This window comes from Xenopus laevis, chromosome 5S, assembly GCF_017654675.1.
Source record: "Xenopus laevis strain J_2021 chromosome 5S, Xenopus_laevis_v10.1, whole genome shotgun sequence".
NCBI lineage: Eukaryota > Metazoa > Chordata > Amphibia > Anura > Pipidae > Xenopus > Xenopus laevis.
The window spans coordinates 22,515,582-22,587,670 of NC_054380.1; the positions used below are offsets into that span (position 1 = coordinate 22,515,582).

Consider the following 72,089-nt stretch of genomic DNA (forward strand, 5'->3'; position numbering starts at 1 on the left):
GCCACTGAAGCACAGTTGCCAGAAAAATTATGCCATATAAATGCTGAAAATATAAATTTTTTTGGTTGCAGCCACTGAAGCACAGAGGCCAGAAAAATTATGCCATATAAATGCTGAAAATATAAATTTTTTTGGTTGCAGCCACTGAAGCACAGAGGCCAGAAAAATTATGCCATATAAATGCAGAAAATATGCATTTTTTTGGTCGCAGCCACTGAAGCACAGTTGCCAGAAAAATTATGCCATATAAATGCAGAAAATATGCATTTTTTTGGACGCAGCCACTGAAGCACAGTTGCCAGAAAAAATATGCCATATAAATGCTGAAAATAGTCATTTTTTGCCATACGTTGACCTTGTAGACATTGTTTGCCCAGTTTTTTTGGTTGCAGCCACTGAAGCACAGAGGCCAGAAAAAATTAAACCAGTAGGGTTTGCACCCTAGTTTGTAACGGTGGCGGAGGGAGGAGGAGGACGCTAAAGGACAGCTGTGTGTGGAGTCATGAGGCTTGAAGAGAAGGACAGCTGCATAGAAGTCAGAACAAGTCTTCCGGCGTGCAGTAACCCTCCGAGATCCACCCCTCATTCATTTTAATAAAGGTCAGGTAATCGACACTTTTGTGACCTAGGCGAGTTCTCTTCTCAGTTACAATCCCTCCTGCTGCACTGAAGGTCCTTTCTGAGAGCACACTTGAGGCTGGGCAAGACAAGAGGTTCATGGCAAATTGTGACAGCTCTGGCCACAGATCAAGCCTGCGCACCCAGTAGTCCAGGGGTTCATCGCTCCTCAGAGTGTCGATATCTGCAGTTAATGCCAGGTAGTCCGCTACCTGCCGGTCGAGGCGTTCTTTGAGGGTGGATCCAGAAGGGTTGTGGCGCTGCCTTGGACAGAAAAACATTTGCATGTCTGACGTTACAGACTGGCCAAAGGGCTTTGTCCTTGCAGGTGTGCTCGTGGCAGGATTACTGGCACCTCTGCCCCTGGAATGTTGATGAGTTCCTGAAGTGACATCACCCTTAAAAGCATTGTACAACATGTTTTGCAGGCTGGTTTGTAAATGCCGCATCTTTTCGGACTTGTGGTATGTTGGTAACATTTCTGACACTTTATGCTTGTACCGAGGGTCTAGTAGCGTTGCGACCCAGTACAGGTCCTTCTCCTTAAGCCTCTTGATACGGGGGTCCTTCAACAGGCATGACAGCATGAAAGACCCCATTCTCACAAGGTTGGATGCAGAGCTATCCATCTCCGCTTCCTCATTATCAAGGACTGCATCATCCACGGTCTCCTCCCCCCAGCCACGTACAAGACCAGGGGTCCCCAAAAGGTCACCACTAGCCCCCTGGGAAGCCTGCTCCTGTTGGTCCTCCTCCTCCTCCTCCACAAAGCCACCTTCCTCCTCTGACTCCACTTCTGGCACCTCTCCCTGCGTTGCAGCAGGTGCCTGGGTTCGTTCTGGTGATTCCGACCAGAAATCGTGCGCTTCCAGCTCCTCGTCACGCTGGTCTACAGCCTCATCTGTCACTCGTCGCACGGCACGCTCCAGGAAGAAAGCGAAGGGTATTAGGTCGCTGATGGTGCCTTCGGTGCGACTGACCATATTTGTCACCTCTTCAAAAGGTCGCATGAGCCTGCAGGCATCGCGCATAAGCACCCAGTAACGGGGGAAAAAAATCCCCAGCTGTGCAGATCCAGTCCTACCACCCAGTTCAAAAAGGTACTCGTTGACGGCCCTTTGTTGTTGCAGCAGACGTTCCAACATAAGGAGCGTTGAATTCCAGCGAGTCTGGCTGTCAGAAATCAAACGCCTGACTGGCATGTTGTAGCGCTGCTGAATGTCAGCAAGGCGTGCCATGGCTGTGTAGGAACGTCTGAAATGGGCCGACACCTTTCTGGACTGGGTGAGAACGTCCTGGAATCCTGGGTACTTGGAGACAAAACGTTGGACTATTAAATTTAACACATGTGCCATGCAGGGCACATGTGTTAAATTGCCTAGTCTCAACGCTGCCAACAGATTGCTTCCATTGTCACACACCACTTTTCCGATCTGCAGTTGGTGTGGGGTCAGCCACCGATCGGCCTGTGACTGCAGAGATGACAGGAGTACAGATCCGGTATGGTTTTTGCTTTCCAGGCACGTCATCCCCAAGACAGCGTGACAACGGCGTACCTGGCACGTCGAATAGCCTAGGGGGAGCTGGGGGGTGCACAGGTGTGGAGGAGGAGAAGGAGGACCCAGCAGCAGAGTAAGAAGAAGAAGAAGACGAGGTAGAGAGCGATGGAGGAGTAGAGGTGGTGGCAGAACCGCGTGCAATCCGTGGTGGTGACACCAACTCCACTGTTGTTGTTGAGCTACCCATTCCCTGCTTCCCAGCCATTACCAAGTTCACCCAGTGGGCAGTGTAGGTGACATACCTGCCCTGACCATGCTTGGAGGACCATGCGTCAGTAGTCATATGGACCTTTGGCCCAACACTAAGTGACAGAGATGCGGTAACTTGGCTCTGCACATGTTGGTACAGGTGTGGTATTCCCTTTTTAGAAAAAAAATTGCGGCTGGGTACCTTCCACTGCGGTGTCCCAATTGCTACAAATTTGCGGAAGGCCTCAGAGTCCACCAGCTGGTATGGTAAAAGCTGGCGGGCTAAGAGTGCAGACAAGCCAGCTGTCAGACGCCGGGCAAGGGGGTGACAGTCAGACATTGGCTTCTTACGCTCAAACATGGCCTTCACAGAAACTTGGCTGGTGGCAGATGACTGGGAATGGGAACAGGTGGTCAAGGTGGAAGGTGGAGTGGAGGGTGGTTCAGACGGGTCAAGGAGAGCAGAGGTAGAGCAGTAAGATGCTGGACCAGAAGGAGTGTGGCTTTTAGTTTGCCTGTTGCCTTTGAGGTGTTGCTCCCAAAGTGCTTTGTGCTTGCCGCTCATGTGCCTTCGCATAGAAGTTGTACCTATGTGGCTGTTGGGCTTACCAAGGCTCAGTTTCTGACTGCACTCATTGCAAATTACAATGCTTTTGTCAGAGGCACACACATTAAAAAAATCCCACACTGCTGACTTTTTGGAAGTGTGCGATCTGGCGGTAACAGTAGAAGTTGGCGGAGTTGGCGGTATTGGCGGCAATGGCGGGTGCGTTGGCCGGCTGAACACAGGTGCCGATACATGTTGTTGCCCTACTGATCCCTGCGGGCTGTCCTCCCTGCTTCTTCTAAGTCTTATTCTCCTACTGCCTCTCTGACTCTCCGTCTCTCCATCTGAACTACCCTCCTCTTGCTCTCTTCTACTAGGCACCCACAAAACATCAATCTCCTCATCATCATTCTCCTCAGATGCATCAATTTCTTCTGACACATCACAGAAGGAAGCAGCAGCGGGGACCTCCTCCTCATCACTCATTATGTCCATCTCTATCGTGTTCTCTGCCAGAATTAAATCTGGTGTAAGGTCCTCATCTCCTTCATCTTCTTCTGGCAATAATGGTTGCGCATTACTCAGTTCAAGAAACTCATGGGAAAATAACTCCTCTGACCCCAGTGAAGAAGGGGCACCGGTGGTGGAGGAAGTGTTACGTGGGGTGGCCATAGCAGTGGAGGATGAGGAGGATGTTGTGGTAAAGTTAGAAACGGTAGAGGATGGGGTGTGCTGTGTAAGCCAGTCAACTACCTCTTCAGCATTTTGGGAGTTCAGGGTCATTGGCTTTTTAAAACTGGGCAATTTGCTAGGGCCACAGGATTGCATAGCAGCACGGCCCCTAGCACGGCCTCTGCGTGGCGGCCTGCCTTTGCCTGGCATTATTTTTAAAAAACAACAACAACAACAAAAACTCAGTTGGTTTTTCTGGAAACGATAATACACACAGCTAGATGGCGGGTTGAAGAAAACAGTGTGCAAATAATGCCTACAAGGTCAACGTATACACTACTACAGCGGTGGATACGGATTACGTAAAATATATGAATGCTGCTTGAAAAAAAGTAACTCAAGTGGTTTTTCTAGAGACGGTAATATTATGGATATTTAGACAGAATGTGAACAATGTCACACAGCTAGATGGCGGGTTGAAGAAAACAGTGTGCAAATAATGCCTACAAGGTCAACGTATACACTACTACAGCGGTGGATACGGATTACGTAAAATATATGAATGCTGCTTGAAAAAAAGTAACTCAAGTGGTTTTTCTAGAGACGATAATATTATGGATATTTAGACAGAATGTGAACAAGGTCACACAGCTAGATGGCGGGTTGAAGAAAACAGTGTGCAAATAATGCCTACAAGGTCAACGTATACACTACTACAGCGGTGGATACGGATTACGTAAAATATATGAATGCTGCTTGAAAAAAAGTAACTCAAGTGGTTTTTCTAGAGACGGTAATATTATGGATATTTAGACAGAATGTGAACAATGTCACACAGCTAGATGGCAGGTTGAAGAAAACAGTGTGCAAATAATGCCTACAAGGTCAACGTATACACTACTACAGCGGTGGATACGGATTACGTAAAATATATGAATGCTGCTTGAAAAAAAGTAACTCAAGTGGTTTTTCTAGAGACGATAATATTATGGATATTTAGACAGAATGTGAACAAGGTCACACAGCTAGATGGCGGGTTGAAGAAAACAGTGTGCAAATAATGCCTACAAGGTCAACGTATACACTACTACAGCGGTGGATACGGATTACGTAAAATATATGAATGCTGCTTGAAAAAAAGTAACTCAAGTGGTTTTTCTAGAGACGATAATATTATGGATATTTAGACAGAATGTGAACAAGGTCACACAGCTAGATGGCGGGTTGAAGAAAACAGTGTGCAAATAATGCCTACAAGGTCAACGTATACACTACTACAGCGGTGGATACAGATTACGTAAAATATATGAATGCTGCTTGAAAAAAAGTAACTCAAGTGGTTTTTCTAGAGACGGTAATATTATGGATATTTAGACAGAATGTGAACAATGTCACACAGCTAGATGGCGGGTTGAAGAAAACAGTGTGCAAATAATGCCTACAAGGTCAACGTATACACTACTACAGCGGTGGATACGGATTACATAAAATATATGAATGCTGCTTGAAAAAAAGTAACTCAAGTGGTTTTTCTAGAGACGATAATATTATGGATATTTAGACAGAATGTGAACAAGGTCACACAGCTAGATGGCGGGTTGAAGAAAACAGTGTGCAAATAATGCCTACAAGGTCAACGTATACACTACTACAGCGGTGGATACGGATTACGTAAAATATATGAATGCTGCTTGAAAAAAAGTAACTCAAGTGGTTTTTCTAGAGACGATAATATTATGGATATTTAGACAGAATGTGAACAAGGTCACACAGCTAGATGGCGGGTTGAAGAAAACAGTGTGCAAATAATGCCTACAAGGTCAACGTATACACTACTACAGCGGTGGATACGGATTACGTAAAATATATTATGGCTGCTTGAAAAAAGTCACTCCGGTGTTTTTTCTGGAGACGGTAATATTATGGATATTTAGACAGAATGTGAACAAGGTCACACAGCTAGATGGCGGGTTGAAGAAAACAGTGTGCAAATAATGCCTACAAGGTCAACGTATACACTACTACAGCGGTGGATACGGATTACGTAAAATATATTATGGCTGCTTGAAAAAAGTCACTCCGGTGTTTTTTCTGGAGACGGTAATATTATGGATATTTAGACAGAATGTGAACAAGGTCACACAGCTAGATGGCGGGTTGAAGAAAACAGTGTGCAAATAATGCCTACAAGGTCAACGTATACACTACTACAGCGGTGGATACGGATTACGTAAAATATATTATGGCTGCTTGAAAAAAGTCACTCCGGTGTTTTTTCTGGAGACGGTAATATTATGGATATTTAGACAGAATGTGAACAAGGTCACACAGCTAGATGGCGGGTTGAAGAAAACAGTGTGCAAATAATGCCTACAAGGTCAACGTATACACTACTACAGCGGTGGATACGGATTACGTAAAATATATTATGGCTGCTTGAAAAAAGTCACTCCGGTGTTTTTTCTGGAGACGGTAATATTATGGATATTTAGACAGAATGTGAACAAGGTCACACAGCTAGATGGCGGGTTGAAGAAAACAGTGTGCAAATAATGCCTACAAGGTCAACGTATACACTACAACAGCGGTGGATACGGATTACGTAAAATATATTATGGCTGCTTGAAAAAAGTCACTCCGGTGTTTTTTCTGGAGACGGTAATATTATGGATATTTAGACAGAATGTGAACAAGGTCACACAGCTAGATGGCGGGTTGAAGAAAACAGTGTGCAAATAATGCCTACAGGGCAAATAATGCCTGAAAGGTCAACTTATACACTACTACAGCGGTAGTAAAATAAAAAAAAGTAAAATAAAAAAAATGAATATTAAAAAAAAAAAATTAAAGTTGGTGCTGCTGAACTACTAGGAGCAGCAGATTAGCACACCAGTCCCACTCCCCAACACTGCTAGACTAATAGCACTGGGCTCTTATAGTAGTAGTAGTAGTAGTAGTAAAACAACAAAAAAATAAATAAAAGCAGTCCTTACAAGGACTACTGTTATTGCAGCAGTCAGCAGATGAGATCAGAAGCAGGACAGCTGCCCACTGCAGCTACATACAGAGCACTGCAGTAGAAGGTAGATTACTAGCCAGCAAAGCTACCTAAGCTTAAATGTCCCTCAAACCCCTGCAGACTTCTGTCCCTCCAATAACAAAGCAGTATCAAAACGATTACTAGCCAGCAAACTTTCAACTGTCCCTGAAATCACTAACAGGCAGCAGCTCTCTCCCTACACTATCTCTTCAGCACACACAGGCAGAGTGAAAAAACGCTGCAGGGCTTCGGTTTTTATAGGGAAGGGGAGTGGTCCAGGGGAGAGCTTCCTGATTGGCTGCCATGTACCTGCTGGTCTGGGGTGAGAGGGCAAAAAAAAGCGCCAACAATGGCGAACCCAAAATGGCGACGTTCGCGAACTTCCGGCGAGCGCGAACACCCGATGTTCGCGCGAACAAGTTCGCCGGCGAACAGTTCGCGACATCTCTAGTTCCTTCAAAGGCACCCGATCAAAAATTTCTGCCCAGCCTGATCGACGAGCCGACCGATATCCTGCCGATATTGGTCGGCTCTTTTCCCACCATACACACACTGAATATAGTACCAAAATTAGTTTCGTAATATATTCGTACTAAATTATCTGTGTGTCTATGGCCACCTTTACTTATCTTGCTGCATATGAAATGGGAAATCAAATACCCAGCATGCAAATGGCAACATTTTCCTTTAAGAGGGCCAAAATAATCAGAGCCTTTGATATTGCCTATTATATTCCCAAGACCAGTGGTCCCCAACCAGTGGCTTATGAACAACATGTTGCTTACCAACCAATTGGATGTTGCTCTCAGTGGCCTCAAAGCTTATTTTTGAATTCTTGGCTTGAAGGCAAGTTTTGGCTGTATAAAAAAAACAGGTGTACTGCCAAACAGAGCCTCCCATATGCTACTAGTCCATATAGGGGCTACTGGTAGTCAATCACAGCCCATAATTGGGGTCCCATGCACTAGACTAACAGTGTAAAGCCACTTTTGAGGTCCAACAAAATATATATCAATATATGAAACTATCAGATCCCACTGTCCCACATACAACTTCTGTCTGGGCTTCCATAATACACCATAGCAAATGGGTGTTCTTCTCAAATCTACATTAGGTTGCCTAAAGGCTAAGACCCTCATGCACCGCTTTTGGGGGCTTAGCCTGCAGTCCACCACTGCCTTCAAAGCATGTTTGATTAAAGGCCTTGAGTACTGGGGATTAGTTCCAGTAGAGCAGAGAATCTTCTCTAGTCATTGATATTTAAATCAGCCCAGGGTGTGCCACTCACGTTCTTTGTAAGCCTTTGTTATTAATTAATAAAGATCAAATATGCATGGTTTCACATGGCAGGGAGCTTGTATCCATGACTTGCAGCTACCCAGCCTGCCCTACGTAAACCATATTGCCCAGATACTAAGTGATAATGAAGAGGCTCAACAGCTGAAAGGCAAAGTTAAATTAAAAAGGCTTCTCACGCCCAGAGTTGTAAATACTCAGCCACTTCTAACACATGGTAGGCACAGCGATCCCTCTAAGCATCAATCATTCACAAGTTGCTCCTCAGTAAGCAATTCTCCTATTGTATCACATTTAGGGATATGTCTCCTGAGCGCAAATAAAACATTGTTACCTTTTCTTTTCTAACCGGTTTCATGTTGGAATATAGTTTGCAGAATGGGAAATGGGCCACTAAAGCCTTCAAGCAAGCAAGCCTTGTTTTTGACCCCATATTTGCTGCATCAGTTTCTAAATAGATGAATTATAAGGAAAAGTTCTCTAACTAGGGAAAAGCACCAATTCAGTTTACAGGTGTGTGAACCAGGGTCAGACTAGGCCCATGGGACATCTGGAAAAAACCCAGTGGGCCACCCAGACCTGCATGCACCCCACTGAAAACTGCGTTCGCTGACCTTGCTCCCCCTAATAGCTACCATATAGGACATAAGTTACATAGTACACATGCAGTGGAAGGTAGTAGCATTGGGTACTGCCTGAGGGGGCCCTGACGTGGCAGCCCAATGTGCCCTGGAATCCCCATATTGCAGATAGTGACCTTGCTAGAATCAAAGCCAGAAACTATGTAATGCTGCAATGTTAACCTCTGCAATGCTGCAATGCTAACGACTGCGCCCATGTGAAACACACTTTTTGCAGTGAGCAGAGTCAGCTCCTAGTTATTGTCATTTCCACTGTACAGGGTGTTAATTCACATTCTAAAAGCTTTATAATACACTGTTATATTTGCTCCAAACTTGACATGTAAATTGTCTGTAAAATAATTTACCATCCTTAAGAAATGTGCCCCATGTGTAAAATATGGAGCTCTGGACATTTTGGTTTGTCAATACTGAAGCTGACACTTCCTCCTGCACAACAGCTCAGAACAGAATGCGCAACCGCATGGGCTTTGGCCAGGTCAATAGATGCAGCAAATTGAATATTGTCAGGTTTAACAGATTAGACTAATATATCACACTATTAATCACCATGTCCTGTGCTGATGAGTGCGCACGAGGCAGGTTGCAGGTCTCACCCCAGCAAGGAATTCTGAGAGACCAGAGACTTTCTCATTGAGTTTGACAGAACTGCATGGGTTCAGATTATAACCAGGCACGTCCAATGTGAGTCACTTCAGTGTGCAGTTAAATATGTTCCAGCCTAAATACAAAGCAAAATTGTTGCCTTAACACTTAATAAATGTCACAAAGATAAAACATTTATAGGGACATTTCCATTCTATTCTACGTGTGCAGAAGTCAGAAAACGTATTGGCCTTAGCCAGGGCAGCCATCAGGGGGGGACAGCGGGGAGAGTTGTTTGGGGCCTCGAGGGTAAGGGGGGCCCCGGACATGCCACACTTACTTGATTAGCTGGCCCCCCATCTTTCTGAGAGCTGCTGACTTCGGGAAGGTATGGGCGTTTAAGGGGCCCTTACAGCCCTGGCCACCAATTTTGTTATAATGTGGGGGGGGGGCCTGGCCGCCAATTTTTTTTCTCATGTGGGGTCCTAGCCACCAATATTTTGTAATGGGGGGGCCCTGGCCACAATTTTTTTTTTATGGGGGGCCCTGACCACCAATATCTTTTATTTTTTATTAACATGTGGGAACCCTAGCCACCAATATTTTTTTTGTTTTTTTTACTGTGTGGTGGGGGGGCGGACCTGTGGGGTGGGGAGGGCAGACCTGTAGGTGGGGCTTGCGGTGGGTGCAGCCAAGGGGGCCCAGGAAATGTTGTCGTATGGGGCCCTGTGATTTCTGATGGCGGCCCTGGTCTAAGCTATGGGAGTTAACACTTTACCTGGGCCCTAAGACCTGAGTGGGCCCTTTGGGTTAAAAATATTATTGGATACTTTACTCAAAAAAATACACAATTACACTTGCAGGGGAATATGGAGAGATGGTGCCTATAGTAACAGTGGGATAATAGTCTCTGGGAAGGGAGTGTGACTGTGGGATAGCAGGTATAGTAGGGAGAGATGGTGCCTATAGTAACAGTGGGATAATAGTCTCTGGGAAGGGAGTGTGACTGTGGGATAACAGGTATAGTAGGGAGAGATGGTGCCTAAAGTAACAGTGGGATAATAGTCTCTGGGAAGGGAGTGTAACTGTGGGATAGCAGGTATAGTAGGGAGAGATGGTGCCTATAGTAACAGTGGGATAATAGTCTCTGGGAAGGGAGTGTGACTGTGGGATAGCAGGTATAGTAGGGAGAGATGGTGCCTATAGTAACAGTGGGATAATAGTCTCTGGGAAGGGAGTGTGACTGTGGGATAGCAGGTATAGTAGGGAGAGATGGTGTCTATAGTAACAGTGGATAATAGTCTCTGGGAAGGGAGTGTGGCTGTGGGATAGCAGGTATAGTAGGGAGAGATGGTGCCTATAGTAACAGTGGAATAATAGTCTCTGGGAAGGGAGTGTAACTGTGGGATAGCAGGTATAGTAGGGAGAGATGGTGCCTATAGTAACAGTGGGATAATAGTCTCTGGGAAGGGAGTGTGACTGTGGCATAGCAGGTATAGTAGGGAGAGATGGTGCCTATAGTAACAGTGGGATAATAGTCTCTGGGAAGGGAGTGTGACTGTGGCATAGCAGGTATAGTAGGGAGAGATGGTGCCTATAGTAACAGTGGGATAATAGTCTCTGGGAAGGGTGTGTGACTGTGGGATAGCAGGTATAGTAGGGAGAGATGGTGTCTATAGTAACAGTGGGATAATAGTCTCTGGGAAGGGTGTGTGACTGTGGCATAGCAGGTATAGTAGGGAGAGATGGTGCCTATAGTAACAGTGGGATAATAGTCTCTGGGAAGGGAGTGTGACTGTGGCATAGCAGGTATAGTAGGGAGAGATGGTGCCTATAGTAACAGTGGGATAATAGTCTCTGGGAAGGGTGTGTGACTGTGGGATAGCAGGTATAGTAGGGAGAGATGGTGTCTATAGTAATCGTTAGGAAAGTAGCCTCAGGGTAGTACAACTACAAGTAAAGGGTCAGAGAAATAACTGTCACTCCCAAAAAGTCTAACTGCCATGAGCTCCACTACTAATGATATCCCTGAGGTCTGGTAGACAATTTGCTTTAAATAGATCTTCTGAGTTGATGCCCCAGTCAGTGAAACTGCAGCCAGACGGCTCTTTTGACCTTTTATGTCTCTTGTTGGTGCAAGTTTGGTTTCTGGTTTCTCCAGTCAGACATTGAGCTGCCACTCTTCCAGGCTGGAGACGGTGAGTATAAAGGTGACAGGGATAATATAGAGTTTCTGGAAGTTTCCATTCATTTCACACATTTTTACAAGCATTTTCCAAAGAGAAGAAACTCTAACAAGATTTACCCACAAAATTGCCCCATTAACAACCATTACAACCAATCTAGCATTATCTTTTTCTATTCATGTACAGGTGGAATAATGAAAGCAAACATCTAATTGGTCTGCATGTTAGAACCTGTCCCATAAATGTCAAACCTGGTGGATTAGAAGGGTCATCTAAAAAAAGAGGGAGAAAGCGATGAGAAAATAAACTATATGGTACCCATTGACTCGATGCACCGGGCAGTCCTTTGCTTGACTGTAGAGTTAAATTGGCACAATGAGGGGTAGAACATGAGTAGGAAGGGTGGCCAATAAGCTGGAAGAATTTACTGACCCTCAGAATTGTACTTCATCAAAGTGGACCTTCGAAATAAATTTTATAAATGGTCAGGGAGCTCATCTCAGCAAGTTTGCAATTTACCTTACACTTATTTCTAGGTTTCAACACAGTAACAGTTTTCACACTGTGAAGAACATGAACTTGAAACAATATCGCCACCTGCTGTTCATTGCAGCCAACTGGACACAGTCGGTAGAAAATGTATGAAAAAAGGCAGCGTCCCGTGACGAGTTCTAAGCAACATTCTTTCATTTGTTTTGAACGTTTACATTTCCTTTCATCAGTGGGTTCATCACTAATCAGATGTTTGTGTGCGGCAGCTCTAGGGTTACCACCTTTCCCCACTGGCCGCTCTGGGCGGGGGAGGCCAATGATGTCACAAGGTGGGATGATGACATTGTGGGAAGGACAGTAATGTTTCATGGGCGGGTCGGTGGGCTGAGCTATGACGTGGTGGTTGGCGATTCCTGCCTGGTTTTCCAAATTAGGAAGACTATTCAGGCAGTTTTGACCTGGACAGCCCACCTGAAAACCATGCTGTCTGGGTCAAATCTGAACAGGTGGCAACCCTAGGCAGCTCTCTTCCATGCTTCTGGTCAACATCTGCCTGCACTTAGTCCAACCAAATGTAGGTCTATATGCCCAGAAACACCCATCTGACATTGACCCTAAATTCGAAAGCCTGCTGGACCCCTAAAGTTCCTTGTTCCCAGGGTTGAGACACCGGGAAAAAAACTGGTGGGCCCCAGCCCTCCTGTGCCCTGCTAGCCCAATCCCCCATCATCCACCCCCTGTTAAGCAGTGATGGGTGAATTTGTCCAGTTACACTTCGCTGAAAAATGAGCGAGAAAAATGAGCGAAATGGCGCCGGCATTTCATTTTGGACGCTGGCGTCTGAATTTTCACAACAGTTTTGCGAATTTATTTGCCGGTGGTGAAATGTGTGAATTCGCGCCTGCTGAATAAATTCGCCCTTCACTACTGTTAAGGAGAAGGAAGGAGGTCAGCATTAAGCAACATGACTAGTGATGAGCGAATGTTGTCGCCAGGCATGGCTTTGCAGTGAAATTCCAAACTTTATTCCTGGTTAAACGAGAAAATATAAGGGGTCATACATAACCCCTGGGGGCTCAAGTACAAAATCACAAAGGGGTACAAGAGTGTGCCCATGCAGTAGAGCAGGGGTCCCCAACCTTTTTTAACCGATGAGCAACATTCAGATGTAAAAAGAGTTGGAGAGCAACACAAGCATGGAAAATGTTCTTGGGTGATGCACAATAAGGCCTGTGATTGGCCATTTGGTAGCCCCTATGTGGCCTGGAGACTCTGTTTGTCAGCACACCTGGTTTTTATGCACCAAAACTTGCCTCCAAGCCTGGAATTGAAAAATAAGCACATGCTTTGAGGCCTCTGGGGCAACACCCTAAGGGTTGGTGAGTAAAGCTGGCCATAGACGCACAGATCCTATTGTACGAATTGAGGACTCGTATGATTTTCGGATCGTGTGTGGAGAGTGCTGACATCTTTCGTCCGACGGAGATCAGCCGTTTGGTCGATTGGATAGGTTTGATTTTGATCCGACCGGAGCCCATTGCACATCGTAATCGGATTGTCCGAACGTTCAGATTACTCCAGATATAGCCATGCTCGTTAATGGCATATTGGGGAAAGATCCGCTCGTTTGGTGACGTTGCCAAACGAGCGGATCTTTGCGTCTATGGCCACCTCAACATGGTGTTCCAGAAACACTGCTTGGGGATCACAGCAGTACAGGATTTAAAAAAATGGCTATTTGTGGCCTTTTTTTACACTTTACCCACTCTGTGGGGTATTGTATATGAGCTCTAGAAGTTGGTACTGTAATACTAGAATGAAACGTTGCTGCCACCAAGTGGCCACATGATACAAGTTAATTTGTGAGATGGGATAAGGGTCTATGGGGGGGGGGATGTAATATAAATCGCAATGAAAAAACTATTCGCAATGCGAAAAATTATGCCTTTACGCGAACAAATTTTGCTTTGCGCAAAATTAATGTAGCTTTTGTGAACGCGGAAACTGTTTAGCGACCACTTCCGACAGTGGAAGACCGTTTGTGAATTTTATAGTTTGCGACAATGCGCAGTCAATGTAGTAAAACTTCTTACTGAAAAAGTCGCTGTGTTTGCTCCAAAAGATTACGACACCTTCAAGCACTTCTCAAGAGTGCGCAATTGCAATTCGCAATGCAATAACAATGTAAGGAACAATATTACATTGCGAGATGTGGCTTTTTAGTCTTATCGGCGCAAATTGTTTTGCGCTTTGCGACTTTAATTACATTCCCCCGTACCTTTCTAGACAGATGCCAAAATGATTAGTTATTAAACTGTATTTATCAGAGCATTTATTTCAATTCCATTGCACGTATAGATTTATGACACAGATCCAATGTCTTATTAAAATAGGATTTGTCACACATATGACTAGAGAAAAGGAAAGGAGGGATTTGACTTTCTAGAATCACACCAGTCACAATTCTCAACAGTTCCAGAGTCATTTTCCCATTACAGTCTATGGAATGTGCAATGTAAAACATGGGAAAGCTTAAAGAGGTTGTTCACCTTTGAGTTAACTTTTAGTATGATGTAGAGAGGGATATTCTGACACAATTGGTTTTCATATTTTATTATTTGTGGTTTCTGAGTTATTTTTATTCAGCAGCTCTCCAGTTTGCAGTTTCAGCCGTTTGGTTACTAGGGTCCAAATTACCCAGCAACCATGCACTGATTTGAATAAGAAATTGGGATATGAATAGGAGAGGTCCTAAAAGAATGATGAGTAATAAAAAGTAGCAGAAACAATATATTTGTAGCCTTACGAGCCTTTGTTCTTTTGATGGGGTCAGTGACTCCCATTTGAAAGATGGAAAATGAATTGGCCATTCTATACCCAATAAAGAAATACAGTATTAGATGGGGAAGATTTTAATTAAAAAGATACTGGGCTCATTTATAAACAGGGTAGATGGGTTTTGCAAAGTGAATGCATGATTATATTTATAAAACTGAATAAGTGTGGTGCAAACAGAAGTGCAAATTTTTTTTCACAATGAGAATGTCTATAAGAGCTTTTTAAATATATCAAAAATCGCAAAATTGCGAATATTTATGTGTACACTCTGCAACGCCACAACTTTCGTTTATTTGCAAAACAGTTCCTGCTAAGTGCGAATTTAAGTTACTGTCAATTCTTTTTTCGCGCACAACAACCTCGCAAATTGGGTGCGCTCTCGCAAACTCCCATCTCAATTGCGAAAATTTATTCACAATGCCAATTCGCAAAAAAACGGAAAGACGGGCACAGCAGTGCAATATTTTAGCGTTCCGGAAAGAGCATGGGCAATACAACCATTTATTATAAATATAAATATGCGCTGGGAAACTTTATAAATGACCCCCACTGTGTTTATTGTTTTCGGATTGTGCCAGTCATGTAGGAGCAAATACAGCCTTTATCTCACTGTAGCCCCTAAATTCTCAAGAATAATAGCAGCCATAGTAGCATCATCCAAGCTCATACAGTACATAACTAGGGATGTAGCGAACCGCCGAGTATGTGTTCGCGAACGCCGTTCGCGAACACCGGCAAAAAATGCGAACAGTTCGCGAACAGTTCGCGAACTTCGAACATCCGAAAATCGTTCGATTCGAACGATCGAAGGATTTTTAATCGTTCGATCGAACGATTTTCGTTCGAATCGAACGAAAATCGTTCGAATCGAACGAAAATCGTTCGATTTTAGCGACCGAATGGTCGAATGGTCGAACGATTTTGACGCGAACGCCTATTGGCAAACGTCGCGCGACGTTCGCGAACTTGCGGCGGACGCGAACAGCCGATGTTCGCGCGAACAAGTTCGCCGCAGAACAGTTCGCTACATCCCTATACATAACACAACAAAACCCATTGTACCTTTATGCTTGGAGAAAGTAGAAAAGAAGAAGGAAAGAATAAGTCATTGTTTACCACTTTCAGTGACACCGGTGCTTTGGTAGCCACAGGAGCACGTGAATGAGCCAGGGCTGTTGATGCATTTATACTTGGCGTTGGGACAGGCTGAGAGGGTTTGGTATTCGTCAATATCTAAGTGGTGTAAGAAAATGCCCAATAATCCCACCAATAAAAGAATTTCCTCTGTGATACAAACATGAGCAGGAAAGATTTGTTATAGCTCCAGGTCCATTCATCATATCTCATTTTATTGAACATTTTAAAAATTATGAAGCTAGATCTATGCCTCCAAAGATGCCCCAGTAGCTCCCCATCTTTTCTGCTGATTCACTGCACATTCAGTGGGCTCCAATTTCCTGACAAGGGTGGATAATATTCTGGACAGGCCTCATTTAGAGAGGTGGTTCACCTTTAAGCAGGGGGTTCACCTATAAAGACAACTTTTTAATTTGTCATCGTTATTTCTTATTTGAGAGTTTTTAAACGATTTGCCTTCTTCCTCTGAGTCTTTCCAGCTTTCAAATAGGGGTCACTGACCGCATCTAAAAATACAAATGCTCTGAAGGCTGCAAAGTTATAGTTATTGCTGCTTTTAATTATTCGTCTTTCTATTCCGGCCTCTCTTATTCATATTCCAGTCCCTTCTTCAACTCAATGCAGGGTTTCTACGGCAATGTGGACCAGATGGCGGAAACTGCAAACTGGAAAACTGCTGAATAAAAAGCTAAATAACTAAAAAAACCACAAAAAATAATAAAAGAAAACCAATTGCAGATTATCTCAGAATATCACCATCTACATCATACTAAAAGTTAATTTAAAGGTGAACAACCCCTTTAAGTTAACTTGGTATGGCCAGTTCTAAGGAACTTTTCAGTTGGTCTTCATTATTTATTTTTTGTAGTTGTTTTTTTAATATAATGATTTGCCTTCTTCTTCTGACCCTATCCAACTTCAAATAGGGGTCACTGACCCCATCTAAGAAACAAATGCTCTGTAAAACTACAATTGTATTGTTATTGCTACTTCAACCTCTTTAAAAAGAATTGCCATGAGCTTAGGGGATCATTTATTGAAGCCCATGCATGAGGACTAACTAGGTACTAGGCTGAGAGCTCATTTTAGAAGTGAGGTTTAGGAGACTATTCCCTGCCCTAGCAGAGCCATTATAATCCTGCCTGAATATTATTATATTGTGCCCCAGTGCCCACAGATGCCATTAAGTGCAATGTTGTAGTTATAACTAAGCAGTTGTGTGCATTGCCTGTGAAACCAGTTTTACAGCGGCAGGAAAAGGAGCCAAAGCTACTGATGCAATTAGTGTTCTCTCCGCATGGGAAAGGATAAGGAGGTAGACACAGATCTAAAGGGACAGAAATATAACAATAAAATGCATTAATGTAGCAGCAGAGTGAGGCCATGGACTTCCAACCCCATAGTTGCCTTCTGCATTTCATTTAATGTGGATTGCCCCCCCCTCGCTCTTTGGGGTTTGCCCTCCTGGTGATATCTATATATATATATATATATATATTCATGTATTCTGCTAACAACAGACCTCACCAGCCCTGACCCTATTACTGTGACCTTGTACTTATCCCTCTAAATTCCTTGGTGGACCCCAAGCTGGTCTATCCATGACTATTGCCCTCTAAGATGTTCTGAACAATATCTGCCCTTTCAAGCACTCCTTTTGAGGTGGGTTTCCTCATAAAGTTTCCCTGGTCACAAAAGTCATGAAGACTTTGAGTAATATCTCCCTTTCTTTTATCTTCTTTTAATCTCCTCCATCTGACACTGGGGACCACCTGCTAATACAAAATTCCATGTTATGGGGATTCGCTGTCCTACATTAATGACCAAAGTTTATAATTGATTGGACCTTTTTTTATCCCATTTGGCTGCAAGGTTTGAACCTGGTGTGAATGAAGAAAACACCTTAAATCCATGTGTAAGGACCCCATTTTCCTACAGATGTCATGTTTTACAAATTTGAGATCTATAAATCTGCCTCCTTGACCACCTCAGAGTGTATATTTATAAATTCATGATAAAAGCAAGAGGCGTGAATCAGAACCGGCACAATGACTGTTCCGTTTCTTGTGAAAGTCACATTTATCTGCTCAGTTCATTGGCAGGCTTTCTTTTGGAATATGCAAATGACTGGCTGGCATAAAAAACATGTAATTTATGATACATTACTTCCAAGGAGTTTGAGAGTAATTATATCTTCTCATGGTGACTAGTTAGTGATTTCATATACCAGTGGGTTACAATTTTGTTGTGGAAACCCACATCTATATGACACACAGCTGAGCCTTGAGCTCTCTTGAAACTATTAAAAGTCAGTTAGAAGAAACTTAAAGGAGAGGCCAAAATTATAAAGTCTCTTTCAGTAGGTACATCACCATTGTTAAAGGACAAGATAGTTCCATTTGATTGCATAAAATCATCAGATGCTTTGCCTCTCCACAAACCCAACAGTCCCAGAGTCCCGTAGAGAAAAGACTGAGGGAGTTGCACCATTGTGCCAAGGACACCACCGCCGCTCATAGTCACGGACACCTGGAGGCCACAGCTGTACAGAACGGCAACTTTTGTTTCTAAAATTTGAAAAGTACAAAATTATTTTGGTTGACGTACAAACCTGCAAAATAGTAAGGGAACCAGGTTTATAATGTTATATAGTAATGAACATTCAATGTCAATTTTATAAGAATATAATAAAATTCAATGTATCTCATCAATGACCATGTACAATCCAATCACCATGAGCCATGAATCATTAACTCGACAAAAATAATTCATCCACCCAGACCTTCATGCCTTAGATGTAATTACTAGTGAGTTATTACTCACACGTGAAAATTAGCATTTATATTTTCTATAATATTATGCACTGGGAACTTCCACTGGGAACTATCCACTAAAATACTTAGTTTATTATTACTTGATATCCTCCATTCAACCGGCAACAAAAAAGTTGTAAAATCACTGCAAAATGGTGAGAGAATGCAATTATTATTTGAGCTGTAGTTAGAGGCTCCAAGCCGCAGCAATCTCAGGTATAGTAGGTAGAGACCCTCTGGGAAGGAACTATGGGATATCAGGTATAGTAAGGAGAGATGGTGTCTATAGTAACAATGGGATAATAGTCTCTGGGAAGGGAGTGTGGCTGTGGAATAGCAGGTATAGTAGGGAGAGATGGTGCCTATAGTAACAGTGGGATAATAGTCTCTGGGAAGGGAGTGTGACTGTGGGATAGCAGGTATAGTAGGGAGAGATGGTGCCTATAGTAACAGTGGGATAATAGTCTCTGGGAAGGGAGTGTGACTGTGGGATAGCAGGTATAGTAGGGAGAGATGGTGCCTATAGTAACAGTGTGATAATAGTCTCTGGGAAGGGAGTGTGACTGTGGGATAGCAGGTATAGTAGGGAGAGATGGTGCCTATAGTAACAGTGGGATAATAGTCTCTGGGAAGGGAGTGTGACTGAGGGATAGCAGGTATAGTAGGGAGAGATGGTGCCTATAGTAACAGTGGGATAATAGTCTCTGGGAAGGGACTGTGACTGTGGGATAGCAGGTATAGTAGGGAGAGATGGTGCCTATAGTAACAGTGGGATAATAGTCTCTGGGAAGGGAGTGTGACTGTGGGATAGCAGGTATAGTAGGGAGAGATGGTGCCTATAGTAACAGTGGATAATAGTCTCTGGGAAGGGAGTGTGACTGTGGGATAGCAGGTATAGTAGGGAGAGATGGTGCCTATAGTAACAGTGGTGTTTAGTAATCTCTGGGAAGAGACTGTGGCTGTGGAATTAAACAGGAATGTGGATAATATACACAGGAGCAGATTTACTAGGAGAGGAAAAGGGTAGAGTAGATTGTAGCTGTTGCGCTAATGGTCCTAAATTCAGTAAGTCTTTCTATAGCTACAGAGAAGAGATGAGGTTGTGTAAAAGGAAACTCCCAACAGAACAGTTTTATCTCATCACTCATCAAATGAGAAGAGTTCACACATATGGAACTGAAATACAAAGAATGATATCTACAGTATTTATCTATATATATATCTATATATATATCTATATATATATCTATATCTATCTATATCTATATATATCTATATATATATATATATCTATATATATATATATATATATATATTAGAAATTGCAGGGCCCCGTCCACACTAGCGCCCAAGCCCCACCCCAGATCCTGCCCACTCCACCAAGCCCCACTCCATCCCGCCCAAAGACCACACAGACATCAGCGCTAAATAAGTAACCCCCCCCACACACATAGTTATAAAAAGCTATCGATGGTCAGGGCCCCCTTATAAGTTTAAAAAAAAAAACATTGGTGCCAGGGTCTCCTTACAAGTTTAAAAAGAATTGGGGCCCCCAAAATATTTTTCTAAAAAAACATTGGTCGCCAGGGCCCCCCTTACAAGATAAAAAAAATTGGGGCCCCAAAAAGTATTTGAAAAAAAAAAAACATTGGTGGCAGGGGCCTATAGAATATTAAAATAATACATTGGTGGCCAGGGAATTAAAAAAAAAAAAAAAACCCAGAATGGTGTTCAGTGGAATTGAACTCGTGGCTTCAGGACTTCAACTTCGCCTCCTTTTGTGACTTTGGGTTTTTTCGCTGCTTCAGGACTTCAATTTCGGCTGTTTTCATGACTTTGGGTCTTTTCACCGCTTCGGTACTTCGGCTATTTTCGTGACTTCGGGTCTTTTCGCCGCTTCAGGAGTTTTTTCTGTTTTCGTGGCTTCGGGACCTTTGACTGTTCCGCATTTCGGCTCTTCGCGATGGCCACACGCACGGCTTCGGCGCTCTCAAGGGGGGCCCGGTTCTTTTCAAAACTGCAGCACTGCCGCGCCCCCCTTCATGCCCCCCCACTTGTCCCCCCTGTCCCTCCCTGATGGCGGCCCTGTATATACACATATATATCTGTTGAACGGATACTTACATATATATTATCATAGGTCTGGCCAAGAAAGTGGGAGGACTTGATGTAGGGTTGGTTTTTGGCTGGAAGTTCGATGTCGCCAACATTTACGTCATATGGATAAAGATGGAAAAATTGGTTTTCAAGCAACTATTTATTGATTTCTGGATATTAGCCTTATCTAATTGTTTTTTGCCCCCCTTACCCTTTGTAGACTAAACATATAGTGACTAGTGATGGGCGAATTTGTGCCATTTCGCTTCGGTGAAAAATTCGCGAATTTCGCGCGAAATTCGCGAAACGGCGAAAAACTCGCGAAACAGCGCTGGCGCCCGTTTTTGACGACGGCGCCCGTCTTTTCGGAAAAAAATTTTTTGACGCCGGCAAATTTTTGCCGCGAATTTTCGCGGGTGTTTCGCGAATTTATTCGCTGACGGCGAATCGCGCAAATTCGCGCAAATTCGCCCATCACTAATAATGACATTAAAACCAATTTCAACGACTCGTTTTTTAATAAGGCTGGAACAAAGTAAAGGCCCATGTCTATCAAGATAAAAGCAAAAACATTTTTTTCAGAATTACATTGAATGATATGTTTTATTAATTAAAGGGATACTGTCATGGGAAAACATGTTTTTGTTTCAAAAAACATCAGTTAATAGGGCTGCTCCAGCAGAATTCTGCGCTGAAATCTGTTTTTCAAAAGAGCAAACAGAATTTTTTACATTTAATTTTGAAATCTGACATGGGGCTAGACATAATGTCACTTTCCCAGGTGCCCCCAGCCATGTGACTGATAAACTTCCGTCACTCTTTACTGCTGCACTACAAGTTGGAGTTATATCACCCCTCCCCCCCCACCCCAGCAGCCTGTCAGCAGAACAATGGGAAGGTAACCAGATAACAGCTCCCTGGTAGATCTAAGAACATTACTCAATAGTAAAAATTTATGTCCCACTGCGACTCCTTCAGTTACATTAAGTAGTAGAAACAATAGCCTGTCAGAAAGCAGTTCCATAGTGCAGCATTGGCTCTATCTGAAAGCACATGACCAGGTAAAATTACCCCAGATGCACATACACACCAATATTACAACTAAAAAAAATACACTTGTTGGGTTAGGAATGACATTTTACATGGAGAGTGAATTATTAGCAGTGTAAATAGAGTTAATTTAGAAATGGACAGAATCCCTTTAATTAATTATGTTGTTTCTCTCTGTCTTTAGTCGGTATTATATAAGGTTCACTAATAATTATACCCTGTGTCACATCCAACAAAATTATGTTTATTTGGGTGGATCTGTAGCCACATTTAGGATGAGAAATTGCAACAGGAGGAATCTGGTATTTGGCATAATGCCTAAATCCTATTGCTCTTGTTTTTCTTTCCCCTAAGCCAATGCTGATGCTGCCGGGTGATGTTGTGATGCTGATTCAGTTAATGCCTTTAAGAATGGCTTGGATGATTTTTTGGACAGACATAATATCAAAGGCTATTGTGATACTAAGCTCTATAGTGAGTATAGATATGGGTATATAGAATTTAATTAAAAGTAGAGAGGGGTGTATGTATGGATGCTGGGTTTTCATTTGGAGGGGTTGAACTTGATGGACTTTGTCTTTTTTCAACCCAATTTAACTATGTAACTAAAAAATGCCCCACCTGTCATTCCAGAATGTCTTTGCCAGTCTAAAAAAACTCATCCCTCATTTGTACTGAAAAGTCCCGACTTTCTCTGCACTGAACAGCCAGAAAAAGAAACAATGTTTCTAACTTAATTGGCTTTTGGCAGAGAGCCCAGAACAGCCACAGCAGAAGATAAGGTACTTTTGTAACAATTTCTAGATAAGCAAATAAGTAATTGTAACAATATAAGATAACAGGTCCCTTGGGAAAAGTTAGACTCACAGCTTAAAGGGCAATTCACCTTCATTAGCAAAATTGTGAATTGAAAAAAACCCAGAAATATATTCAAACTTTCATAACCTGCCAAATTCTGTAAAATGAACATGGTAATTAAGGGGTGTGGCCATAAAAATGGGCGTGGTCAAAAAAATTGCCACAATGCGACCCACTTTTTTTGCCACTCTTTTTGTTTCCAGAAAGTTGGGAGGTATGCACCTTGATGATGGAATTGAAACCTTTAAATGATCATAACAATAACAAACATAGTTAATATCTATATCTTAAAGGCACTGACACCAGACTCCCAATTTCTCTGATATTTTTGGGCAAACAAAAGACAGGACAAGGGAAAAATGTCCTTTTCTAAGCACAGGTGATATTTTCCTCTTACTTATTCATCACATATCAGTATGTTCCCTCAGTGTATCTGAGCTGTTGCTGTGGTTCTTCAATTGAGAAAAAAAGAACAATGCAAATATACAGAGACACAATGTTTAATGTGCACAGTTACAGAGGCCCTTATATTTTAAAATGCTTGGAATTTATAGGATATTGTAAGGTCTCCCTTTGAGGGGGTATCAAGATACTACACCTTATCACCATGAAACAGCAAGATGATTCATTATAAAGAAACTTAAATAAATAAAAGACAGCTATTGGCGAGACTGCTACTTTTTGTATCACAAATGCCCTTGTAAGACCCGGGAAGGTTGAGGCACTTAGTTCTTGATTGGCAAGAATCAGAGGCGGAAAACTTATCGTTATCATTACACATGTAACCCTTTTTATGATTTTCATGCATGATTTTCTGGAAACTACAGATGGGTAGTGTCCTGGAGGATTAGCACCTCGCATATACTTACTTTTGTCAGTTTTTGATTTTCTATTGGGGAGTGTGCGCCTTCTACCTTACACATGTATCCATCTCAAAGAAATCCAGATCTGCATACGCAATAGTAACTGCCCAATGTGTTGATGCACTTGGCTTCAGAATGGCAGTCATTATTTAAACATTCATTAATATCTGTGCAGATGCCTGTATATGACAAATAACCTTCTCTGCAGAGGCAGGAATATGAGCCAGGAGTGTTCAAACCCTGAGCTTGCTGAAGACAATATTTTGTTGGTTATGAACACTCATCTATGTAATGAGTTGCCTTTCTGAATATATCCCACATAAATGTGATCCTGACACTTCTAGGCATATCCCTGCTGAGCCACAATAAATGGTTTGGTTCATACATTCATCTATATCAATGCAGTTGTTAGCTTGTAGGTAGTATCACTTATCACAAGAACAATGGAGAGAGTCGGATGTGTTTGAGCACACCATGTTCTCTGAGCAGGCTACGCCACTAAGACACTCGTCAATGTCTTTGGACATTACCCCATTTCCAGAAAATCCAGACAAATATATTCATAGAGTATTGAAACAAGATGCTCTTTCATTGACTTCTGTGCAGTTGTCACCATCTTGACATCTGTGTGACGTGCCCCAACATGTGTAAGTGCGAGGATAAAAACCCAGAAATATAGTGCACTTACACGTGTTGGAGCCAATGGTGTCAGTGCAGTTGTGGAACCTGCTACAGTTGGATAAGTCCATTGCACGCTCATCTAAGCACAGACTTCCATTATTTTGAAAGCCCACGTCACACAGATGAATGATCTGATTGTGTTAATGCACTGGGGCATATTGTGGCATATGTGTGTAACATTTTCCTGTTCATATTCATTTGTTTCTTCACAAAACGAGCGATTTCCATTTAAACCCTCTGAACAGATACAATCATATGAGCCTGGATGGTTGATAAACACACTATGGGGATGGCACATGGAAGGGTGGAAACACTCGTCTTCATTAAGGCAAAGGGAACCATTTTTTATAGCGTTACCAGCATTCACAATAAAAAGATCCAACTTCATCAATACACTGGGAATTAGATGGGCAAATAGGAGACTCAAAACTGCACTCATTAAGGTCCTCACAAGTGGTCCTATTTCCAGAGAAGTCACTTTTACAGTCACAGAGAAAAGAACGTTTTGTATTAATGCAGTCTGCATGTTTATTGCAGATAAAAGGGTTGGGGCACTCATTGATATCAGGAGCCATTTATCATTGTTAATCCTGAATTTCACGAGTAAGAAAAAGAACCAAACAAATTTCCATACTACGAATTCTCAACACAAGTCGGAACACTCATCCTCATCAGTGCAGTTTTATCTATCCCCACGGAATCCTTCATTACAGATGCCGCTGCAAGAACCTTGTGTGTTTCTACAATCTGAGAAATTGCTGAAAATGCTTTTGTTTAGTGATGGGCAAATAAATGCTCCAAAACGCGCCATTTCGAGAATTTTTCGCCGTTTAGTGAATTGCTAAACGGGCCAAATTCGCCCGTCACTACTTTTGTTGTCTTGGTATTTATTAATGTCCCAGCATTCAACACTATCCCCATAACAACCTTGGAAGCACGTGCAGTAGAACCGTCCAGATGTGTTTGTACAGGTAGCCGACTCATGGCATCCTCCGTTATTTCTCTGGCATTCATCAATGTCTATATTTTGTCACCAAAATAAATGTCAGGATTTGATGCCAATAAATCTCAATAATCATATATTCATTATTTATACGTAAAAAAAACTTAACCAAAAAGCAAATGGCACTGAAGAAATCCACAGCCTAAAACACTTCCTTCTTTCATGTTAATATTGTTTAATACTTACAGTGTTTACTTGCAGCTCCGTCTGACTTTTCTTTTTGTACAGTTATGTTTATTACTGCCTGTTTAGGTGGTATTGCTGGCAGCGGGATGCAGGGGCTACACGTATGGGCTCCTCAGGCCATTGATTGTCTGTCAAGCAAGCTGGCCGGCCACATGCACCTAATCTCCTCCCTCGGCTCCTCCCCCTCTTGCAGAGCTTCTGGCAGGAACCGTTAGCACACAGTTTTGCGCAGGTTCCTAGCTTTTGGGTTCTGAAAGCTGGACAAAATGCCAGCAGTATGGAGTCAACCATCCGTAGCTTGCCACTCGCTGACTTAAAGAGTCAACCTCTTCAGACATTTTGCTATCTGTTGGCTGGAAGGGGGCACCCAGATTTGAACTAGGGACCTCTTGATCTGCAGTCAAAAGCTCTACCACTGAGCTATACCCCCTCACTTGTTCCGTCTACCTTGCCTGCACACTTGTGGTGTGGCCAGAACTATCCTTTTCGACCGCCCTCTTTTTCTAACCAACAGTCCCTCATGGCATTTGCAAACAGAAATTTATAGGAGACAGATTGCCTGAAAACCAAGAATGTGCCCGTGCGTGATAACTGTTTAACTATAGACGGAATGTTCTTCGAAAAGTAGTCTTTTGGCTTGATTTAGTGAAAACTTCTCCAAAATCCCTGCTAGTCTTACCCATCTTGCCCACTTCTTGCTGCCTCCTTTCCCAGGCTGTGCAGGGGAGCCGACAGCACTCAGCCCACTGCACTGTAGGATGGGAACCAAGCAGCGGCTAGGCGGACCTGATAGGGAACTGAAACCTGTCTTTCCTTTTTTGCAAATGCAGGGCTGAGACGGGCTATCCCCCTCCTGCTGTGTTCCTGGCAGGAACCGCTACAACACGCCCACCCCTCATTTCAACCACAGACAGGGAACATAGCAGATGTAAGGGGTGCTCCAATAACGGGGACATTTTTCAAAGATAATGATGATTTTTAGCCAAAAGTAAGACCGGTACCGTATATTATTCATTGCTGCCTACACGACTAAGGAGGTTTTCTCCTATCCGATATGTCTCCTTTAAAGACTTTTCCTGGTCGGTTAACAGGGCAGATTCCAGGCTCCATCTTTTCATCTTGCTTCATTTGTCACCGAGGCAACAAGGTGCTCTACCATAACATCTATTTTCTGTCTAAAGTGGTGGTGCCACTTTATCAGAATCAGAGTACATCTTTCTTTTCTGTGTCAATTAATAGATTGAGGGTTCTGAAACTTGGACGAAACGCTGTCAGCGTGGACCCCAATCGCCCCATCCATCATTGCCAACCCACTGGCGTAAATGAGCGACCCCCGGGCTCCATCAATCTGCATTGGAATCGGCTGGAGATTGACAAAGAGCAGCTCATGAACCTCAGCAAATGCTTCAGTAAGAACTTTCACAGAAGGTTTCCCCGATTTGGGGCATAACCTTCTTCAGCCAATGGTGGGCGGCCAAATGATATCAACGAGCTTGTCCCAAATTTCATGTAGCAGAAGGAATTCAACCGTAGGGGCTCATTGCCATATTTTAGTGCAGGAAAGGGCACGAATGGCAGGTACGGTGTGGGCTTGTTCTTGAATTCCCCCCTCAACACAAGTATATCGATTTAACATAAAGCTGAGAAAGGGGGCACCCGGATTTGAACCGGGGACCTCTTGATCTGCAGTCAAATGCTCTACCACTGAGCTATACCCCCGACGATGAAGGCAGCCTCTCGTATAATCGGTGAGGGTGTGCTGAAAACTAACCATGGAAAAGTGACTGTAAGGCTTTGTTTACCCATTCTTACAGTGTTTACTTGCAGCTCCGTCTGACTTTTCTTTTTGTACAGTTATGTTTATTACTGCCTGTTCAGGTGGTATTGCTGGCAGCGGGATGCAGGGGCTACACGTATGGGCTCCTCAGGCCATTGATTGTCTGTCAAGCAAGCTGGCCGGCCACATGCACCTAATCTCCTCCCTCGGCTCCTCCCCCTCTTGCAGAGCTTCTGGCAGGAACCGTTAGCACACAGTTTTGCGCAGGTTCCTAGCTTTTGGGTTCTGAAAGCTGGACAAAATGCCAGCAGTATGGAGTCAACCATCCGTCGCTTGCCACTCGCTGACTTAAAGAGTCAACCTCTTCAGACATTTTGCTATCTGTTGGCTGGAAGGGGGCACCCAGATTTGAACTAGGGACCTCTTGATCTGCAGTCAAATGCTCTACCACTGAGCTATACCCCCTCGCTTGTTCCGTCCACCTTGCCTGCACACTTGTGGTGTGGCCAGAACTATCCTTTTCGACCACCCTCTTTTTTCTAACCAACAGTCCCTCATGGCATTTGCAAACAGAAATTTATAGGAGACAGATTGCCTGAAAACCAAGAATGTGCCCGTGCGTGATAACTGTTTAACTATAGACGGAATGTTCTTCGAAAAGTAGTCTTTTGGCTTGATTTAGTGAAAACTTCTCCAAAATCCCTGCTAGTCTTACCCATCTTGCCCACTTCTTGCTGCCTCCTTTCCCAGGCTGTGCAGGGGAGCCGACAGCACTCAGCCCACTGCACTGTAGGATGGAAACCAAGCAGCGGCTAGGCGGACCTGATAGGGAACTGAAACCTGTCTTTCCTTTTTTGCAAATGCAGGGCTGAGACGGGCTATCCCCCTCCTGCTGTGTTCCTGGCAGGAACCGCTACAACACGCCCACCCCTCATTTCAACCACAGACAGGGAACATAGCAGATGTAAGGGGTGCTCCAATAACGGGGACATTTTTCAAAGATAATGATGATTTTTAGCCAAAAGTAAGACCGGTACCGTATATTATTCATTGCTGCCTACACGACTAAGGAGGTTTTCTCCTATCCGATATGTCTCCTTTAAAGACTTTTCCTGGTCGGTTAACAGGGCAGATTCCAGGCTCCATCTTTTCATCTTGCTTCATTTGTCACCGAGGCAACAAGGTGCTCTACCATAACATCTATTTTCTGTCTAAAGTGGTGGTGCCACTTTATCAGAATCAGAGTACATCTTTCTTTTCTGTGTCAATTAATAGATTGAGGGTTCTGAAACTTGGACGAAACGCTGTCAGCGTGGACCCCAATCGCCCCATCCATCATTGCCAACCCACTGGCGTAAATGAGCGACCCCCGGGCTCCATCAATCTGCATTGGAATCGGCTGGAGATTGACAAAGAGCAGCTCATGAACCTCAGCAAATGCTTCAGTAAGAACTTTCACAGAAGGTTTCCCCGATTTGGGGCATAACCTTCTTCAGCCAATGGTGGGCGGCCAAATGATATCAACGAGCTTGTCCCAAATTTCATGTAGCAGAAGGAATTCAACCGTAGGGGCTCATTGCCATATTTTAGTGCAGGAAAGGGCACGAATGGCAGGTACGGTGTGGGCTTGTTCTTGAATTCCCCCCTCAACACAAGTATATCGATTTAACATAAAGCTGAGAAAGGGGGCACCCGGATTTGAACCGGGGACCTCTTGATCTGCAGTCAAATGCTCTACCACTGAGCTATACCCCCCGACGATGAAGGCAGCCTCTCGTATAATCGGTGAGGGTGTGCTGAAAACTAACCATGGAAAAGTGACTGTAAGGCTTTGTTTACCCATTCTTACAGTGTTTACTTGCAGCTCCGTCTGACTTTTCTTTTTGTACAGTTATGTTTATTACTGCCTGTTCAGGTGGTATTGCTGGCAGCGGGATGCAGGGGCTACACGTATGGGCTCCTCAGGCCATTGATTGTCTGTCAAGCAAGCTGGCCGGCCACATGCACCTAATCTCCTCCCTCGGCTCCTCCCCCTCTTGCAGAGCTTCTGGCAGGAACCGTTAGCACACAGTTTTGCGCAGGTTCCTAGCTTTTGGGTTCTGAAAGCTGGACAAAATGCCAGCAGTATGGAGTCAACCATCCGTCGCTTGCCACTCGCTGACTTAAAGAGTCAACCTCTTCAGACATTTTGCTATCTGTTGGCTGGAAGGGGGCACCCAGATTTGAACTAGGGACCTCTTGATCTGCAGTCAAATGCTCTACCACTGAGCTATACCCCCTCGCTTGTTCCGTCCACCTTGCCTGCACACTTGTGGTGTGGCCAGAACTATCCTTTTCGACCGCCCTCTTTTTTCTAACCAACAGTCCCTCATGGCATTTGCAAACAGAAATTTATAGGAGACAGATTGCCTGAAAACCAAGAATGTGCCCGTGCGTGATAACTGTTTAACTATAGACGGAATGTTCTTCGAAAAGTAGTCTTTTGGCTTGATTTAGTGAAAACTTCTCCAAAATCCCTGCTAGTCTTACCCATCTTGCCCACTTCTTGCTGCCTCCTTTCCCAGGCTGTGCAGGGGAGCCGACAGCACTCAGCCCACTGCACTGTAGGATGGAAACCAAGCAGCGGCTAGGCGGACCTGATAGGGAACTGAAACCTGTCTTTCCTTTTTTGCAAATGCAGGGCTGAGACGGGCTATCCCCCTCCTGCTGTGTTCCTGGCAGGAACCGCTACAACACGCCCACCCCTCATTTCAACCACAGACAGGGAACATAGCAGATGTAAGGGGTGCTCCAATAACGGGGACATTTTTCAAAGATAATGATGATTTTTAGCCAAAAGTAAGACCGGTACCGTATATTATTCATTGCTGCCTACACGACTAAGGAGGTTTTCTCCTATCCGATATGTCTCCTTTAAAGACTTTTCCTGGTCGGTTAACAGGGCAGATTCCAGGCTCCATCTTTTCATCTTGCTTCATTTGTCACCGAGGCAACAAGGTGCTCTACCATAACATCTATTTTCTGTCTAAAGTGGTGGTGCCACTTTATCAGAATCAGAGTACATCTTTCTTTTCTGTGTCAATTAATAGATTGAGGGTTCTGAAACTTGGACGAAACGCTGTCAGCGTGGACCCCAATCGCCCCATCCATCATTGCCAACCCACTGGCGTAAATGAGCGACCCCCGGGCTCCATCAATCTGCATTGGAATCGGCTGGAGATTGACAAAGAGCAGCTCATGAACCTCAGCAAATGCTTCAGTAAGAACTTTCACAGAAGGTTTCCCCGATTTGGGGCATAACCTTCTTCAGCCAATGGTGGGCGGCCAAATGATATCAACGAGCTTGTCCCAAATTTCATGTAGCAGAAGGAATTCAACCGTAGGGGCTCATTGCCATATTTTAGTGCAGGAAAGGGCACGAATGGCAGGTACGGTGTGGGCTTGTTCTTGAATTCCCCCCTCAACACAAGTATATCGATTTAACATAAAGCTGAGAAAGGGGGCACCCGGATTTGAACCGGGGACCTCTTGATCTGCAGTCAAATGCTCTACCACTGAGCTATACCCCCCGACGATGAAGGCAGCCTCTCGTATAATCGGTGAGGGTGTGCTGAAAACTAACCATGGAAAAGTGACTGTAAGGCTTTGTTTACCCATTCTTACAGTGTTTACTTGCAGCTCCGTCTGACTTTTCTTTTTGTACAGTTATGTTTATTACTGCCTGTTCAGGTGGTATTGCTGGCAGCGGGATGCAGGGGCTACACGTATGGGCTCCTCAGGCCATTGATTGTCTGTCAAGCAAGCTGGCCGGCCACATGCACCTAATCTCCTCCCTCGGCTCCTCCCCCTCTTGCAGAGCTTCTGGCAGGAACCGTTAGCACACAGTTTTGCGCAGGTTCCTAGCTTTTGGGTTCTGAAAGCTGGACAAAATGCCAGCAGTATGGAGTCAACCATCCGTCGCTTGCCACTCGCTGACTTAAAGAGTCAACCTCTTCAGACATTTTGCTATCTGTTGGCTGGAAGGGGGCACCCAGATTTGAACTAGGGACTTCTTGATCTGCAGTCAAATGCTCTACCACTGAGCTATACCCCCTCACTTGTTCCATCCACCTTGCCTGCACACTTGTGGTGTGGCCAGAACTATCCTTTTCGACCGCCCTCTTTTTTCTAACCAACAGTCCCTCATGGCATTTGCAAACAGAAATTTATAGGAGACAGATTGCCTGAAAACCAAGAATGTGCCCGTGCGTGATAACTGTTTAACTATAGACGGAATGTTCTTCGAAAAGTAGTCTTTTGGCTTGATTTAGTGAAAACTTCTCCAAAATCCCTGCTAGTCTTGCCCATCTTGCCCACTTCTTGCTGCCTCCATTCCCAGGCTGTGCAGGGGAGCCGACAGCACTCAGCCCACTGCACTGTAGGATGGGAACCAAGCAGCGGCTAGGTGGACCTGATAGGGAACTGACACCTGTCTTTCCGTTTTTTGCAAATGCAGGGCTGAGACGGGCTATCCCCCTCCTGCTGTGTTCCTGGCAGGAACCGCTACAACACACCCACCCCTCATTTCAACCACAGACAGGGAAAATAGCAGATGTAAGGGGTGCTCCAATAACGGGGACATTTTTCAAAGATAATGATGATTTTTAGCCAAAAGTAAGACCGGTACCGTATATTTTTCATTGCTGTCTACACGACTAAGGAGGTTTTCTCCTATCGATATGTCTCCTTTAAAGACTTTTCATGGTTGGTTAACAGGGCAGATTCCAGGCTCCATCTTTTTATCTTGCTTCATTTATCACCAAAATTTATTTTATATATGGGAATCCATACACCTGATTTCTGTATATCTTTAGACATTCCCCAGTTCCAAAGGCAATTAGCACACAAACATTTTTATATTAAAAGATATATGTCCCAAGGCTTATTTTCAGTAAAAAATAAATTATTACGCGCTTCGTACCCTCCGGCACTTAGTCATAGGTGTCTCTGGGACACCTATGACTAAGTGCCGGAGGGTACGAAACACGTAAGGTGGGCCATGTGGGGTCAGTATGTATCAAAAACCTTTTTAAAATGTGAATACTAAAAAATTATTTATTTTTACTGAAAATAAGCCTTGGGACATATATATTTTGATATAAAATTTTTTGTCTCATTTGTCACCGAGGCAACAAGGTGCTCTACCATAACATCTATTTTCTGTCTAAAGAGGTGGTGCCACTTTATCAGAATCAGAGTACATCTTTCTTTTCTGTGTCAATTATTAGATTGAGTTTTCTGAAACTTGAACAAAACGCTGCCAGCGTGGGCCCCAATTGCCCCATCCATCATGTTGCTCATATAGTTGTGGTGTGGGTAGATGTTTTGGACCACTCTCTTTTTCTTATTAACAGTCCCTTATGCTCCATCTTAGTCTCCATCTTTTGATCTTGTTTTGTTTTTCACAGAGATAACAAGGTGCTCACAACATTTATATGGGTTTCGCTGATTTATCATAACCAGAGTATATTTTTATTTACTTTGTCAATTTATACTCTTGCACAGAATAATAGCTTTAGTGTTCTGAAACCTGGCAGCCAACGGCACTTAACCTACTGTGATGTATGATAGGAACAGATACAGAACTAAAGCTGTTAGATCCTTATAAATTATGGCTACAGCAGCCTCTATAAAAGGAATAAAGATCAACTCCAGACTGTTTTAAAGTTTATTTTTTAAGTTTACTTCCTCTTGAAAGGCTAGTAACAGAAGAAAAATTCTTGAAACCTTCCTACCATTAATATGCCTGCAGCCTATAGTGTGGATTTATATCTCTGTACCCTTCTCCAAGGGTGGGACAACTATTCATTTCAGCTCTCTGCCCAGGCTGGAGGCACTTACCTTGTCCACGCTCTGCCCCCCCAAACCTCACAGGGGTTCAGTTTCCTTTTAGTCAGTGCCCTCAAGTGTATCAGGCTAACATCGCTAGAGCCTTACATATCTTTAACCAGATGCAGTAGACAAGCATGGACAAGTACAATAGGTATCAGTGTTACCCTGCAACCATACATTCTGCACTGAGATCTGTTCTGGATTGGGTTACACTGTGTCTATTGATGTAATGCTTCATGGGGTATTCAAGTGCTGCTTCATCTTTCCCAAAATGATGACAGAAACTGTCTAACCTTGAATATTATAAAATAACATGACAGTATCACCCACAACTGCCTTATGATAGAGCTACTCTGAAATCCATAATATCCATATTGCACCACCAGGTGGAGACATTTGTTCAGGGAAGCTATTGGAAAGGCTACACTATGCTGAGTATTTATATATATATATATATATATATATATATATATATATATATATATATATATATATATATATATATATATATAGACAAATACAAGATTCCTCTGCACTCAACCCATTATCAATATATTTAAGACAGAGACATTTTGTGCATACTGCTACTGAAAAATGCCTTACCCTTTAAACAAAACAGGGATTGTTTGTCCATATATTGCAATATATTTAAGCTGGCCAACTACGTCAAAGTCATCCCATATCTGGCCAGTCCTATGCTCAATTTTCATCTGATTCATTAAGAATTCTATGGTTTAATTATACATTTTATAAAAGGGACGAATACGTTTTACCTGCAACTTACTAGCTGCTTTCAAAGTAAAACTCCCAAACTTGGCTGCCCTTTTATTAGACACCAGTGGGATCACCTGACTATAGTTGGAGGGGGTGGGAGCTACAACATAGAGCTGGTCACGGCTCTTATATATATATATATATAATGAATGTTATTAAGTGCCACGGGGTATTCAGAACTGTCATACAATGCAATGTAAAAATTGTCTGTGCAATAAATAAAAACATAAAGGTTTAACATTCTTATGAGCAACAACTTTGACATATATTGGGCCTCATAATGGACCTGCCCTAAAATCTAAAGGGTAACGGCCCCCAGGTTTTCATCCTTATCATAAAGGATTCGGTGTGTGGACAATTACAGATCTGTGCTCCTAAATTTTATCATGTTGGACATAATGCACATTATACAGGAGGGTGTATAAAAGCCTGTGGGACGAGGGGCCAATTGATGTGTCAATGCCAGTCAGTGGGCCCCAGACACAGGTCAGTACAACAAGCTGCCAATTCGTCTGCCAAGATTAAAGGAAAACTATACCCCCCCAAACAATGTAGGTCTCTATAAAAGATATTGCATAAAACAGCTCATATGTAAAATCCTGCTTCATGTAAATAAACCATTTTCATAATAATATACTTTTCTAGTAGTATGTGCCATTGGGTAATCATAAATAGAAAATTGCCATTTTAAAAAATAAGGGCCGCCCCCTGGGATCGTAGGATTCACTGTACTCACAAACATACCAACAAACCATACATGTTAGGTCACATGAGCCAATTAACAGACAGAGTTGTGTCTTTTGCTTCCACACTTCTTCCTGTTACAGTTAGAGTTGAAGTATTTCTGGTCAGGTGATCTCTGGGACAGCACAGAGACCATCACAAAATGGTGGCTCAAGGCAAGAGATGTAAAAGAGCAATATTAACTTAAATATATATTCCAGTTTGGTGAGATTCTTTAATATGCCACTTAATATGATACGAACTATCTGTTGCTTAAGTGTTCATTTTAGGGGTATAGTTTTCCTTTAAGACAGTAGCGTTTATTGGCCTGTATGTAACTAGCTTGATGCACTGTTTGTGGCCATATCATTTAAAGCGATACTGACATGTTCCTATAAAAATCATAGGAACGCATCAGTATGAAGTAAATGCTGCTTTTGAAATAAAAACTAACATAGTGGTATAAAGGTGATACTTTTATTAGCTAACTAATATAATCATAGCTAGCTTTCAGAACATTTTAGGTCCCCATGTGGACCGAAACGTCACATTGGTTTTTCATGTAACTTTTAAATACACCTTTTGAGCATTTCACAAGATATTTTCAGTGTTGCTGGTCATTTCCTCACACTAAACCATTTACCGTGCACCTGAGGCAAGTTCCAAAGGCAGAGTGATGCCCATATGAAGCTTTGCGCCCTAGGCACGTGTCTACTCTGCCTACCCCTAGTTCCAGCCCTGCCCCCAGCGCACATATTGTGTAACCCAACAGCAACTGGTTGGACATTCCTAATTTATGTTAATCCTATAATTCGGACTAGTTTTGTTGCTGTTATTTTTGTTTGTTTGTTTTTGGCTGTTTTTTTTTTTCTCAACCTGGGAAATTTGTTAACAGGCCTCTGAATGTTTATTTTTCTCCTGTTGTTAAAATTCTGCTTAAAAAACATCATGGGATTTCCAGTACAGGTATGAGATCCATTATCAGGAAAATTGTTATCCAAAAAGCTCCGAATTACAGGAAGACCATCTCCCGTAGACTCCATTTTATCCAAATGATCCAAATTTTAACATATGATTTCCTTTTTCTGTGTAATAATAAAACAGTAGCTTGTACTTGATCCCAACTAAGATATAATTAATCCTTATTGGAAGCAAAACCAGCCTATTGGGTTTATTAAATATTTACATGATTTTCTAGTAGACTTAAAGTATCAAGATCCAAATTACAGAAAGATCTGTTATCTTGAAATCCTCTGGATAACAGATCCCATACCTGTATATAAAGTTATTGACTCATTAATGGAAAACTAAGATTTCATGAAATCATGACCAACATTTCTACTGCTTTTACAGTGCTGCTGCACAGGTATGGGACCTGTTATTTGGAAACCATTGTCCAGAAAGCTCTGAATTATGGGAAGGCTGTCTCCCATAGAATCCATTATAATTAGATAATTAAATTTTTAAAAATTATTTCCTTTTTCTCTGTAATAATAAAACAGTAGCTTGTACTTGATCCAAACTAAGATATAATTATTCATTATTAGAAATACCAGTCGCTGACCAACCCCCACCGATACATATGATTTTCTGATGTCATTGTCCGAACTCAACATGAATAGTTTTTATCCATCCTTTGAGCCAAAGTGACTTGTCCTAATAAAGAAATGAGGGATATGCTTGGGACAAGAATGTCTCTTCTGATTGTTGCTCAACATATCATCTAACTTGCACCTTATCTGCGACTGTATTGACTCAGGGACTGATTTATTATATATCGGTGATAACGAGAGTTCCGACCAACTGCTATTATCTTTCATAAATGTTCAAGCTCGTTAAAAAATTCCTGAGTGTCGGGATAAATGGGAGGGAAATATTGCCCTGCTGGGAATCCTTCTGAACTCCTCCACTTGAAATCTCAGAAACCTGCTTCACGCCCATACACAAAGAAAAGGCATTGCAGGGGTTTAGTGTAGTTTCAGCCGCTACCAATACAATCACGTAGAGAGAAACAACAGAAATGTGTTCAAGTTGAAACGTAGTAGCGACTGTCACGCTCTTTTCTCAATAACCAACTGCTGGGATAATGACTAATCCTCAGCTCCCGCCCTACTCACTATTTAAACACTGCCATAACCAATCAGAACACACAGAGAGGCTATGCTAAATATATGCGTTCTTCTTTATTTACTGTACACTTCCGTTCAATAGAATGAGGGCTGCAATTAACTATGAGTTAAGGAAGCTGCAAGTGGGGATTATTATTCGGAAGTAATAAGTATTACAAGTGTTACATTATGGTACTGCAGTAGAGCGAGTTCTCAGAGAGCAGTCTTCCAGCCTGACATGTAAAGAGATCGTAGTTTATTTGGTTACACTAAGGCACAGACTTATGTGTATTGCATCTCACAGACACTTAGGGGGTTATTTATCAAAATCTGAATTTTTCTGATTTTTTAAATAAAAAAAGGCCAACCAAACTCGAATCCAAGATTTACCCTTATTTATCAATATAAAAAACATGAAAAAATCAGATCGACAAAAACCGCAATGATTGTTGCATGAGAACCACAACTTTTGTCGCACGAATCCGAATTTTATGTGCAATTAGCATATAAAACCAAATGCAGACCATAATCTCTTCAAATTGCAAATACGACCTCTGTCATTGACTTCTACAGGACCTCGACAGGTTGAAGATGGAGTATTTTCGGATTCAAACTTTTTGCAACCTCGGGGGTATAATAAATGGCAAAAAATTTGAGGTTTTTTTCCCACTAATACTTCAGATATTGTAGTTCAAATTTTTCGAGTTTTTAACATTTAGACTTTAATAAATAACCCCCTTAGTCATAGGCCAGGCATGTCCAAAGTCAGGCCTGGGGGCCAAATGTGGCCCGTTTTCAAATTTTCACTGGCCCTCAGCCTCCATCATGAAATTAAAAATAATGTGGCCTCCCAGCACAGTGCGATCAGGGATCACGTAGCTGTAGCAGTAAAATTTGGGCACATTAGTGAAATGATCTGTCACATGGTCTGTACTGCTGCCTGTGTGCTGAAGGTGTTAGTAATAGACACATACTGGTATATAGTGACGCGCCAATCTCACATACTTCTTTAAGGCTGAAGGTGCAATAGACATACTGACATGCCAGTACAGTAAACTAAAGACGTATGTGAGAGCGGTGCATCACTACAGTATGTGCCAGTACGTGTCTATTACTAACACCTTCAGCACACAGGCAGCAGTATAGACCAAATGGCAGATCATTTCACTAATGTGCCCATATATTACGGCTACGTGATTCCTTGTTTAAATTAGTTAAATTATGTTAATGGTTCAAAGAATATCAGGCTGAATGGCCGGCCCCAACACATTTTCACCTTACCCTCGTTACAAAAAGTTTGGACACCCCTGTCATAGGCTGTAAGTGTAACAGTTATGCCAAGCACTGCAGTATCCAATGGTTCTGTCTAGCTTCATGCCTATGTCTGAGAAGTCAGGCTGATACCCATTAACTGTAGCGTTAATAGACATAAAAGGGAAGTCCGTAAGTTGTTAGGAACATAGAACATTTAATTTCCTGATACAAGTGGGAGTAACCAGTTAATATATTCTTGAATTGAACCAATGAAATCTCATACACCTCATAGTCATAAATATGTATTGGTCAACCCTAAAACCCCCTCCAAACCTTCAAACATCCTTAAGGATCCACTTGTCTAGACAAACCCTTTTTTTTATGCACCCTAAAGACACTAACAAATTATCACCAGTTCTTTTCGACAACCTTATATGTAAATTTCCTCCCAGCCCCTTAGATTGTAAGCTTGTGAGCAAGGGACTTTTTATCCTACTGGATCATTCCATAACCCTTTTGTATCATGACGTTATTGCGAAGTGCTTTGTAACTGACTGTCCCTGTATAAATAATGATGCTAAAAGAAACAGGTTCTATGACAAACAGGCCATTGTTATTATTGGAATAATAATTTAGCAAATGTATTTGTAGGGTTTAAAGCAAGTATGGGTGTGAGTGCGCTATTCTAATGAACCATGAAATATTGCACTGGCTGGCAGGGTAATGACAAGTTAGGAGGTTTATATATTCCTTTTATGTTTTCATAGATATTTTAGCATAATTGCCAACCCAAGCGAGCCCAAAAAGCCAACTCCAACCAGTGGCTCGTGAGCAAAATTTTGCTTTCTGACCTCTTTGATGTTACTCCCAGTGTCCTCAAACCAAGGTGCTTACATAGTTACATAGTAAAATCGGGTTGAAAAAAGACAAAGTCCATAAAGTCCAACCCCTCCAAATGAAAACCCAGCACCCATACACACACCCCTCCCTACTTTCACATAAATTATATATACCCATACATATACTAACTATAGAGTTTAATGTCACAATAGCCTTTGTTATTATGTCTGTCCAAAAAATCATCCAAGCCATTCTTAAAGGCATTAACTGAATCAGCATCACAACATCACCCGGCAGTGCATTCCACAACCTCACTGTCCTGACTGTGAAGAACCCCCTACGTTGCTTCAAATGAAAGTTCTTTTCTTCTAGTCTGAAGGGGAGGCCTCTGGTACGGTGATCCACTTTATGGGTAAAAAGGTCCCCTGCTATTTGTCTATAATGTACTCTAATGTACTTGTAAAGTGTAATCATGTCCCCTCGCAAGTGCCTTTTTTCCAGAGTAAACAACCTTGACAGTCTACCCTCATAATTGAAGTCTTCCATCCCTCTAACCAGTTTAGTTGCACTTAGTCTCTGCACTCTCTCCAGCTCATTTATATCCCTCTTAAGGACTGGAGTCCAAAACTGCACTGCATACTCCAGATGAGGCCTTACCAGGGACCTATAAAGAGGCAGAATTATGTTTTCATCCCTTGAGTTAATGCCCTTTTTTATGCAAGACAGAACTTTATTTGCTTTAGTATCCACAGAATGACACTGCCATTTCGTGTATAACTTGCATTTATATTATTTTTGCCAAAGTGCATAACACCGCATTTATCAACATTGAACCTCTTTTTCCAGTTTGCTGCCCAGTATTCCAACTTAGACAAATCACTCTGCAAAGTGGCAGCATCCCGCATGGAACCTATAGTTCTGCACAATTTAGTATCATCTGCAAAAATAGAAACAGTACTTTCAATGCCCACCTCCAGGTCATTAATAAACAAGTTGAAAAGCAAGGGACCTAGTACAGAGCCCTGCGGTACTCCACTAACAACACTGGTCCAATTAGAAAATGTTCCATTTACCACAACTCTTTGTAGTCTATCTTTTAGCCAGTTCTCTATCCAGGTACAAATACTATGTTCCAGACCAACGTTCCTTAATTTAACCAGTAACCTTTTGTGTGGCACTGTATCAAATGCTTTAGCAAAGTCTAAGTAAATCACATCCACTGCCATCCTAGAATCGAGGTCCCTGCTTACCTTCTCATAAAAAGAAATTAAGTTAGTCTGGCAAGATCTATTACACATAAAACCATGCTGGCACACACTCATAGTATTATGATTTGCTATAAAGTCCAGTATCTTATCCTTTATTAACCCTTCAAAAAGCTTTCCTACCACTGACGTCAGACTAACTGACCTATAGTTTTGAGGCTGAGAACGGTAAGTATTTAAAAGGAACTCTTTTCTCTCAATATGTTTATGATGGGGAATAAAAAGATAAAGAGCTATTGCACTTCAGAAAGTACCATCATTTTATCCTGGGAGGCACAAATGTCATTAAATTAAGAAGGCAATGATGCAAGTGTAATATATGGATTCATTTTTAAGGGCTTGGCAGGAGTGCAGGGCCACAAAAACTTACAGCGCCATACATAGTGATCTGTGGGGTACATTCTAGACAAGGCACTGCACAAAGTCCAAAAACATAGCAGTTATGTAAACTTCTGTCAGGTGATAGTACAAGCATGGGACCTGTTATCCAGAATGCTTGGGACCAGGGGTTATCCAGATAATGGATCTTTCCATAATTTGGGTCTTCATATCTAAAGTCTACTAGAAAATCATATAAACATTAAATAAACTCAATAGGCTGGTTCTGCTTCCATAAAGGATTAATTATATCTTAGTTGGGATTACCGGTAAGTACAAGCTACTGTTTTACACAGAAAAAGGAAATCATTTTTACAAATCTGAATTATTTGATTATAATGGAGTCTATGGGAGACATCATTTCCATAATTCAGAGCTTTTTGGATATTGGGTTTCTGGATAACAGATCCCATATGCATTTCCATTTTACTACATCCTTACAAGCTCTGACACAAATCTATGTGAGGTTGGTTAGGGCCCTCAGGAAACATATTTTCACTTTCCTAATAATACTCCCTGTGCACCATTGTCTCAAAGACCCTGAGTAAAGAAAATAAAAGAATGGGCGTGTTTCAGCTCCTGTAATAACAAACAACAACATTACAATATATGATTGTAGTGCAGTGTCTAAAAACTGAGATTGTGAAATCCTTGCACAAAGTATTATTTATTTTTAAAGTGGACCCGTCACTCAGACATAAAAATCTGTATAATAAAAGTCCTTCTTAAATTAAATATGAAATCCAATTTCTTTTTTTTATTAAAGCATTCATAGCTGTTGTAAACTAGTTTAAAAATCTCAGCTGTCAATCAAATATTGCCTACCCGCCTCTATGCCTAGGCATAGAGGTGGGGCAAGCAATTACTTTCACTTTCCATTCAGCACTTCCTAGATGTCACCGCTCTCCCTACATTTCCCCAGCTCTCTTAACGATTTCATTGTGTAACCAGTGCATGGGGATGAACATTGGGTCCCTGTCCCCTGGTGCACAAACAAGATTCTGAGATGATGCCTTAATAACAGTGTCCACAAAATGGCTCCTTCCTGGTTGCTATAATTATGAGTTACCAGACTGATGGAAACAATATTCAAATAATTTATACAGTGTTATTAAAGTTAATTTTGCTTGACTAACATGATAAAATAGGATTTGGATAATTTTGTTTGGGTGACGGGTCCCCTTTAAAGAGGTTTACCCATTTTCTCCACACAAGTGTGGAGTCATAATTAGTCTTCTTGCTGGTCATATAAACTTAATGAGCACGGGGTAAAAGGAAAGTGAGCCAAAAAGATTAAAATCTGTCTCTGTACCATGTACTAGCCATCGGTTTGTCACCAGGATTCATGATTATCCTTAGAAATGGTTATAAACTTTCCTTTGTCACTTGCCTCCATATAACTGCAAGAAATAGAGATTTAGAAAGTTTGCTAAAGGTGGGTGTTCACCTTCCAGCACTTTTATTTCAGTTGTTTTCAGATAGTTCATCAGAAATAAAGACTTTCTTTCAAGTACTTTCTGTTTGTGGAGTTTTTTCTAATATTGAGGTGCAAAGTTTCATTTTCACCTTCTTATGACTTAGCTCTACATTCTTCCTGTAGCTGTGTATATGCTGAACATACAAATGATTTCAGGTATTTGTATCCTTGTCGTGCTACAAGAGGGTTCCTGTTGGATCATTAAGGGGGGTTTATATATAAAAGGTCTGGAAGCTACTTAGTATGAAGCAAATGAGTGATGAACGTAGAGCACAGCTACATTGCTCTTATAGCAGCGCCCTGTTGTTTACCTCTGGCACTCAATACATCCCAATTACACAAAACAGTTTCATGCATAATTTTTACTTATTTAAAGGAGAACTAAACCCTAAGAATGAAAATGGCTAAAAATGCCATATTTTATATACTGAACTTATTGCACCAGCCTAAAGTTTCAGCTTGTCAATAGCAGCAATGATCCAGGACTTCAAACTTGTCACAGGGGGTCACCATCTTGAAAAGTGTCAGCCTTATATTGTGACTAAGGTTGCCACCTGGCCGGTATTTTGCCTGCCTAGCCGGTAAAACACCTGCCAAGGCCGGGATAACAAATTTACCGGCAATGTAGCTGCCGGTAAATTTGTAATACCTTTAAAAAGACCCTCTCGGCCCGCCCCCAATCCCCTGTAAAACTTAGCTTTTGTCCTCTGTCTTCACAGGTGTGCGCCGCAGCCCGCCCCTTTTTATGTCATAGCCCCGGCCCTTTTCGACGTCACACAGCTCCGCACAGTGGCCTCGCCTCTTTTTACATCATAGTCCCGCCCCTTTTGACGTCACACCCGCCCCTTTTTCTTCCCGCCCCCTCACCAGCCGGTAACTAAATTACAAAAAGGTGGCAACCCTAATTGTGACATTTATATTTTATGTCTATTGTATATTTTTAGCCAGTCCTTAAGCAAAAAAGAAGATGGGGAGAAACTGGTGGCATCTTTGGGGGAACAGATCTTCCCTGCTAAAGGGCTGTGGTTGCCTTGGGCTGGTACAGAAGCACAAAACATAATGTACAACATTTCTAGCCTAATTCTTTAGCTTTAGTTCTCCTTTAAAGACCAACATCATTTCAATTAAATTGTTGTAAATGCTTTGCCTGCGGATCAAGCTGCCTATATTTGCAAGCCGAATCACAAGGCCGCGTTGGCAATTTGTTTAGCTACAGACTCCCAATTCCACCAGGCATACTGAGAATTCACTATAGTGATATCTAATAACATCCTTTACTAAAAAAGACTTCTCTCTGAGTCAGAGACATAGCCCAAGGGATTTTGAGCTGTGAAATGTATATCTAGTACTATATAAAATATATAAGACCTTTTTATTATTCCTACACTCGTTCAAGCTTTTTGCCATTGTATCATGATACTCCTGTTGCAGAGTTTCTCAATCTTACATAAAGGTGCTCCTAGCTGTACTTGTAGATTATGCTTTGTTTTGTTTTAGCCATTGATTCTTTAACCATTAAAAAGGTTTATCGTTATTGAATTGTATGGCTAATCGCAAACAGGGTTGTTTTTCTTTTTATCCCAGTGCCTGCACCTACCACCCGCTCCTTTCCTTTTGCCACTGTGAAAAGAATTTGCATCTATATATTGAGTTATTTTATTTCGAAGCTCATTTCCACAGGATAAAGCTGCAAATCCTCTAAAAAGTAAATGTTATAAATCCATGTTTATTTGGGGATATTAGAAACTATTTATGGCATCAGAGGAGAGACAGGAATCGCATTGCATGATGCATTTCAGACCTCAATGCTTTAGTCTCAGGCATCCTAAGCCAATGTTTCTTCTTTGAGTTTTGAGTCTGTACGATTTGTGTTCAATCATAAATAAAATAAGTCTGATTCCATAAACTTCTCTTTAGCAGTAAAAATCTTTAGCTTATAAAAAGCCCCCAGTAGCTCCCAATCTTTCTTTCAGCTGATTCAAAGCTGCCCAGAGCACACTGAGCATATACAGTATATATATACTTTTAATTTGATTTTTATTTCTTGGAGTTATGTCCCTTTTTAAGGTGTTTTAATTGTGGTACAAGCAAATATATTTTATACATAAAATATTGGTGTGTTCTCAAGTAAGTGGGCAGTGCCAAGGAAACAGCTTGAGATAATCAGGCCCTACTGCCACCAACAACCGTGCCCCTGATACCAGCAAACTCTGCACCTGAACCAATTCAATGGTGTAACTACAGGGGGAGCACCGGAGGGCCTGGGGCACCGGGGGTGGGGTAAGGACAGTGGCTGATAACATTATGCCCAACACTTAATGTAAGTATGAGTATTGAAACAGTTTTTTTGGGGCATGTGGGGTGGTGGCCCCCACCCCATTGGCCATGGGGTCTGCTCTCCTTATGGTCATGCCACAGATCAGTGAACACACAAAATATAACCTATTTGTATTTACTCTGGCAGCACCTGGAATAACCTGTACAAACTAGGAATATTGATCAATATTCATTATTTTAATTTTATCCAGTTATTTATGGGCTGTTGAGAACACCTGCGCAGCTGTTTTGAGAATCCATCCAGGCCACAGAGTAAACCTCTACACCTGCATTTATTTTTTATATACAGTATGTCCCCACTAGGAATACAAAGAATACAGAGTGAATAGTGAGAACTATAGTTCAGACACAGCCAGACAAAGAGTGTAGAATTAAACCCTAGGAAGAAGTGTGAGGCACATGGGAGTGAGAAGGAATTCCCTATGCACATGGTGACTCATCTAATGTAAGTACTCTTGGATTAGTGATCATTTATTCAGCAGTTTCTGAGCAGTAGGACCTTCTTTCGATTCCACTGAGGGCAAGGAAAGATCTCAAGCCTTCTATCTTGCTTTATGGCAGGGAATTTAGATACTGTACACTGAACTGATACGAACCTCCAAATAGAATGTAATATCTTTTATCTCAATTGCTTATAAACAATTATTGCACTACTGTTTAGAACACCTGAGACAGATGTAATCATCACACCAATGGCGTAACTAGAGTTCGCGGGGGCCCCCTGCAAAAAAATCTTCAGAAGGGCCTGGCACACTCCGATTCCCATCCTCTCAACTCTCCCGCCCACTTCTCGCCCAACCTCCGCCCACTCCCTGCCTCATGCCAACTTGCGGCCCCTTTCTTGCTAGCTATAGAGGAAGCAGACTCCCCTTTCCCTGGGCACCCCTGTGACTGCAGGGTCTGCTTCCTCTATCGTTACGCCACTAAATCACATTGTACGAAATAAGGAAGCTCAGAATGGCCATACATAGGTCACTGAGCTTGGATCAGATATTGTTGGTTAGGATAGCAAATCCTGTTGGCCATTACTAGGTAACAAAACAGGCCCCAAATGGCAGCTGCCATAGGACCTTGCTTAATACTGGGCTTTGGGGCAATTAAAATGTAACCTATTTTAAATTCCAATCTAGACTTCTAACATATTTATTTTTAGAATAAGACCCAGTCTTTGGTTTACAAGATCACATCCTAGGTCACATGCATGGCCATACTAAGGAGAGTAGACTCATTCATTTGCAGGTCAGTTAATAAATAGCATACAATTAACATTTAGGACATTGCCTGGATGACAGACCTTCATTTGTCCTTTAAGCACCATGTCAAAGTCTCTTAAACTGACATATAAATCAATGAAAAACAGCAGCACTCTGGTAATATTCGTATAAAAGTGAAAATTTTACTCACGTGCCAAATAGCAACATTTTGGGCTTTTACTCCAGCCTTTTATTAAGGCCTCAGCGAACACCTGGGGGTGCAAAGAGCCTTTTACCACAGTCTAGCACACTTTAACCGTTTTTCATTAAACTGACCCATAGTGCCCCTATGCTACACAGCAGCCAGATGGGTGTGGGTCACAAGAGGCAAATGCTGAGGGTGCTACAGGCATGATACTTGTATGCTATGTCTGTGGCCAGCACCATGGTGACCCTTCTCATAAAATTCCTTCTACAATGTCTACACAAGCAGGCTCGGATTTGTGGTAAGGACCAGGCCTGAAATAAGAAAAGTTTAAATATAGTCAATTAAAAATTCTGTAGTGTTTATAAAATATTCAAGTTAGTTTCTTCTAATATATCCTTGTCTGGGGTGCACCCTTTACCTAGCAGATGTATTAGAGCTCACTCTTTCAAAATAACAACTATGGGCCAGATTCAGTTCAGTGAGAAAAATGTTTCTGGCACTTTGTTGGAAATCTTGTTTCTGTACATGAAGAATGTGTGCCAGAGTCAGTTATTTTGTCAGATTTTGTGTGTGCTGGATTTGGTTATTTGAGTTAGCTCTAATACATCTGCTAGGAAAGGGAGCCCCCTAAAATATGTTTTAGACCCACCTCTCAATCAAAATTTGACTCCAACTTCTGCATGAAGAGAGACAGGTTGCCATGAGGGGGATAGTAAAGTGCAGCTTGATTATTTCATAGACAGTACGGAATTGTAATTGATTATACTGATCTAATAGATTATATATTCCATGAGGCAAAGCTTAAGGAAAGTATGCACACATGTGCACTCGAGGGATGGGGGGTGGGACAGCAAAAATAGAACTTGTGCCCTGTTCCAAGTTCCCAACTGTTAACTTGTTCAGGGGTAGGCAGAAGAGGCTCGGGCCTAGGGTGCAACAGTAAAGGGCTGCTATGCATATACCGTACCTGTTGCCTACTCCTACTCCAAGTCTTGGTCCCTGTCCCCACATTGGTGGCCCAACATTAACCTCTTTCCCCACCCCTTCACTGCAATATGTGGATGTACCCGTGCAGGAGGGGAGGACACTGGTCAGATTTGGCTCTCCACTGAACTTGTGGGTCCTGCTATTGCCTGTGTGGCTCAAGGAACAGGAACACCAAACAATTAAAGTGTTTTGATGGAATGACAATATAATGTACTGTTGCCCTACACTGGTAAAACTGGTTTGTTTGCTTCAGAAACTCTACTATAGTTTATATAAACAAGCTGCTGGGAAGCCATGGGGGCAGCCATTCAAGCACTGGATAAACAGTAGATAACAGATAAGTACTACTATAGTTTATATAAACAAGCTGCTGTATAGCCATGGGGGCAGCCATTCAAGCACAGGATACACAGTAGATAACAGATAAGTACTACTATAGTTTATATAAACAAGCCGCTGTGTAGCCATGGGGGCAGCCATTCAAGCACAGGATACACAGTAGATAACAGATAAGTACTACTATAGTTTATATAAACAAGCTGCTGTGTAGCCATGGGGGCAGCTTTCAAACACAGGATACACAGTAGATAACAAATAAGTACTACTATAGTTTATATAAACAAGCTGCTGTGTAGCCATGGGGGCAGCTTTCAAACACAGGATACACAGTAGATAACAGATAAGTAATAATGTAGAAGAACATCAGAGCAGCCTCTTTCTTTCTCCTGACAACTTCCTTGACTACTTGGTGGTCAGACTGGTTGGATACTGACCAGCAGGTGTCGAGGTTTTACACATTTCCAGTAATATCTTGGGGGAAAAAAAGAAAATAAATAATTAATGTAAATTGCAAAAGTTTTTAGAATAGCACCCTCATAAATTTAACATTCACTTATTTTAAAGGTTTACTAATCCTTTAAGTGACAGTGCCAGTCCTGCCATAGGCGGCGCCTTCTCAGTATAGAACAGGGGTGCCCATACTTATTGCAACAAGGGCCAAATTTGGTGAGGTGAAAATGTGTGGGGGCCGACCATTCAGCCCGACATTCTTTGAACCATTAACATTAAATTACAGGAATCGAGTAATCGTAGCAGTAATATTTGGGCACATTAGTGAAATGATCTTCCACTTGGTCTATACTGCTGCCTGTGTGCTGAAGGTGTTAGTAATAGACACGTACTGGCACGTCAGTATGTCTATTGACACCTTCAGCCCTAAAGAAGATCGGAAAACAGCTCGTCATTACCTGCCACTACGTGTCTATTACTAACACCTTCAGCACCCAGGCAGCAGTATAGACCAAGTGGCAGATCATTTCACTAATGTGCCTTAATATTACTGCTATGGGATTCCTGATCACACTGTGCTGGGGGGCCTCATTATTATTAATTTCATGACGGAGTCTGAGGGCGGGTGTAAATTTGAAAAAGGGCCGCAATTGGCCCCGGGCTGCACTTTGGACATGCCTGTATAGAAGAATGTACAGCAACTTCCAGTGGGAAAGATAAGCTACAACTTTGCATTGCCAATATGATAATCACACTGATACTGTCAGTCAACCCTCGGGTCATGGGATTTGTAAGTGAGTGTTTTGGAGTGATAGCAAAGGTATTTTCAAGTGTTTTGCTCCTCGCATGCCCCCTAGCCAGAAATTGCATGGGTGGCTAAAAGCCTCATGTACCATTACCCTAATGGCAACCGCCACCCAAAGCTGTTTTCCATAGTCAAACAACATGTAATTCTAAGCAATCAATATAAATGAAAGGACAAGGAAACCCTTATTACCTGGGGGTTCCAATATGTTAGGCAACCCCCACCCCACTGAATTTCTTTTCCCCAACCATGCTCTGTTATAGTAAAATGCACCCAGGGGGTAGTTTCTGCAGCAGCGCCTCCATCTCTTTTTACCAAAAATATATTTTTTTTTGAAAACTTGTTAATCTCAAATTTATGCCTTTTTTAATAAAAAAAACTTGAAACTTAAAACCCTAATCAATTAAAAAAAATAGCTCAAACACAGTAAAAATCAATGCGTCCACCAAATTTCAAATTATGAATTTGTGAAATAGCTTGAATTGTAAAAGTACAACTCCCACTGACTTCTACATGACCCTGTCAGCTTTTTTTAAATTCAAGTTTTTTGTGCTGAATAAATCTTGAAAAGTTGGAGTTTTGAAAATGTAGAGGAAAATCGCATTGGAATTCGTAACTGTGATGCATGCACCAAGCTCTTGTACAGCACTGTGGAACTAATGCGGAAAAAAACATTTAATACAAGTTTAATCATACTATAACAAGAAATATTTTATTTATAATCAATTAAATATTCTGACTTGTTTCTGAATCAAGGTGATCCTCACTCTCAGCATCTGCCTCATTTCATGCAGGAGTTGGGAGTTTGATATTGAATGACAGTTGGATCCAATGTATCTTTCATGGGGCTTAGAAGATGTATTAGAGCTCACTCTGTTAATATCACCAGAAATCCTGTCTCTCTACATGCAGAATTTGTGCCAATGTCAGTTTTTCTGTTATATTTTGTTTGTGCTGGAGTTGGATATATGCGTTAAGGCTTGTGAAGGTTTGTGATGGGCAAATCTGACCTGGTTTGCTTTGCTGAAAATTCACGAAACTGCAAAAATTCACCAAAATGCATTGAAGGCTGTGGGCAACAAATTAGTTTTTTATGTGCGACCAATTCTTTTACCCTATGGTCTATGGACATCATTTTTGTATTGAAACTTGCGAAAAAGTTTTGCTCATCGCTAGTGGCCATATATGGGCATATTTAAGCTGCTGATTTGGGTCCTTTAGACGGATTTGGCAGTTTATCTGCCTGTGTATGGGGCCCTCCAACAGGCCTCACCGATCGACATGCAACGAAAATAATGTAAGTAATAGGAATGTTGGACCTACAAGCTGGTTGCATCCAACATGGCACGACTGTCGGATGTGAAAGCCGCACATTGCCTGACAGTCGTGTTGTGTCATATACACGCCAATTGCAGGTTCGATATTCCTATTACGTACATTATATTCTGCGCATCGGTTCTTGTCTCATCTGCTTCCACTCATCGCGTCTGATCGGCACAAGCCGCACCATGGAGTTCAGCCCAATACATCTGCTAGGAATGGGAGCCCCCCAAAAGATATATTGGCTCGGTCAATGAAAATCTGGCACCCAATTCCTGCATGAAGAGAACAAAGAGAAATAAATGCCGAGAGGGAGATAGTAAATATAAATGTGATTATTTCAGAAACAGTACAGACTTTTTTAATGTATTATTATTTAGAAACTTTCTTATTTCAGTAGGATGAAACTTACATTAAAAGTTCATTTTCGCCGCAGTTCCCCTTTATTATGCTTTAGTGACGCTTGGGTGGGTCCATGTAGGGTTGCCACTCGGGTTGGGTGAATTTGACCCGTTTTGTTTCACCAAAAATTTGCTCCTGGTGAAATGATGCAGACGCCGTCAAAAATATTTTGACGCGCGTCTTTTTTTGACGCGCGAAGCCATACAAGTCTATGGGCGACATTTCCACGTTGAAACAAGGCGAAAAAATTCGCCCATTCCTAGTTGCCACCTTTTCTTGAAAAAAATACCGGCCTTCCTATATTTTTATGGTTTTTCCCTATAAATAACATTGGCATTATGCAACATTTTTACAGGCCAGGCCGGCAGGGGCGCTCCGTCGAAGAGGCGAGTTGAGGCACTCGACTCAGGCGGCAGCGTCCCCTGGTTGCCTGGGGCGGCAAAAATGTCGCTCCTGGTAACTAAGAGCCGAATTTATGGTTTTCAATTGCGCTCTCTGCACTAGCGACGTGGACCTCCCTGTCTGGCGCTGAAGGTGAGTGCCGTGGGGAGGCGGGGGCGGCAAAAACGAAGGCCGCCTTGGGCGGCAAATTGGGTAGGATTACCCCTGCAGGCCGGTAAAACACTGGCCAGGTGGCAAGCTTAGGTCCATGAAAGGATGAACCTGTTGGACAGTTGTCTTTTCTCTGAAGCCAAAGTAACTATGGAACCAATGTGTAAAAGAAACGGATCCGCACACACCGATTAGTGCAGTCGGGGATTATCCCCTTTTATTCAGCCACCAAACATCAACGTTTCGGGGGGGAACACCCACCAGCTTGCAGGATTGGTGAACTACAGGTGTGCGGTAGGATAATTACATTGTAATAAAGTAACTATGGAAGCATTGTTTTGTCCACTAAAAGTAAAAACAAGATTCCCCCCAAGGTGCAGTGATACAGAGCTGAGAGCTGGTGACAGAGAGAGGAATGTAAGGGGTGAGTAATGGTTTCAGCAAAGAAAGCCACCAGTTTCCCTGTGGGTGGGAGGGGCAGTGCATGGGAGCTTTACAGGTGAAAAATTCAAAAAGATATATACCCAGTCAATTTTCAAAGTTTAAAAAATCACTTTTTATTCATCAAAAATATTAAAAAGGCATACAGACCAATTGATGCTTCGCCCAAGCATGGGCGAAGCATCAATTGGTCTGTATGCCTTTTTAATATTTTTGATGAATAAAAAGTGATTTTTTAAACTTTGAAAATTGACTGGGTATATATCTTTTTGAATTTTTGACTTGGGCGCCCTTTGGAGTTGGGGGCTATATCCCAGTGTCTTTGGCCCTTTTTGACTGGCCTATATTAGATTGCAGCAGTTAAGTACGAGTATTTGTCCTGAGCTTTACAGGTGAGACAGGAACTCTCTGCCCTCCCTTTTTTCTGACTCACCCACAGTTTCGCGGCGTCACCCCTGACGTCACTTTACAAGAGCAACATATAAGGCTCCCTCGGGAACTCCACCTGAGCTTTCTCCTGGCCGGACCGTTCACTACTTGGATTATTGGCCCTGATCACCCGGCCTCGGAGATTGTACTATTGGAGTAGAGGGGGTCGGCGGTCCTGCAGTGGTTTCGGGAAAGGGGCAGGTGTAGTGTTTCCAGGTAGAGCCGGAGTTTCGTCCTTGTTTGTGATTGAGGGAGGGGCCTGTCCGACCGGTCTGACCTGGTGGGGGAGGAGGAGGAGAAGAAGAAGTTATCGGCCGGGAAAGCGATTATTACAGGTCACTTGTAGATCTTCTACTGAGAGGAGGAAGATGCAGCTCGTTACAGCTCTGAGGCTCGGGGCAGCGCTAATGTGCCTCGTCCTGGTGGTGCAAGTCCAGAGTCAAGGTGGGTTTCCCGGAGGAAGTTGAGATTGTTGCATTTTATTTGTGTCTTTCTCTGTCTGTATCTCGCGGGTCACTACCAATATATCAATGAATATCAAGTCGACGGAGCGGACTTTCTGCTTCTCGGCGCAGGGTTACGGCTCTTTCCCTGGGGGAGCGGCAGGTGGGCTCTGGGGTTTTCTAATACCATATTTCAGGACTGTACCTTTAATTGGAGTAGTAGGAGACTCTACAATCAACTAATAACCAGGGAAGCAATCTGTAGGTTTTGTTTGTTTTTTACTACAACTCCCGGCAGCCTTTAATGAAGATAAAGCTCGAGTAGTGAAGATAAAGCTCGAGTAGTGAAGATAAAGCTCGAGTAGTGAAGATAAAGCTCGAGTAGTGAAGATAAAGCTCGAGTAGTGAAGATAAAGCTCGAGTAATGAAGATAAAGCTCGAGTACCTGGGGCGGCAGGTAAAGGCGCGGTTCGTCCTGTTAAAATGGCGCCGGGCGGATCCCAGGGGTGGGCTTTTAGTCTCTACCTGTGTCTGTAAATAGGGAGTTGCCGCTCCTCTTCCCCATTGTCTGGCTCTAATTCATCTCTGCCTCACAATACCTCTAGTTGGTTCGAAATAAAACCCTGTTTCCTATAGTACAAGCCACACAGTGTACCCCCCCCAACTTGCAGCAGCAAAACCCTATTTAACGCTTAGGGTTTAATTATTTTTGGGATATTTGTAGGAATCTCAGGCTGTCCCAGATTTGTCATATTTATCTTATCTAATGTTTTTGCATTTGTTACCTGGGTTTTCTGTAAAAGGATTTGTTCACCTTCCAAACACTTTTTTTTTTTTTTTCCAGTTTTTAGATTGTTCCCCAGAAATAAAGACTTTTTTTTTCAATTACTTTTTTACTGTTTTTCCAAAATCTAAATATAAAGTTTCATGTTCCCGTCTCTGGTGTTTGAGTCTGGCAGCTCAGTAATTCAGGTGCAGATTCTAAACGGTTACAATTTTGCAACATTTAGTTGATCCATTTCTCAGGAGCATCTCTGGAGTATTAGCAACTATTGTATCAATTCTAACAGCTGCCTGTAATGAAACCCAGAGATTCTGCTCAGCAGGGACAAAAATAAGAAATTTTATCCATTTAGAACAGTTTGCAGGGTCGGAGACCCCCCATTTCCAAGGGCTGCTTCAGAAGGTGATAAAAGACGCTTCAATATTCGGAAAATGGTCACACATAAATAGTCATTGGAAAAAGTGGTTATTTCTGGTGATCTATCTGACAACAACTAGTTTGAAGGTGAACCACCCCTTAAAGTTCCCCATAAAATGAATTAAATATAAACTCCAATGCTGATTTGTATTGTGCCTCCTCTGAATTATGATTTTCCTAAACAAGGCAGAGATCAACAAAGACTTCCCTTTACAGTCCTTTATAATACTATGGGAGGTCGGGGGAAGAGGTTCTGCAGAAGAATGGAGCTGCCTGCTTTTACCCGCAATAGTGGTTGTGTCATATAGTGTGCCACCTACAATTGCACTTACTTTCTGATGTCATTTGCCATTTTGACTTTTTGTGATGGCTCAAACTGCAGCAATAAGTACCAGCTCTATTACTGAAATCCAGCTACTACACTTCCCGCTGATACGGATGTTGCAGGCAGCTTAATCTGGTGTGGGTTTATTTATTTATTTTAATGTAGTGGCACCCCCTAGTGGATGGTACCTGTGAATAACTAAAACTAGCTACTGACTTAACACCTTCAAGACTGGTCTTGCACAGCACTTCTGGGAATATATAATGGATAGAAAAAGTTCCAGAAGCATGTTGGGCTTACATTGTTCCTAATGTTATATGAACACAAGGACTAAACCTAACTGGACTTATAATTGTGTGCCCAGGCCAAAAAAAACTAGCAATAGCGCTAAAGTAGCCATCCCGCCAAGTTGAGGTGCAGCTTACAGCATCAAAGTTTCCCAGGCAAAAGTTACTGAACATTTTGGTTGAACTACAGCTAACTACTATGATTTCAACTTTAACATGTATCAAGAACATTATTCTGATCAAACACTGCTGTCATTGAGGCTGAGCCCAAGAAGTCGTCTCTGTCCTTATTTTATCATTAGATGCTGTGATTGTTTTGTGCATTGTATAAGGGCACATCCAGTTTTTTACTAATATAATGGCTTCTCTTTTTATCCAGGATGCAAATGTAGAACGCACTACATGGGTAAATGCGATAACAGCGGTGCATCTTCAGATTGTCAGTGTACCCTCACCATAGGGCCCGATTCCCAACCTGTGAACTGCTCAAAATGTAAGTGTTTCTTTAAGAGCTTCTGTCCTATTACTAACCTACCTGCACCATTTCCCCTCCCCCACAAGCACTGCATATTCTAGCATTTTCGATTCTCTATAAAGGCAAAGAGCTATAGGAACAGTTGCCATATATTCTGCACAGTTGTTTTCTCTATATGCAGGTGCCAAAAGCCGCAGCGACACCACAAAAATATCGCTTTTGAAAATCTTCATCTTAATTCTATTGGCATCATAAGTTTTGTTACTGTCTTGAAGAGCTTTTGCATTTTTTTTCCCTCCAGTAATTCCTAAATGTTGGCTGATGAAGAGAGAGAGCCTTGGGACAAAGGCAGGTCGCAGAGTTAAACCAGCACAAGCACTTATTGACAACGACGGACTGTACAATCCAGAGTGTGATACTAATGGGGTGTTTAAGGCCCGGCAGTGCAACAATACTGACACCTGCTGGTGTGTCAATACCGCCGGGGTCAGAAGAACTGACAAAGGGGACAAAAACTGGAAGTGCCCGGAGCTGGTCAGAACTAAGTGCGTATCTTTGCTTGACTGTAGAAATATCTGCTAATCGTTCTTTCTGTGAAGATACTTGGAGATCACAGGCAAAGTAAATGGGTACTTTGTATGAAGAGTCAACAAACCCACCATGTGCCTATATTGGCAGTTACCTAGACTGTATAGTTTGTTGAATTGAAACCGGTTAGACGAGGTGCAAATGGCACAGCAGTTAAATTAGCCTCTGATGTACAATGCATGACGTGACGCCTCCAGTTTCAGTGGTTTAATTGTTTACTATTGATAGAATAAGGAGTGTTCTACCAAAGCAAGATCAGACAAGCCTCAGCAGAGCGAGCGCTACCTTGCAATGTTAATTTGTGATTTTAGTAGTCGTTTGTCAATGAATACAATTTTTTTTTTTTTCCCCCCACCTCTTTTAGCTGGGTGTATGTTGAAATGAAACGCAATAACACAGACTCCGTGAATGATGACGACTTGAAAAAGTAAGTTATCTTGCTGCTCGTCTCTTGGTGTTGGGAGTTAAGTTACAAAACTTCTTATTCATTTTTGTTCTTTCACTCTCCCCACAGAGCACTTAAAACAACAATAGTGAATCGATATGGATTACCTGAAAAATGTGTTTCTGTTGAGGTAAGATCTGCGTTTATGTAAAAACTCGACTGGCTATAAAAGATCCCATTTAGAACCGGTGACTTAGATCTTTCTCTGATAAGGAAATGGGACGAGGACGACATTAATTGGTCGATGCGGTCCTTGATCACATATTGAAATATCGATGTCTGCCCACTTTTTTTTTTTTTTTTCCTAGAGATCAATCGGGGAGAACTGCCAGAAGCCCCTATACATGGGCAGATAAACTACCAAATTGTTAAAGGACCAAAATCTTTAATATTCCTGTTTATGGCCACATTTACTCAATCTCTCTAACTTAGCCCATTTATTGTGGTAGGCTGTTCATGAATATGAAGAAATATGGTGATCAAAGTGGTTTTCCTATGACTGGATAGATGACTCTTGACTGAAACATAACACTAAACGTTGCGTTTATGTTGGTCTAAAATTGAAGTACTGATAGAAACAGTCCTTGGCTGGGGCCCACTGGCTGGTCCTCTTGTAGGCCAGACCTACCCTGACTAACCTAGAAGTAGAAATGATGCCTCACTGTATCCTAACAGCTTTCTTTTTCTTCTGCAGCTCGAGGGTCCTTCTTTAATCTACGTCGACTTAAAGCAAAACGGCTCCCAGAAACTTCCAGGAGAGGTTGATATTACAGATGTTGCATATTACATGGAAAAGGATGTGAGTACCAGGAAATATTTAAACAAGAGAGCGGCTTTGGATTAATCATAATAGTCTTGTTAAAATATTCATTCAGTAAAAAAATAAAGGTGTAACTTGTTTTGCGGTTTCTTGTACAGATAAAGGGAGATTCCCTGTTTCATCCAGATGAAAAATTTGAAATTCTTGTTAATGGAAATAACTTTGCTGTCAAGGAACCCATCATCTACTACATTGATGAGAAGCCACACGAGATCTCTATGAAACACCTCACCCCTGGGGTCATTGCAGTCATTGTTGTCGTGGTCTTGGCTATTGTTGCTCTAATAGCTGTGTTGGTGAGTGCCCCAGCTCAATGGGACTAAATGCCTTGATGCTGGTTCAGGAAAATGCTATAAATGGGGCGCTCAACCCTCCGTAGATATACCAGCCTAGGCGTCTGATGACGATACTGGAAGGAAATATTTATTTAGCCTAGATATACATGCAAATTAAGACTTCTGTTCCTGGGCCCTTAAGCTTGCTATAGGTTTGGGGGGGGGGGGGGGCACAACTCAGAGACCCTATGGCTTTTTTTTGTTTGGCTGGGGTGGGATAATTAAAGGTGGAATAATTAAAGCTGCACTACCACATGCGATAAATATCCAACCCCTCCCCCCAGTGGTGTAACTAGTGTGCTGGGCCCCCCTGCAAAATATCTTCATAGGGGCCCAGTGCACTCAATGCCCACTACCCAGACTCTGCTACTATGCACCCTTTGCCGACACACACACTGCATCCCCCGCAGGTAAGACGGTGGTTGGGAAAGGGGGTTCTTGTTGACTAGTGTAAGCAGACCTATAGTTGCGCCACTGCCCCCCCCCCCCCAAAAAACCTGTTCCCGCTGACAATGCAGTAAATCGCTGGTGAGATTAGTTTATCTGCACACATGCTAAAAGTCAAGGGGGTGGTCTCTGTTGCCATGGGTGACTTTTGGGGCTGCTGCCACCATTCTTACATGGAAGGTGAAAATTCTTAACACTTAATAATTTTCTCATTTGTTTGCAGATTTTTACAAGACGAAAGAGAGGAAAGTATCAGAAGGCTGAGGTAAGAGGATAAGTCTTTGTGCATTTATTGCAGTATATAGGCAAACAATCCTAGTGTTGTATAAAATATGACAACCACTGCTCTGTTTAGAATATAATTTTGTGTAATTGCTTCACACCTTGGGGTTTCCTTTTAATATGGAGCTGGTCTGGTTGTATAACAAGCCCAAGAAATGTTGCCATCTCTGGCAAGTTTTTGTTCAATGAAATCTAGGTAGAATCTAGCTTTCAAAATTACACTTGCTGGTATCTCTAACTGGCGTTTTTCCATTGGCAGATGAAGGAGCTGAATGAAATGCAGCAAGAAGCAAGCACATAAAACTTGATGGAAGAACCTGTCTCAAGAAGAGGAGTCTGCTAGACACAACAGGCAGCAGGCGTTTGAATCCAAAACACTTGCGAAAGAGGCTTCATCTTTCTCGTGTGGGAATAAGCCTTTTTGTATCATTGTGAAGATATTTATAGCGGACTTCCACCGCCATTTTTTTTTTTCTTTAGATTACTTCTAATGATGTATTGGTACTGGTTTTGAGAAATGGGCTGTCTAGTACACCATCCGAAGGTCATTATGGGTACAGGCCGTGTATGTTTTTACTTGTAAGCCACTGTCTCTGCTTTATACTTTGTACAAAAATAAACCGCTGTAATCTGTCTGTAGAACATAAGGACTTTTTAAATATGTTGTACATATTCTGTATTGAAAATGTGCTTGAATTATGGATTTTTTTTGTTACTGTTGGATTTAATAAATGTTTTAAAGAGACTTGCTTCAAGACTGGTCCTTATCAGGGGGTAGGATTTCCCCCCCCCCCCCCGGGTTCCTTATTTAATCAGTGTGTGAGATGGAAAACTTAATGCAAAGGAGGCTGTTGCTCTGGCTGCACTGGGGCTCCTACATAAGCTTATTGCACAATAGAACCTCCCCGTCATAACCTGATCTGCACGGGGGTTTAGTTCAATAATACAAAGTTTTTGTGGTTTTCAGCAACAAATCCGAAAAATTTGTAAGATATTGATAAATAGGGGATCAGTCAGGATTTGTAGAGTAGTTTTCAGAAAATTGTGTACTTTTTTTGGATTTTGATAAATAACCCCCTAACGGGACACCTTTTATATCCGAGAAGGGCTACACTGAGGGTAATTGTGTTAAATGTAGCTTGTTCAGAGCATTAACTTGACTGTTAGTTGCTCACCTTAGCGCAAGGGCAACAATGGGAGAAGCCCCCCCCCTGTGACCAGGGGTTGTGATGGGCAAGACTCATATGGGGCCAATTGGGCTGCTGACTCATAAGCAGTCTTATAAGTTTTTGAAAATGTCTTATTCCCAGGTTTAGTGGACCCTAATGAGATTTGCTGTGGCGCTCCGTAGCTTCTAGGAAGGGTGGTGAAAGACTGGGAGATTAGTCGCCCAGCAACAAAATTTCTCTTCTGCGGGTGACCAATCTCCCCAAATGCCTTCCCATCGGCAAGAATGCGAATCACCGGCAGGATGGCATATGCAGTGCTTTGTTTTTCCGAATTTGCCTTCCTGAGGACACTTCAGGTGACTTCGGAATTCCAAAGTGATATGTATACCATCCCGCCAGCGGTTTGCATTCTTGCCGTTGGGAAGGCATTTAGGGGGGGATGTCATCCGCAGTAGAGATGTCACTGGGTGACTAAACTCCCCCCTCTACCACCATCCTAACACTATTGGATGGCAAAGAGATTAAAGGAAAATTTAACGGTTTTCAATAAAACACCCCACCCTACGTAGACCCCTGCCCCCCGGGGAAATGTCCTAACTTTATACTTACCTTTCGGCACAGATTCAGGCATCCGAGTTCCACGCAGCCATCTTCCAGGTTTTTTGGTAAGCTGAGTCTGAGGGTGTGGCGCATGCGCAGATGGAGCAATTTGCCGGTTGTGACTGCTGTGCCTGCACCGAAATGGACAGAATCTGCTCCGTGGGTTAAGAATAAAGTTAGGGGCACTTCCCCGGGGGGCAGCTATGCTGTGGGGGGGGGGGAGGAGGGTGTTGGTAGGGTTTTTTATTTATTTATTTTTTAAACGGTTGAAGGGGACAAGGGAACCCCAGACTGGATACCTTTTTGACACCATATACAAACATTTCAGCACATCGCTCACATCTCATGGTGATGATGGTACAACCTTGTATACAGGGTCGAATTGAGTCTGTGGGATACTGGTAAAAAAGCTAGTGTGCCCCATGACCCCTGCTAATCCTGGTCCACTTCCTTCAGCTGGAACTGCAAGCGCTGGTGTCCGCACACCCCATCGTGGCTTCAAGAGGGAAGGAAGCGTTAAGTACTACACAACTGGGGTATGGGTGGCAGCATTTGGAGGAGCTCACAGGACTTTGTGACTGTAGTGGGGGAAAGGGCCAGGTGCTTGGCAATATGGTTAAACCAGGGTAGTGGGGGTAGCGATTGTACCTGGGGCCACACCCCCTTGATGCCCGCTGGTGCCTCGGCTCTTTGGCAAATCTGCCAGAACTTCTCCAAATCCGGTGCAAAGATCATGTCAGGAGGGGGGCAGGCTGCACCCGGGCCCCACCAGCTGTAGTTACGTTACTGTGCCCAACCATTGGGGCTTGTTAAGCCAGTTGTTGGCCAGCTTTCAACAAATAACCCTGTGGTCCTGGTGAATGGAGGATTATCCAGGTTGGAATTTCTGTTGGTTGGCTGAAAGAGAAAAGGAGCCTCCGCTATTAGATGTAGGTGTTAAATCAGGTGTAAATTAAAAGGGACTCCATTAAAATAGACAACCTTTAACTTATTAAAGGGGGTTGTTCACCTTCCAAACTCTTTTTTTCCCAGTTCAGTTTTAATCAGATTCTGACCCCCCTCACAGAGCTGCTTCACAAAGACATAAGAAGGTGATAAATAAAACTGTAAACTTCAATATTAGAAAAACAGTCACAAAGAGAAAATCGTAAGTATTTAAAGTCTGTATTTCTGGGCAGTAATCTAAAAAACAAATGAACTGGTAAAAGTGTTGGAAGGTGAGCGACACCATTAACGGATTCTACCTGCAGATTTCAGCAATGGCGTTGCACAGCGTATTGGTGTAATACAATTTTAAGCACCTTTCTAGAGCTGCCGCCTCATCTCTTTTCCAACTCAGTGTCACAAATGAAAGGGCAGGTATCACCAAAAAAGTATGAAGACTTATTATATTATTATTATTTACAATACACATGTAGTATCAATAGACAGGCTCGTGCATGAATTTGTACTGTGTATATTTCTCACAAGCAACGCAGACTGGGTGGATCTATGTTTAGACAACAGATTAAAGCCAGGCTGTGAACAAACACCCTGCTATAGAAAACTAGCCTTCCAACTTCAAAAGGAAACTTTTTCCTTGTACTTTATCATTATAGTGGGCCCCAAAACCATGCCTGCTGCAATGATTTGGACGTGAAAAGAAAACCACTGTAAGTACAGTACATGGGGATATTTCTCTTTTACAAGTACAGGTATGGGATCCATTACGGAAAGGCCGTCTCCCATAGATTCCATTTTATTCATATTTTAAAAAATTATTTCCTTTTTCTATGTAATAATAAAACAGTAGCTTGTACTTGATCCCAACTAAGATATAATTAATCCTTATTGGAGGCAAAACCAGCCTATTGGGTTTATTTAATGTTTACATGATTTTCTAGTATTCTTAAGGTATGAAGATCCAAATTACAGAAAGATCCGTTATCCGGAAAACCCCGGGTCCCAAGCATTTTGGATTACAGATCCCATACCTGTACTGGATAGAAAGGTACAGTATAGTGTGTTGAGTTGATTCAACTATTTTTGACATTGTCCTTCAAAGCGGAACTATTGTGCTGATTGTGTATTAATATTCAAACCTATACAAATCAAATGTCTAATCAAACGTACAGGTATGGGATATCTGGAAACCTGTTATCCAGAAAACTCTGAATTTCAGAAAGGCCATCTTCCATAGACTCCTTTATAATTAAAATTAAAAAAAATCCAGATTTTTTTTTTTTCTCTGCAATAATAAAACAGTAGCTTGTACTTGATCCCAACTAAGATATAATTAATCCTTATTGGTAGCAAAAATCAGCCTATTGGGTTTATTTAATGTTTACATGATTTTCTAGTAGACATAAGATATGAAGACCCAAATTACAGAAAGATATCTGAAAGACCCCAGGCATTCTGGATAACGGGTCCCATACCTGTACTTTAATTAAAAAAAAAGTCTCACTGCAGCATGTGTGCATTTCTTTTGCACGTTCATCAAATATCCATGCATAAAGCAGGACCTAAATTGAAACTCACGTGGCAGACTGTGTTTAATCTGCTTTTAAATATTTTATTAACTGTAATGTATTTCTTAAAATGGAAATATAATTTTCAGGGTAATTATGCCTTGCAAGAACCAATCACAGATGCCGGAAAATGCACCACACCTATCATAAATGGCCACAGGTATAACAGTGCACATGTGTCACCAGCACAATGATGATGTAACTAGGGCAGAGAGTGAAGGCGGATACAGAAAACTGATTTGTGACCACAAGACAATTGCAATTATTCTGCGTATAGAGTCAGTTTTATGAAAGGACACTGCCAGGTAGATAAAGGCAAGTGCGAGACTGCCAATGGTTGTTTTCAGAAATTTTAGAGAATTGGTTCACGTATCTACAGGCTACAGTATCTATATGGTTAAAGGATAAGTAAACCTTTAATACAAATGAATGTAAAATTGATGAGAGTGCTATTCTAAAAACTTTTGCAATTTACATTCATTATTTATTTTCTTTTTTTTCCCAAGATATTAAAGTTTTCTTGTGAGGCAACTTCAGACGACTTCGGAAAACGAAGCGCATCGATTGCCATCCCTCCGGTGATTTATATTCTAGCCGGTGGGAGGCAGTTCGGGTAGATTAGAGGGTATTTGTCGACTAATCTCCCCGAATCTGAGCGTGTGTCTCTGCCCTTAGAGTTTATTGTTAGTTTCATAAATCATAGCAGATTTCTTTTGTTTTGTCCCCTGTTAATCTGGTCAGTGTCGGACTGGGATACCAGGGGCCCACCAGAAAACCTTAGACCATGGGCCCACTTTCCAAACTATTATTTTTCCTCTTCCACTTAACCTCTTTGTTCTTTTATATCTACTTACTATTTTCTATTCTTCCATTATTAAGCCTAAAAAATAGGGAATGACCATGAAATAGGCCAAATGTTTAGAAGCAAGAGGCCCACTGACACCTGGGCCCACCGGGAGTTTTCCTGGTATCCCAGTGGGCCAGTCCGACACTGAATCTAGTCAATGTATAGCTATGGTGTCTCCCATAGATATGACTAAACCTGTATATATGGATGAATGAGTTTGCAAGATTACTATTATAATATAAACAATCTTCTTTGTCTGTGGTGTGTTTATGCTTGAGCCCTCACTTGGATGATCACCTCTAGCCCTCAGGCTTCTTTTTGGGCACCATTATTGTATTCTGTTGATTCAGGGGCTGGTCTCATTGCATTTGGGAGCAAATCGCCCTTGGGGGGAAGTCGTAGACTGCTTTACAGTATTTTTTATTATTGCTTTCCTCTTGATAAACCATTTTGCAAAATAAAGATTATTTTAATGAAGAATTGAACTTGCTAAACATGTTTCATATTTTAAAGGCACAGTGACACATTTGTATTTGTGACAATTTGTGTTTCCTTTCCATACATTTATTTGTGAGTATCAGTTGGGTATCAATAGAAAATAGAAAATGGCAATTCTTTCCTTAAATTTCAGGTGTGTACTAAAGCCTTTGTTGTCAAGTACCGATTCTATTTATATGCAAAGGAAGGCCTTTTGTCAAAGGGGCAATTACTGATAGTGAAGTAATTTGCAGTACAATGCTCACTGGGGGGCTGTAGGTTTCTCCTGTTTCTGTTAGTACAGATGTTATTACGGGTAAGGTCACACCTGGAGATTTGGGGAGATTTAGTCGCCCGGTGACTAATCACCTCTTCTTTGGGGCGACTAATCTCCCTGAACTGCTTCCCCCTGTCTTGAATGAAAAAACGTCTGCGGCATAGCGCTTGCGGTGCTTCGTTTTCCGAAGTCGCTCAAAGTTGCCTCACGAGGAATTTTCGTCGATTTCGGAAAATGAAGAGCTGCGAGTGCCATGCCGCAGGCGTTTTTTCATTCTAGCAGGCGGAAGACAGGGGGAAGCAGTTCGGGGAGATTAGTCGCCCCAAAGAAGAGGCGATTAGTCGTCGGGCGAATAAATCTGCACGAATCTCCCAGTGTGACCTTACCTTAAAGGAAAGAATTTGTGTAATGCCACCTTATTGCTGGGGCAAGGCTCTCTGTTCGTGTTACTGCAAGTCTTTTTGTTCAGTTTATCAGAGAGATTTATCAGCATCAATGCACTAGTATTGTTTTTCATCGTAATGGAAAAAGATACGTAAATACATTAGGAAGTGCACCATGGGGATTATATATATATATATACACACACAGTAGAACCCCCATTTTACATTTTTTAGGGGACCAGAAAAAAATTGTGTAAAATCCAGGAAAATGTAAAATCAGGGAAATGTATTCTGCATAATATATAGGTGGGACCACAAAACAACAATGTAAAATGAGGGATATATATAAACTATATATAAAATGGATATATATATAAAATGAGATATATATCCAAGTCCAAAAGGTGAAGGGTCTTGAAGGGTGTAGATAGCGGCACTCACAGGATACTTTTTGATGCAGCAAAAAGTTTTTCTTATTAGACTCGGCATTTCGATTCCACACAGGGATCTTTGTCAAGAGAAAAACAAGTGAAAAAGTTTTTTTATTAGACTTGACATTAGTGAAAATCACTTGTTTTTCTCTTGACAAAGATACCTGTGTGGGATGGAAACGTCGAGTCTAATAAAAAAAACTTTTTTTTGTATCAAAAAGTATCCCGTGAGTGCCTTTTTGTTTCCTTTTTTGCACAGATATATATATATATATATATATATACACACACTAGTATATCAGTTAACAATTAAAAGAGCAAGGATAGTTTGTAGTTTGAGCAAGGGTAGTTTGTACTGAGCACCTTCATCTTTTCTTGGTATCCTTGGCTGCCCTTGGTGAGCACAGAGTAGAATATTTTCTCCTGATTTCTGTTCTTCAATGTTGTACATTCAAGTGCAGTTTCAATAGAAAAAAGGTTCTAGACTACAGCCCTATTCAATTTGTGACTATTATTAAAGATATGCTGGCATGGAAAAAACATGTATTTTTTTATCAGTTAATATTGTTGCTCCAGCAGACTTCTTAGCTGAAATCTGCTTTTCAAAATAGCAAACTGTTTTTTTTTTATATTTAATTTTTAAATCTGACACAGGGCTAGACATATTGTCAGTTTCCCAGTGCCTCCAGTCATGTGACTTGTACTCTGATAAACTTCAGTCACTCTTTACTGTTGCACTGCAAGTTGGAGTGATACCGCCTCTCCAGCACCCCATCAGCAGAACAATGGGAAGGTAACCAGATAACAGCTCCCTAGTAGATATAAGAACAATACTCAATGGTAAAAATCCATGTCCCACTGCGACTCCTTCAGTTACATTGATTTGGAAAAACAATAGCCTGCCAGAAAGCAGTTCCATAGTGCAGCACTGGCTGTTTCTGAAAGCACATGACCAGGCAAAATGACCTGAGATGCACCTACACACCAATATTACAACTAAATGTACACTTGTTAGGTAAGGATTGGAATTTTACATGGTAAAGTGAATTATTATCAGTGTAAACAGTGTCATTTAGAAATAATAATTACATCTTAAAAATCATGACAAGAATCCCTGTTAAAGGGGAACTATTGTGAAAATTAAAATTTGATATAAGCTTCAGCACACTGGATAAAAAACTTTCTAAATACAGTCAATTAAAAATTCAGCATTGTTTCAGAAATAATCGTTTATGTTTACTATTCCTCTCACAGCATCTGTTTCTCTTCATTCTCTCTTCATGCAGCAGTTGGGTGTCAGATAGTCATTGTCAGTTATATCCAAAATATCTTATAGTGGGGGTTCCCTTTCCTGGCAGATGTATTAGAGCTCACTCAAATAATTGATTCCAGTACAAACAGAATCTGACAAAATAACTGTCTTTTGCATAAATTCTGCATGTAGAGAGACATGATGTCTGGGGATTTTCATAGAATGAGCTCTAATACATCTTCTAGGCAAAAGGAGCCCCCCTATGACCCAAATTCACTAAGCGCCGAAGCGCCTAACGCTAGCGTAAATTCGCTAGCGTTGGGCATTTTCGTTACTTCGCAAATTCACTAACGAACGCTGGCGTAAATTCGCTAGTGTTACTTTGCACCCTTACGCCTGGCGAATTTTCGCTACGGACATAACTACGCAAATTCACTAACTCGCGCAGTGTACTGAACGCTACCTTTTATGCTAGACTTCCTTCACCACCTCAGACCAGGCGAAGCGCAATAGAGTAGATAGGAATTGCTTAAAAAAAAGGTCAAATTTTTTCTAAGTCCCAAAAAATGCTGGCTTTTTTTCTATATTATGGGTGATAGGCTGAAAAAGATTGAAAATGTTTTTTGGCTCCCCTCCTTCCCCCTACATTACTTAACTATACAGTGGGCACATGTGTAGGGCAAAAAATGTAGGGCAAAAAAAAAAATATTTGATGTTTTGAAGGTTTCCCAGGCATTTGTAGTGATTGTACGTATTCCTCCATTGAAATTTGAATTTGGCGCTGTATGCAAATTAACCATCGCTAGCGTAACTTCGCTTCACTTAGCGAATCAATGCTAGCACAACTTTGCAACCTTACTCTACCCCTGTGCGCAACTTTGTATTTTAGTGAATTTGCGGAGCGCTGGCAAAACTACGCCTGGCGAAGTGCGGCGAAGTTGCGCCTGGCACAACTACGATTCTTAGTGAATTTGCCCCTATAAGATATATTGGCTTTCAGAAACAGTACAGAATTTTTAACTGATTGTATTTAGAAAGATTCTTATTCCAGTATGATGAAGCTTATATTACATTTTCATTTTCACATTAGTTCCCCTTTAAGATCAGTAAAACAACCACCACAACTGTATAGAAAAGGTTGTCATGGCTTTTTAACTTTTGAACCTGCGCAATAAGGAATGCAGCATTTCAAAGATGGCAAAAAAAAGAAGTTTCACCCAAAATCGAATGCTGTTTGTACAGAGAATACTGTGAATACTTTGAATACTTTGAATAGTTTGAGCTATGAAAATGTATAGATAATTTATAGTAAAAGTCACCTTTTGTACATATTAAACATATTTCTAGTCATAGCAGTTAGCACACAAGCCTAACAGGTTCATTATTTTTAAATGGAAATGTAATGTCAACAAACAGTGTTACTTTATGGCATTTAGTCTCCTAAGGTGCTTCGAAATGTCCATGGGTGCTGGGGATATTGCAGTCTACACCACCAGCAATTTCATTTGTAACCAGTGGGGCAGAAACAATCAACGTTAAGATTTTACGCAATAACCAATTACCCATAATGCACTGGGCATAATTACTTCCTTATGAAGATTATGAAGATATTCTATTGGGCAATCAGAATGAAAATGAAAAATATTCCTCTATGCATTTCTGTGTGCTTCTCACACACTCTGTACATGTTTGCTGGAAAATACTGTTCACCGTATCCACAAGCCTCTCCATCTGAAGTCTACTGTTGTTCTAAGAAGATGGAGCAACAAAGATTATATGATGGGCCAAACAAATCCATTATGGGGCCAAGTCAGATTATATCTATACAAAGGCTGCTCAGTTGAGTTGTCACTCAGTTGGCCTGTGCTTGGACCAAAAACAGTCCCCACAGTGATCAGTATCTTATGGGCAAGTTGAAATCCGGCAAGGTGAAAAAAGCCTTCTTGGCAAAGATCTGCATTGATCGGAGCATAGGGTCTGCCATTTGGGTGGTCAGAGAGAGTGAGTCAAGGTCTATGACATATGCAGATATTATTGTGTATGACCAGCTTTAACTCCATGTTTCAAGTTCTCTATTAGTGGTTTTCTTTTTAGAATCTGTTCTTTCAAATTTTAATCTGATGCCCTTGTTACATAGTCTGCATTTTAGAATGCTGTGATTGTTTAAAGCAATAGGTAACCTTTTCAAGTTCTGTTTAAGGGATCTGCTGAAGAGACCAGTGGCACACAGTCATTGAAAGGACTTTTAAATAATTGCAGAACTCCTCAAGGGCAAAGACTGGTCAATCAATGAATTAATCATCCTCTTATGGACATGAACAGAATTAAAGAAAGGTAAATAAAAAGTCATGGGATGCTATGGTTTGTGGTTTTTTTCTATGCTGAATCTGGGGAAGTTTCTTAGCCATCCTAATGAAAACCGTTCTCATAGATCTCCTATAAACTCCTGTCTCAGATTCTGTTAGTAGTTGTACAGTCGTGCTTTTGAGGTTTAAGAGCAGTGCAACAGGGAGATTTGTCACCTTCGACTATTTATGAGCGACTGCGGGCGACAGATCTCCTCAAAACGACTCTCCGTTTGAAATGTTTGAAATTTCTGGTGCTATGAACAACATATTGTTAAAGGATAAGTAAACCTTTAGAATAAGTGTAAAATTTATGAGATTGTTATTCTAAGAGCTTTAGTAATTTACATTCATTATTTTTTTCCCCCAAGATATTAAGGGAAATATGTACTGTTAATGTGAATGAATTTTGTTACAATAGCGCCAACTGCTGTTAGACCACCAAGTAGTCAAGGAGAAAGAAAGATACTGATGTTCTTCTGCTTAAATGAAAAACCTTTCTCAAATCTTTCCTAAGCAGAAGAACATCAGCGCAGCCTCTTTCTTTCTCCCGATAACTTCCTTGACTTCTTGGTGGTCATACCAGGAGATTTGTTGCCCACAGTCGCTCAAAGTCACAGACGACAAATCTGCCACTGCCCTAAACCATCTCAGGAACATGCAGGTGTCTGATTCCTTTTGTTTGCTAAATAAGCAGATTAAAAAATGGAAGCTTTGGAAATTCACACCTTTCTTATCTTCTGTTGAACTCTGCCTTGCTCTCATGACCGCGCACCTGAACATCTGTATTGACCATTCTTCCACTGCTTTGGTTTCCCCTGGAAACTGCTCCCAGTCTGACTCCGATATTTGTTCAACTCAAAATCTCATTCACCAACGGGAGTTTGTCAATTGTACTCCCTCATTATCAGCCATTGCTATTCCCCCACATGTGAACCTACCTTTGTTTACCCTTCCACCTCCTACAGTTATATAACCCCACGCCTTTCACTTCCTCAGCTCTTGGAATTACCCACCAGCACTTCTTTACTCTACATATTTGTCATGTTTATAAACTATCCCTCCCTTCATCAGGTTATGGCTGTTTTATGAGGGGGTTATGGGTGTTCTAGGAATGTTGCAGTGCAGCATTTAGAGACAAATGAGTAAAATTACATTTTATCCTTCCTGTTCATTTTTTATTCGGGCAAGCGTTCATTTTTAACGATGGGTCAGGCATAAGCATAAATACTGTAGCTGTAGTGCACCAGAGTGCTGATGGAGCCAAGCTTTTCTATATTTACAGTTCAACAACAACAACGAATGGTGAAGCCTAGGGAAATTACAACTTTAGTACTATACTTCTTCTTTAATTTGTAACAGTGGTTGGGAGAATTTTTTAGGATCCTGTGATGTAGGTTAGAGAGGTCCTGGACAGGGATCTATTTTTCTGAAGGTTTAAAGACGGCCTAAAAGGCTTTTGTTCTAGAGCCCATTAATTTCTAGTGCCACCGCTAAACACCAGTGTAAGACACAATGTCACACATTGACAGTATACAATTGTCACATATTACTTATTTGCCCCAGGTATGTCACTGAGGTGTGATAGTCTCCTAGTGGGCAGATATCCTGGCAGCAGTCATTCAGGCAAGACATAGGGGCAAATTCACTAACCGGCGGAGTTTCGCCAGCGCTCCGCAAATTCACTAAATTGCGAAGTTGTGCTCAGCGAAGCGAAAGGTAGCGAAGTTGTGCCAGCGAAAATTCACCAGGCAAATCGAAGTTGCACTAGCGAAGGGGAATTTGCATACAGCAGGAACTTGAAATTTGTGTAGTAACGATTTTAAGCCCTGGCGAGAATTCACCTGATGTTAGAGTGCGAAGTTGCGCTAGAGTCTATCTCCTTCACTAGCGTATTTTCGCCAGCTCCCATTAGTAAATTGGCGAAGTATTGAACTTACTTAACACTAGCAAATTTTCCCAGCGTCCACCACTTCACAACTTAGTGAATTTCCCCCATAATGTCTCCTAGTGGGCAAATATGCTGGCAACAGTCATTCAGGCAAGACACAAAATGTCTCCTAGTGGGCAGATAAAGTGCCTAAAGGGTGGCCTGGCTGTGCTTCACTTTCCGAATTAGCCGGACCTGCCTTAACAGCATGAGAGCTGAACCCGAGGCGCTGATGCCGCGAATGGAGCCGAAGCTGAAGATCCAAAGCCGTGAAAGCAGCCAAAGAAAAACATAGAAACTGCCATTGCTGAGGACAAGGAAGAACCTAAGATAAGTTCCACTGAACACCAAGGGTTTTTTTTTTTAAATTTAATAAACTCCTGGCCACCTATGTATAATTTGTATCCTCTGTAGGCCCCTGACAACCAATTTTTTAAAAAAGTATTCTATGGGGTCCCTGATCACCAATGTTTTTTTTAACTTGTAAGGGGGGCCCTGGCCACCAGTGTTTCTTTTTTTTAAATTTCTTTGGGGCCACTGATTGTATTTTTAATTTGTAATTTTTTTTTAACTTTTTAGGGGGGACCCTGGCCACCATTGGGTTTTATAACTTGTAAGGGGGGGGGGGGGCTGGCCACCAGTGAAGTTTTTTTTAAACCTTTTTGGGGTGGAACCCTGGCCACTGATGTGCCTTTTTAACTGTGATGGGGGGGGGGTCTAGTGTGATATCCAGCAATTTTTGTCGTACTGGGCACGTGATTTCTGATGGGGCAGAGCTGGTTGTTTTTGCAGGACACAACTTGAAAGTCCTAATTACTCTTTTCCCTTGAATGCACTTCAGTCAACCCAGGGATTTGTCTGTAAGTCCTGCTGCTGGGTGTCCTGCCTTACTCCTTATTCTATCTGTAAACACAAGGGCCTTCCAAATGGGGTATGGCAGAGATACAGGTATTTCTATGAATGTATTAAATATGTAGCCTGCAGAATGCAATTGAACTACAGCTCCCAGCATCCTCTGCCTGACTGCCCAAGGAAGAGATGCCAATTTCCTTATCTCTCTTATACAGGTACAATTGTGTAAAAAGTAGTGTAGAATAAATTGCCTCTTTTAAATGTCTATTTCTCTTTACATACAGTTTTATCTTGTGCATTAATGACCCCTGAATGCCACCTATATAAAGGCCTGTATTTAGCATAGTGTGTACATTCTGATAAAGTCAATGGGAATAGTGATGATGAAATTTTTCACCACATTTTTCTGGCTGCTGCTGCTTTTTATACTGGACCTTTATAACTAGACGGACTTTATGCTGCCATGCCTACAGATGTGTGGTGTATTTAAGCAATGTTTTTACCTTTTTTACCTTTTTAGGGATGAGCCGATTCCACTCTTTTGGGATTTGGCTGAATCCTTTATGAGATATTCAACTGAATACAAAATTGTAACCCTGAATTTGTATATGCAAATGAGGGCGAGGAAGGGTTAAATAGAACCAATTTTGTTGAAAATTTTCTAGCTTCATTCAGTGTCTGACTGGGACACCAGGGGCCCACCAAAAAACCTTATACAAGGGGCCCACCAAAAAACCTTATACAAGGGGCCCACCAAAAATCCTTATACAAGGGGCCCACCAAAAAACCTTATACCAGGGCCCACCAAAAAACTTCAGACCAGGAGCCCACCAAAAACCCTCAGACCAGGGGCCCACCAAAAAACCTTATACCAGGGGCCCACCAAAAAACCTTATACCAGGGGCCCACAAACAATCTTATACCAGGGGCCCACCAAAAAAACCTTATACCTGGGGATCACCAAAATACCTCAGACCAGGGGCCCATAAAAAATACCTCAGACCAGGAGGAGCCCACCAGGTGGACCCTCGGGACAAGGAATACTTGGTGAGAACACAACCTATAGTCCCGATCTTCCACCACCTCCCTAAGATACACAAATCTTTGTTGTCCCCGGAAGGTAGGCCCATTGTGGCCAGCATAGGGTCTGTTAATGAAGGCCTTTCAGATTGGGTGGATATTTGCCTGAAACCCCTGGTGCCTCAACTGGACTCTTTTCTTAGAGATTCAGGTCACTTGTTGGATAAACTGTCTTCCGTGAGATGGTTAGACACGTACACATGGGTCACAATGGATGTGAAGTCGTTGTATTCAATGATACCACACTCATTGGGCGTCACTGCCATTACTGAGATAATGAGAGATACACAAATGTACACTGAAGATTTCACCCACTTTACACTTTTAGTTTTGGAATATTTGTTATCAACATAATTTTTTCTATTTTGATGGGGGTTTTTATCTCCAAAGACGTGGGACCGCTATGGGGGCTTCCTTTGCTCCTTCCTACGCCAACCTCTATATGGGGTGGTGGGAGCGGTCCCACGTCTATGGAACAAAAAACCCCTTCCGCCAACACATAATATGGTATGGCCGCTACATAGACGACCTACTGTTCATATGGGGCGGTCCACAAGATCTAATTGGTGACTTCCACACATATTTAAACGATAACCAACACAATTTAATTTTCTCACTAGAGCACAATCATCTGGAAATTAATTTTCTGGATCTTAATTTAAGAGGTAATCACTTGAGGGGATGCATCGAGTCCAATATTTTTAGGAAATCGACGGCAGGCAACACAATACTAAAAGCCAATAGCTGTCATCCTAAGCACACTATACGCAGTATCCCTTATAGTCAGTTTGTCAGATATAGAAGGAATTGCAGCCAGGATAATACATTCAATGAACAATCCCGATTGCTAGGAGACAGACTTTGTAGGCGGGGCTACTCAAAAGAGATTGTTAGGACATCACTTGCTAAAGCAGGGAGTTTAACAAAGAAAAATGGTTCCCGTTTGCACCCATATCCAAAAACTAGGACTCAGGCCACCAAAGGGGACAATCAAGTTTATTTTATAA

At 41.9% G+C, this 72,089-nt stretch overlaps 1 protein-coding gene and 7 non-coding genes across 8 annotated transcripts; 1 reads left to right on the forward strand and 7 right to left on the reverse strand.

Annotated features, from left to right (window-relative positions):
* Positions 1–25,709: 25,709 nt before the first annotated feature.
* trnac-gca lies at positions 25,710–25,781 on the reverse strand. The gene has a single exon. It is a non-coding gene; the product is annotated as a tRNA-Cys (tRNA).
* Positions 25,782–26,998: 1,217 nt separating this feature from the next.
* On the reverse strand, positions 26,999–27,070 carry trnac-gca. Its single transcript has one exon. It is a non-coding gene; the product is annotated as a tRNA-Cys (tRNA).
* Positions 27,071–27,521: 451 nt separating this feature from the next.
* Positions 27,522–27,593, reverse strand: trnac-gca. Its single transcript has one exon. It is a non-coding gene; the product is annotated as a tRNA-Cys (tRNA).
* A 1,218-nt stretch (positions 27,594–28,811) lies between these two features.
* On the reverse strand, positions 28,812–28,883 carry trnac-gca. The gene has a single exon. It is a non-coding gene; the product is annotated as a tRNA-Cys (tRNA).
* A 452-nt stretch (positions 28,884–29,335) lies between these two features.
* On the reverse strand, positions 29,336–29,407 carry trnac-gca. The gene has a single exon. It is a non-coding gene; the product is annotated as a tRNA-Cys (tRNA).
* Positions 29,408–30,625: 1,218 nt separating this feature from the next.
* Positions 30,626–30,697, reverse strand: trnac-gca. Its single transcript has one exon. It is a non-coding gene; the product is annotated as a tRNA-Cys (tRNA).
* Positions 30,698–31,149: 452 nt separating this feature from the next.
* On the reverse strand, positions 31,150–31,221 carry trnac-gca. Its single transcript has one exon. It is a non-coding gene; the product is annotated as a tRNA-Cys (tRNA).
* Positions 31,222–51,371: 20,150 nt separating this feature from the next.
* On the forward strand, positions 51,372–57,674 carry epcam.S (epithelial cell adhesion molecule S homeolog). Its single transcript, NM_001093506.1, is given in 9 exon segments — positions 51,372–51,725; positions 53,917–54,030; positions 54,314–54,557; positions 54,965–55,027; positions 55,115–55,175; positions 55,740–55,844; positions 55,964–56,161; positions 56,871–56,912; positions 57,189–57,674. Coding segments are annotated over 9 exon segments (906 nt in total). The 5' UTR covers positions 51,372–51,688; the 3' UTR covers positions 57,231–57,674.
* Positions 57,675–72,089: the final 14,415 nt, after the last annotated feature.